This window comes from Myodes glareolus, chromosome 21 (assembly GCF_982192425.1).
Source record: "Myodes glareolus chromosome 21, mMyoGla1.1, whole genome shotgun sequence".
Classification (NCBI taxonomy): domain Eukaryota; kingdom Metazoa; phylum Chordata; class Mammalia; order Rodentia; family Cricetidae; genus Myodes; species Myodes glareolus.
This window is the reverse complement of record NC_142046.1, coordinates 43,044,401-43,116,489: the sequence shown is the minus strand read 5'-3', so window position 1 is coordinate 43,116,489 and position 72,089 is coordinate 43,044,401. Positions and strand designations below refer to the sequence as shown.

Sequence of the window (72,089 nt, the reverse complement as noted above, 5' to 3'; positions counted from 1 at the left end):
TTTATCTGAAAGCCTTTTTGATAGCATCAGATAAGGTACATTTCAGTGGAAGGGACTAGAAGACTACAAGAGGAGAAACAAAAATATCTTGCCCTATGCCAGATCTAAGTGATCTTCTATACATCCATCGACTCTTTCCTAGCTACAGTTCATACACTAAAAGAACAGTCAAAGAGCTACGATTTTCTGTATTTCTCTATGACCGACTGAAATCTAGATTTCAATGATCAATAAGGGTCAGAAGAAAGAGGTTAAGAGGAAGAGGAAAGTTCACGACCTAAGGATAGAGACAAAGTTTTCACAAGTGAAGATTGACCAGTCTGTTTGTCAGAGAGGTACTGACCTGAGCTTTCCTTGCTGATATTAGGCCTCACCACACCAGAAACACACAGAGAAACATGGAGATTTACTAACAAATGGACAAAAACTGCTGTGTGCGTTTTAAGTTTCCTGTTTTACAATTTTTGAAACAGGATATACATTAGATATTGCTAACTCTTGGCAAGGGATGGGAAGAAAGGGCTGGATTCACGCTTTCTATGATGCATCTTCTAGCCAATGTACTTACCAAGGCTTAGCAACTCAGTGCCTGGTGGCTCACTAGGAGCAGCCTAGTGATTAGGAGATAACTGGATTCACAACACAAAACTAATTTGTGTAGGATGATGTGAAGGGAGCTTGGTCATTAATAATCAACGCCAGCATGACTGGGTTTAGAACCCTTTAGGAGAGACACCTCTAAATGCCTGGGGGGACATTATAGGGGGTTTAGCTAAGAAAGGCAGACCTAGGAAAATACAGAAGAGAAGAAAGCTCCTGAATGCCCACATGCCCCCTTCACTGGTCCCTCATCAGCCCAGAAAGGAGCATGTTCCAGCCACCATGACTGTGAGTCACTCGTGTTGCCGTGTGCTCTCCACATGATGGTGTCTGACCCCTGGACTGTGAACAAGGACTAGCCGCCCTTTCTTTACAGTTGATTCGTGTCGGGTATTTGGTCACAACGGTAAGGAAAGTAATTAACCTTGAAAACTGCTACAGAGAATTAAGCCATCATTGTGACAATATGGCTTGGAAACATTTGGTTTTCCAGAGTAATGTGGAGACGTTTGGGGCTATAGGCTAAAGGAACCCTGTCTACAAAGAATATCATAGGCTCTCCAGGAGAATATCTCCTAAGTAGGTCTAAATCCTGTCATACTGACATAGACTATTAACTACCACACCCTCCTTCACACCATTCTGCAAGAAGCAAAGATTTATGACATGAATTCAGTTGTCCTCCCATCGTTGGGGCTGTTCCCTGCAAGTCACCTTGTACTGAAATGCTGACCAGTCCATTACTGATGGATATATCAGAGAAAGCAGAGTCAAGCCACATCCTCCCATCCCTGGCCAAGAGCGAAACGTATCTAATAAATATCACAAGAGTCAGAATTTTTAAAACTGGAAATTTATAAATCGCAGGTCAGTCCAGGTTCATTTGCTAACAGATTAACAGATATGCAGACAGTGAGGCTCGGAAGGCTCCAGAAGAGACTAGGATTCTATTTGAAATTGAGCAATGGACCTCATGTATTCTAACCAAAAATCTAAGTGTGTTTTGCCCATGCCCTGGAAATTTGAGTGGGAGTGAATTGAAAAGAAATAGACTAAGTTGCTTGACAGAGAAAGTGTCAAGACAACACAGCCTGAAGGCTGTGGTACAGTTAGTCATTACGGCTCTTAGCTCTGCAATGAAAGAAAAGCATGATATGAGAAATGTGGTCTTCCCGGAAGAAAAGGTGGTATGTGGGAGTGTGAGCAAGTTAGGGTGGCAGTGGAGAGAGCAGTCAGGATTGTTAGAGATGCAGAAGACAATAGGAGACCACACCCTGAGGACAAAGACCACACCCCTACAAGCCTCCCCTGGTGAAAATGTGAATTCATTTGAAATGGGAGAGCTTGAAGTAAGAAATGTAGTAGAAGTGTTAGAAGTGGCAGATGTCTAGACCTGGTGTTTCCAGGTTTTTGGCCTTTTGTTCAAAGGATAGAAATAAGACCTCATACAGATTTTGCAGAAGAAGCATGGTAACTTTATGCAAAGTAAAGAAAAGAGATAGAACAGATTGGACAGGGTGGGATACACTGTTGAGACTGAGAGCAGGTCACAGAGTGGGGGTTCAAGAGCCCCTGAGCTATTTCCTGGGGTCTCTTTTATGGTGTCTAAAGAAAGGAAAGGTTGATTATTAAGGAGCATTTTAGAGAGAAGCTTAGGCTATATGAGACCTTGTCTAAAAACCCATATATGAAAAGCTGAAACGGAGTATTTAACATTGCAAATAAATTTTCAATTGCTTTTTATGATAACTTTTCTCTTCTCATTTCAATACATCAAGGCCCAACCCTGAGTAGCAGGTATCAAACACAATTAAGAGGACCCTTGCTTCTATTCATTTGGAAAAGAGGCAGCAATTGCCTTAACAGTGGAAAAGTCCTTGATGCTAGGAGTTGTCAAACCACAGCTTCAGACCGCTGCCTGCTTTGATAAGGAAGATGTTATTGGAACACAGGCACATATGCTTGCTGTGGCTGATTTCACTCTACCCAACAAAGCTAAAGATCTGCAGGCTTAAAATGCTTACTGTTTACTTCTTTAAGTAAAGAGTCGCCAACCCCTGCCTTTAATGAGGCTTCTTTTTATTTCCCTTCCACAAATTAGCAGTTTATTTTTTTACAGGGAAGTCACAAATCTTACAAGATTTAAGAATAACAGTGAACTAATTTAATGGTTATAGATTCGTTACAGAGGAAACCTGATGTCAAAGTACACAATGAGGAACTCTAAAAATAGCTTCAAGTGTTTGCTTGGTTGAATTCTCCACCTTCAAGAGTTTTACTACTCAAGCAAAACTGGTTTTGGGGATAACATGAAAGGCCCTATTAGTTGTTCTGATTCAACAATAGGACTCTCACACACAGAGCGTTTCCCTATGCTGCCGAGGTCCAGCCAAGTCCAAGATAGTTTTACTTTAGCTTACAATGGAGAGAAATAAAGTATTTATCTGGGTGTGAACTTTAATTTGTTTTTAAAAATTCTCCTTCCATACTTGTCAGTTTCGTATAGAAGCAATGGAAAGAATGGCTCTTTGCGGATATTTAAATACCTAAAAATCAGATTCTTGTACTATTAACTGTACATGATGCTCAACAAGATTAACTCTTCCGTTGGCCATGAGTAGGAAAGGACTCCAAAATCTGTGTTTGTTTGAAGTTCAGGAAGGCCTTTTTCTTGTTTCTTTCAAGAGCCAAGTTCTCTTCATTAAGACTCGATATGTTTCTGATTTAATCACTTAAGTCAATAGCAATTATAATAACAGCCTCTTGAAGACATATTATGACTTGTGCAAACACAACAAGGAAAATTACTGCCCCTGAACTCCGTGTTCTTTCCTTTCAGACTCTACTTCCCCATTCTGATCAGCTTGTTCTTCGGATCTGCCTCACCCTGCCCTCACCCACCTTCCACACAGCCCTGCAGTTGGCATCTGGCTAGTCTCCTTAAAACATGTTTCTCAAGGGTCAGTTCCTTTCACAAGCTTCCAATGGTCAGTTCACAAAAAAAATATTGAATTAGTTTGTTTGTTAATTAGCTGATCATTGGTAAATCCCTAAAACATATAATGAACTCTCTCTTCTCTGAATTCTAATAGCATTAGCAAAAAAAATGAGTAATGAATAATGTGTATTTTTATATGCAAATAAAATATTATTTTTCTGTAATCTCCTTCAAGATCAAAGAGTAAGAGACAGACAAATAGACAGGATCATACAATGTGGTAAAGAACAGGGGATTTAGTTTTCTTCCTCTGCTTTCCATTTACGTCAGATTTTCCAAGATGCTAAAATGGCTAATTTCCAAAGAGCAGCAAACAGCTCCCAACTCCCGTAATAAATTAATTTATAAGACTATCTTTCTTTCCAGAAAACTTGCAGAGTCTCAGCTCCCCCACAGTATCCTTCCAGAATACGCCTGTCCCCCTCACCACACACCTGCCCCCGGGATTAATTCCTCTCCCTCCAGGGCTGGGGAGAGCCTTGGCTCTGTTTTATCCCGTGACTGCCTTCAATTGTAGTTGCCATTGGCACACATGGGTTGTGCTGTCCAAATAAAAAGAACTCGTGTGCTTTCCAACTCCGTTCTAATGAAAAGTCCAGTCACTCTGTGTTGCCTTTTGGCCCGGCTGTCAGGGGAGGTAGGTGGTTGGAAGGCCGTCCAAGGAAGAGAGAGATAATAATAAATGTCTATGAGCTGGTAGTCCTCCTACACCCCTAGGACAAAGAGAAGCATTTTCAAGTATTCTGTAACGAAGGAAGATTAACGATGCACTAACGGCACAGCAAGTCTGTCCCCATAGAGCGGAACTGGATGAGACAGGAGTGTTTTCCCTGCGATGATTCACCAGTGGTTCATACTAAGGGGAAAGTGCTGAAGACAGAGCAATGGCCATAATTCATCCTTACCCTCTAAGACAAGACAAGCATCCTACCCTCTCATCTTTGAGTCTCTAATAACTTACAAACATTTGTTGCATAAATAGTTGTTGAATCAAGTCAATCAGTTTGCATTCTTCTGGGCTCAGATATATTAGCACTGACTTTGACTTTGGTTACTCTTTGGGTATCTATTCTAAAATGCTGCAACAGCATGGGCATATACGTGTGTGTGTGTGTGTGTGTGTTGGCCAGTGGTCAGTCATTGGGGTGTTCCTCTCTTATTGTCCACTTCATATTTTGATGGAAGCTTCACTGAGCCTGGGTCTCATCACCTCAGCGAGGTGAGCTGCCTGAGAAGCTCCAAGGTTCTGCCTGTCCCTGCTTCCCCCATGACTGGGCTACAGCTATGCCATGCCACAAGGGTCATAGATGAATTCTTGAGGATACAGCAGGGTTGCCTTGCCATTAAGTAGGTAGAAATCAATGCCTCTGACCACCTGCAGTTTCAGTCCATGCCCAGTGAGGTCTTTATTGAGAAATGTCATTGACTCAAGATGTCATCATGGGTGGATTAGGAAGGGCTCAGAAAATTTGAATTGAAGCTACCCACAGCTGCCCCCTTTGCATATATCCCATTCAATGGCAGTGTTCTTCCAGTCTTTCTAGATGCTTTGGACTTCTCTCTCAGTAAGTAGTCCCAGGATACATATTTGTTATATCCATCTTCTTTCCCATCACTTCTATGGAGAATGAATGCACTCCCTTAGGTCTCATTTGTTAGCTTCTGTTTGTTCATCTTAATCCTTGGTGTGGCCAACCTACTACCCAACAATTCTTCAGTAAAAGTAGAATTCTCAGTGATTCAATGCTGGTAGTTTGCTGAGAAGGTAAACCTAAAAATACTGGTAGAAAAGATAGGCAACAAGTGAAGTGTACAATATTACAATATCCAAGTACCCTTTGGGTAACTGGAAGTTATTCTTGCTGAAAATTTTAGGGGTTAGTGTGGCACATCTACCTTAGATTCACCTCGCCAAAGGCTGCAGTGTCTGTTCACCAATTTCCAGCACTTGGCAGCTGAACGTGGTAGTAGGGTGGTGAGGATTGATCTTCCAACATTTCTAACCTCCCCTAAGTGCAGGTACACTGCGACTTCACAGAGCACAGGCTGGCTGCAAAGGAAACAACAAGGCAAAGAGAAGAGGTGCTGGGATCTAGATGTGGGCTCCTGCACACAGCATGGTTAATGCCGAGGATGTGGGAACAGACGACCAGTGGTCTCTGCACACATCTGTACACAAGCATGCATCAACAGGTTCTCCTTCCCTCAAGGACTTTTTATTCTAGTTAGAGGAATGAGTGAAAAATTCAAATGGCTGCCACACATTTGTAACATGATGGCCTGGCTTGTTGGGGTACCTGTCCTGCCCGGTACCCCACAGCTGGCAAGTCCCAGAGAAAATCAATCACACAGAGATTTCTGTAAGTTATAAAGCTGATTGGCCCATTAGGTCAGACTACTTATTAGCTCTTATAACTTATGTTACTCCATCATCCTTATCTACATTAGCCACATGGCTCCGTACCTTTCTCAGCTGGGCAAGTTACATGCTGCCTCTTCGGTGGTCTGCACAGGAATGGCTGAGGGAGCTTCTGCTTCCAGAATACTCCCAGTCTCTTTGCTCCACCTCTACTTCCTGTCTGGCTTTCCCGCCTATACTGCCTGCCTGGCCAATCAGCGTTTTATTAAAATATGATTGACAGAATACAGACAATTCTCCCACACCACACATTATCTGAGGCTAGGTCTCCAGGAATATGGTGCATGGGTCTGCCCACTCCATCAGCGACTCTCCAGGACTAGCTGGCATTAGAAAAGGAGATAGGTGCTGGAGTTGAAATTCTTCTCCTTTAAGGAGCCTAATGAGAAAGGAAGGGTTGCTTATTATATATGGTTGAGGGTTGAAGGACCTTCTAATGGGCATGAAAGGAAGGGAGCAGGGCACCTTTGAGGGTTGCTCTAAAGAGAAGAAATACTGGGTCTTGGAAGAGTTGGAGAAGGAAGAGAAAGTAAGCCTATACCAGGCTGATAGCCTGCTAGGACTCCCAGGCTCCGGAGAGCAGGTGTCCCTTGATATAATAATAATAATAATAATAATAATAATAATAATAATAATAATAAACCTGTCCAACCTAGCAGAGATGGATATGACCCAAGTCTGCTCCACAGTGGAATCATCTTAAATGTATATGATGAAGAATATCACTTATAGTTATTGTCTTCCTTTAGTCGTAACCATAAGGGATCACTTGGGAGACAGGGAAATTGAAGCATCTTCCCATCCTTGACTTGCTCCTGGGGACCAAATGCCTTGTTTTCATTAGATTAGTCGGTAGTGATTATGTTAGTTCATTCTGTGCTGTTGGACAGAATGTTCAGGTTGGGTGCTTCCTAAAGTAAAGAGGCTTTGTTAGCTCAAAGTTCTAGAGATTTGAGAGCATGCTGCCAGATTCTGTTTCATTTTGGTGAAAGCAGATGCCGCACAGCATTCGGAGTGAATGAAGAGGAGGTGAGCGGTACAGCAGAAAGGGGGCTCATTAATGGGAAGTGCTTTTTTTCTTCCTGTTTTGCAGAAACTAACCCAGTTCCATGATATCTCCGTTGTTCCCTCCTATGGATGACGTCTCCGTGACTTATTAACTTACTCACTTTCCATTAGGTCCCATTTATAAACTTCCCCACTGGAACGTAAATCTCTTGAAGGGACCTTTGGGGGACAAACCACATTGAAGCCATCATAGTGATAAAAGAAGCAGATAACATTTATTGGGCATTTAGGACGTGTGAGCTGGTCGTGTGCAAGGTACTTTCCACCCAGCCATTCATTTCGTCGTCTCTAAGCCAGAGAGGTGTGTATTGGCTCTATATTGAAAAGGAGCGGCTAACACAGTGACTGTTCCAGATGTCACCCATCTGACTGTTAGAGCTGTCACCTGAACAGGGGGAGCCTGGTACCAAAGCCTGCACTCAGGGCTTCCCTATTGGATAGACTACTCAGCCGAAGCCCCTACCTTTACCTACACCACTTTAAGGTATTTGGGAAAGGACATGCTGGAAGGAGGGTGTGTAAGAAGATGTGGTGCCACCCGAACCCCCAGAGAAAGACTGGAATCTCGACGGTATTTCTAAGTGGATTGCAGAACTAGCTCACCTCATTCTGTATAGCACGTTCAGCATTTGCTTGACACCTCGGAAGGGGAAAAACCGAGTCCTAAGAGATGGTTTTGTGGGAACTGAGGTTAAACAAGGACAGCTCTACCCTTCTGACTCTAGTTAGCAAGTTCTAATAACTCCTCCCACTTCTTCTCTCGCTAAGGCTCAAAGAATGGGACTAGAGCCTGGACCGCAGTATTGCCTGGGAGCTTCATACCCTCTCCCTGTCTTGGCCGCACTTGAGATGGAAAAGGAGGTGTCACCCACATGTTACAGGAGTCTTTCTGTGACTTTTCTCAACTCCACTCAAGAGCCATAGCTGAGTTGGGGAAGCGCTGGCTTTGTTTCCTTCCAATTTCTTGTACCAGCCTTCTCCTCTTTCAAAAGCTTAGTGACTGGCTACTCCCTCGCATCCATCTAATTTGCTTTCAGTTGAGTTTCCTACAAGAAAAATTATAACATCGTTTCTACTCAAAGTGAGGTCTTCCCTTGTGGGGACTGGACGAAGTCCTGAATGAATGTATGTTTTTTTTATTATATCTTTTTTAAAATTTTTTAAAAAAATTTCCACTTCCTCCCCTCCTCTCCATACCCTCCCATTCCTCCCCACTCCCTCTCCCCCCCATTCCCTCTCCTCCTCCCTCTCCAGTCCAAAGAGCAGTCAGGGTTTCTTGCCCTGTGGGAAGTTCAAGTTCCTCCCCACTCCCTCCATGTCTAGGAAGGTGAGCATCCAAACAGACTAGAATCCCAAAAAGCCAGTACATGCAGATGAAACAAGACCCAATGCCATTGTCAATGGCTTCTCAGTCAGCCCCCATGTCAGTCACATTCAGAGAATCCGGTTTGATCACATGCTCATTCAGTCCCAGTCCAGCTGGACTTGGTGAGCTCTCATTCGATCAGTCCCCTTGTATCAGTGAGTGAACGCACCCCTCGCGGTCCTGATTTCCTTTTTCATGTTCTCCCTCCTTCTGCTCCTCATTTGGACCTTGGGGGCTCAGTCCAGTGCTCCAGTGTGGGTCTCCGTCTCTATCGCCATCCATCGTCGGATGGAGGTTCCCTCTGGTTCTGCCTTCCTTGCTCACCACGTTCTCTTTCCTTCTGCTTTTCATTTGGATCTAGGGAGTTAAGTCCAGTGTTCCAATATGTGTCTCTGTCTCTATCTCCCCCCAATATGTGTCTCTGTCTCTATCTCCATCCATCGCCAGATGAAGGTTCTATGGTGATATGCAAAATATTCATCAGTATGGTTATGGGCCAAGGCCAGTTCAGGCACCCTCTCCTCTGCTGCCCAGGGAAGAATCTGGGGACCTCTCCTTGGGCCTGAGAACCCCTCCAGAATCAAGTCTCTTGTCAACCCTAAAATGGCTCCCTTAGTTGAGGTATATACTTCCCTGCTCTCATATCCATCCTTCCCGCCCTCCATCTCATTCCCCCAAGCCATCCCCAATCCTCTCCCTCTCCCCTCTCCCTAGCCATCTCCTCCTACTTCCAGCCCCCACACCCCCCATGCGCCCAAGTTTGCCTGGCAATCTTGACTACTTCCAATATCCAGGAGGATAACTATATGATTTTCTTCAGGTTCACCTTCTTATTTAGCTTCTCTAGGATCACGAATTATAGGCTCAAAGACCTTTAACTATGGCTAGAATCCACTTATGAGTATGTTTTTGACATAGGTACAACTATGTCAAGGACCCCAATGTTGCTGTCTCCAACAGAGTAAGCACAGACCACATGACCCTAAATTTTCTGTAGGTCTGTCTGTCATTTTTTTTCAATGTCTATCATTTCTTCACGCCTAAATCATCTGAGTTAGGTTTCCAGGACCAGGCTCTGCAGGCAGAAACCTGAGAAACAGTGTGTCCCTCCGAGCTCAGGAGACCCTGGAACTTGGTCAACTCTGGTTTAAAGGAACCACCCAACAAACAAACAAGCAAACGGAACAAAACCCTGGAAGCTGAGTTTCTTTGTGCTATAAATGAAATAAGTTGTAGATGTGGCCTCCACGCAGTTTGGAGGATGTTGGAGTGGGGCTGTAAAAAGGGAGGGGAAGAGGTCTCAGCATCGGCGCAGATGCTTTTCCTTTATGGAAAGCGATTGACCTAGGGTTACCGAGAAAGCGGCCATTTCCTGCTCTGCCGCTGAATCTTTATCACACATCAGGCGACCGGATATACGGTTTTTAATCTAGACATTTCATTCTGCTCCACATAGCGTTAATCCGTGTTTCAATATCATGGTCTTTAAATTTGTGTCACTTTACACTAAATCTTGCTGTCTGAGAGTGGAAGGTTTCCAGCTTAGGTCTTTTTTTTTTTTTAAGATTTATTTATTATGTATATAGTGTTCAGTCTACATGTATCCCGGTCCGCCAGAAAAGGGCACCAGATATCATTATAGATCACTGAGCTACCATGTGGGTGCTGGGAATTGAACTCAGGACCTCTGGAAGAGCAATCAGTGCTCTTAACTTCTTAGTCATCTCTCTAGCCCCTACCTCTTCTTTTTTAAGATTTTACAGACACACACACACACACACACACACACACACACACATACACACACACACACACCCTCTGCTATACCTTTTCCAACATGAGACAATATTAGTTTTTATTTTACATATGCGTGTGTGTCTATAAATAAATACATCAAAAATGCAAGATAGGATGGGATAACTGAGTTTTGTAGCAAGGGGAATACCTGCTGGACTTTTTATTGTGACAATATTCAGATCAGTTTGGGAGAAAACAGACACCAAGTCTTCCACTTCAAGAACACAGTATATGGAATTTGCTATATTTTAGCTCAATAATGACTTCAGTCAGATCGTCCATCTTTTCTGAGGGAATGGTTTATCAGAGTCTCTGTTTTGATTTGTTGCACTTTAAATGAGACGATATTTCTCAAGTCTAACTGGTCACTAGGGTCCAGGTGTCAGTTGAGGAAGTGCAGCAAGAACACTTTCAGAAAAAATGAGAAGGGCTTTCCTAAAACTTCAGACAAGACATGAAAACAAAACATGGCTTTCTCCTGCCCAAAGCTCACGGTTGTGCTGGCTGTGATTCCACTCTCTTGCCCTACGTATTCACTTTATTATAGCCAACTTGGTATCTTATGATGACATCCTTTATTGACAACTAATATAAAGGTTTCTTGTGAATCATTTTACTTTTTGAAAATTTGTACTGACAAGTTAGTTTCTGTAAAACAACTTGCTACGGTTTTCCTTTTTTCAAGGATTCTGGAAATCTGTTCCCTGTATGTATTTAGTACTTGGTGCATGATTTAATTATCAAATACCCTACTGGTAATGCATTTTCATCACACACACATGCACACACACACACACACACACACACACACACACACACACCAGCAAGACATTTGCTGCAATTTTTGTTTAAGCTTTTTTCCTACTAATTTGACTGTATAGGTGCTTTAAAATACACCATCAATACCGACAGAATTGTTGTTTATGAAAATGACATTTCAAATAATTATGATTGGATACCATTAGAATTTTCTTATCTCTGATTTTAAAATAAAAATCAGTTGCTAGGGTGCCTCTACTCTTGACCCAATTTTGCCTACACAAAGTTATTTATTTAAAATATTTTAGCTTAAATTCTGAAAAAGACTGCACAATTCTAATTCTTCAACCTTTACCAAGCTCCCGCCACCCCATCTCTAGTACCTTCTTCATTTATGCTTCTTGGCTAACTCTCAACTTTACTAACAAGCTAGTAACAGAAACCCCAGAATTTGTGTTAAAAACTTCATGCTCCCAAGATTTCCTAGGTGGATATAAATCTTTTCTCCACAGGGTTCACAAAATTCAATACAAATTTAATTATCCTCACAACATGGTCAAAAGTTGGGGAAAATGAAGAAAAAAGAGAAATGAAATTCATATCAAGAACAAAACCAAAATCCAAAAACCCATAATAGCTAAGTAACGCTCAGCAATGTGTATTCCAAGATTAAAATCCAAAGCTTTTAACCCCTACTGTAACTAACCTAATTCATCTTACTGTGTTATCTAAAATATATTTGTTATTCATAAATATATTACATAGTTAAATGCTACCAAAAGGCATAGTTTTTAGGGATATATGTGTCATTTAAAGAAATGTCATGCCTTGCTTTTAGAAGGACATCATAACTAGTAAAAACTAACTAAGCAAATTTTAACACACAATTTTTTAGGAAAATAGAAAATGTATTTACTTTTATAAATAAGTGAATTTGACATATTTATCATGCCAAGGTAACCTAATGCTTACGAGTAGCTCTAAGTGATGTCTACACTGTTGTGTGCCAGGCCATTGTTGATGTTTGGAAAGTAGGCTCATGAATCTTCAGGTGTGAGTTTTGATCATTTTCCACTTCATTGTGTAAATCGAGATGCTGTATGCTTCTATTTTCTCCAGGATTGTCAGGTGGCCATGGGCTGTCCGAATCTGCGAATGCTGGTTTCCACGGGAACCAGAGCCTTGTCCAGTACCCTTGAGCACCATTTTTATAAGCGGCTGCCACAAAGAAGCTATTTAAAAAAAAAACAGAGCTATACTTAACTCTGCAGATGTTATTCTTAAAATTGTTTACTTTTGGAAAGAGAAAGATGTTTTCACTCTCCTGAAAATTAAAGACTATTATGAACATAATCCAATAGCCATGATTCAGAAAGCGGCTGTCACTATTTATCCAGCTTTGAGGAAACTTGGTGTTTTGAATACAGCTTAGATCATTAACCTCTTATAACTGGGGTGAAAGACATAAGGGATGAGAGAAGTAAAGCTAAAACCTCTGTCAAAAGCAATCGTTTCAGAAAAGTTACTGAATAGGAAATACGATTTTTTTCCCCCAGTGACCACCTCTACTGTCCCCATCTTTTATCCTGCAATATTTAGAGGTTGGCATGTTGAAAGATGATTCAAAAAGTGTAAGAGCATCATGATAGAACTTGAAGCCAGACATGATGGTCCTCAACTATTGAACTGACTGGTTTTGTGGGTCAACTTGACACAGCTGGAATCATCAGAGAAAGGAGCCTCCGGTGAGGAAATGCTGCCTTAAGATCCAGCTGTAGGTATTTTCTCATTTCATGATCAATTGGACAGGGCCCAGCTCATGGTGACTTGTGCGATCTCTGGGCTGCTGTTCCTGCATTCTATAGGAAGGTGGACCGAGCAAGCCAGGGAAAGCAAGCCAGTAAGCAATTCCTTTCCATGACCTCTGCATTGGCTCCTGCCTCTGGGATCTTGCCCTGCTTGAGTTCCTGTTCTGATTTCCTCCAGTGATAAACAGCAATGCTGAAGTATAAGTCAAATAAACCCTTTCCTACCCAACTTGCTATTTTGGTCATGGTGTTTCATCACAGCTATAGAAACTCTAACTAAGACATCTCTCATCCTACACAATCCCAACACTTGGGAGGCTGAAGCAGGACTGTGAGAGGCCAGCCTGAGTTATACAGTGAGACCCTGTCTCTGACAACCATAGACCAGAGCCTTCAGGAAGAAAGGCTTTTGACTCTGGACCATGCAGAGATGTATGGTGGGAAGAACCCCGAGTTTTCATGTTCACATTCTTGCCTCTGAAAATGAAGAATTGGATTGTAGAAGTCCCTAATTGTCAATCATGATGTTATTTAATGTCACAATGAGGACAAGGAAGTCAACATTACAAGTATGTACACATGATCTTGGTGATGCTGGCACGTTTGTGGGTCAACCACCTCTGTCCTTGTTAGAACTCTCCTCTCCAAACACCACTATCATAAAGTTCAGAACAATTGTCCCTTTATCTCTAAGAAACAACACTCTGTGTTCTGCATCAAAAGCTACCCTTGTTCAGAACTAAGGGACTCTATCGCCTCGTTGACAGTTACGTCATAAGTGTTGACAAATAACTTGTTGCTTTCTGTGGGAAAGTTCAACCCTTTATGCTCTCCTACCTCAAAGTCATTAAGCATGATCATTCCAGAATGTTCTTGTTTTCCTTCTTCTGTTGTGTTTAATGCTCTTAGACTTGTCAACAGCCCCGCGTCTACAGGTTAGTTCTTCTTTGTCTCTTAATTCTCATTAGAATACTTCCTTCGTCGACTCCTCATTCCATCTCTTTAAATAACACACACCTTCCCCTCACGTGGCTTTAAATCACCGTTGTATGTATTCATCAGCTAGGTTACTCTCTGCTAAAATTAATTAAAACTCACACTAACAGTAGTGTAAGCTATCAGGATACCAACTGTTTACATAAACAGAACTCTGGAGGCCGACCTGTGTCTGGGAGACAGCAGATCACATTAGATCCATTAGCTGTTTCTTGGCTTCTAGGGTGGCAGAAAGCAATCTGATTTCTGTCAGTCTGGGCTGAGTTGGTAATTGAAAACACCTAGCTGAAGTGAGGGCAGAAGCAACCAGCAGGCAGATCATGTCAGCGCTGGGGGAGAACACATACCAACCTGCTAAGATAAGCTATTATAAGGGACTTGACAACAGCTCAGTCCCACAGAAATAACAGGCAACAAATCTGTTTCCTGTGAAAATTAGATAGGAAGGGCCGGATGAAAGGGCTGGAGCGCTAATGGATAACTCTTAATCATTTATCACTCATTAAATTACCACTTGCTGCCTTTTTGCCACCCTAGCCTGAGGAACTTGGGGCACTGGTGACTGAAGATGAGTCTCATTTTCAAGATTACATTCTTGTTGAAAAGGCGCATACGTAAGTTAGTGCGACCCCATGTGTCGAGGGTTCGAGTCGCTACATATAAAATGATAGGGAAACCATAGACAACAACTAACTCTGCCTGTGACAGCCACGAAAGACACCCCTATAAAGGACGGCAAAAAAGGGGTGTCTCAGTCACCTGCCCTGCTGCTGTGATGTAATACCGTGACGAAGGCAACTTAAGGGAGGAAGGGTTTATTCCTACTAGTGCTTGAGGCTACAGTTTCCATGGTAGGAGCACCCAGGCAGAAGGAGCTTGAAGAAGTATCACGTTACACCTACAATCAGAAGCGAGAGTAAAGAAGGCAAGTAAGTGCTTGTTTGGCTTGCTGTCTCCATTCTGTACAGCTTGGGGGTCCCTGCTCAGAGAACCGTCCCACCCACAATTAAGGTGACTTTTTCCCTATCAAGTAACGCCATTAAGAGAGTCCCCCATGGGCATCCTCAGAAGCCCATCTCCAAGGCGATTTTAGGTCTATCGAGTATGCAGCTTTACAGAGCCCGAAGGCTAAGACACCTTAGGAAATAAATGTAGGGAATGAGCACAGAGACTTATCTCATAGGAAGCCTCTGCTAATTTTTGCTTGCGTTGATGTTATAAATGCACATTGATGATGCAACGATTAATATATTAAGAAACTAGTCGAAATTGTCTGACTCTGGTTCTCACCATATGCAGCTGATGAAGGTTTTAGTAGCTAAGGGACTCTGTTATTTCTCGAAGTGATAGCTACGTAACAGCGTACATTGATATTTCAAATAAGAGAAAGTCATATATTCTTGAACTACATGCTTGTAGTTCAAGAATTACATTTTGATTTCTAGTGTATTTGTAATTTCTACATGGAAGAATTTGTATAACAATACATATGATTTATTTTCAGATTTACTATGAATTTACAGAAACTGAGTATTGGGATTGGGCTTTTTTTTTCAAGCTGCTTAGCAGTTTCAATGTGAATTTCGCTTTAGGAAACAGAATAAAGGAGAAAATACACAAGCTGGAAAAACTGTAATTCTTACCTAGTGAAAGCCCAATTGCCACTACCAAAGCACAAATCAAGTTCTTAAAATTGTATAACTATTTTTAAACGCCACACGGCACAGTCCTCGCCATCAGCACAGTCCCCTGAGAGCATACTGTGCTTGCTTTGTTTCTGCTCCCTGTTGTGAGCTTTAGCCACTGAATTCACCTAGAAGTCATGATAAAGAATGTGCTCCACACCCCCAGTATAATTGTTGGGTGGAAGACAAACTCTTTAAAATAGTTTGAGAGAATCCACCGTGTATCACAAATGCCGTGCATGCGGGCAGCCAGATCTCATTTTTAGGGACTCCAGAACCCCGTCATTCAGAAGTCAGGGTCAGTTACTGTGGTGCTCACAGTTCCATTGCAATGGCCGATAGAAGTTTACCAACAGCTGTGTCGCTCTCTTGAGGGGCATTGCTTACCTAAGTAGACGTCCTTTAGAAATATATTCTCTTCTATATCTGCTATCTTTGATCCATGCCTTCTTGAGACTAAGACTGTCTTGCCCTTCTTCATTAATTACTGTTAATCCTTAATGATGAAATCTTAGCTACATTGTAAGTAGACTTGAGGCCCGGCACAGGTTAGTCACTTAGTCATAAGCAATGGAACCACTAATGTTAATAGCTAAATCTTCTAGGTGAAGAACGAAGGCTTATAGTACGTTTTGAGATGATCTTACACACGGCAGTTTTATTTCCATTCTTGCCTTCACCAGAGGCCGTACTTAGGGTAATCCGGTTTTCTCAGTATCAGCACTGTGAGCACTCGGAATCAGATGATCCTCGTTTTGGGGTCACCACTGTAGGGTGTGTGTCAGTACCCCTGCCCTCTACCCCTGGATTCCAGTAGGCTCTCCAAGTTGTAACAAGTGTCTCCTAGACATGGTCAAACATTTCCAAATACTATACAAGACAGTAGCAGCCCCATGTTTCACAGAAGGAATAAAACTTCTACAAAAGAGCTCTTGTTGGAAGCGTACAGATGCAACTCAGAAGGAACTGGCCCTTCCTAGCTGCGCCAGACATCCTCGGGCCATGGAAAAGGAGCACAAGGGGAAGGCAACCACAGAGATGCTGTCTCATAAGGTCCCACACAATTGTCACGTGTGTGATGTTACGAACACTGCCTTTCATACCACATTTTCTGGGAAATAACAATACATTTCAAAAACCAATTTGTGTGTAGAGCAAACTCGGTGTTTTTGAAGTTTCTTGACTCAAAACCCTGAGTTTCAAAGTACTGCTTGTTTAAGATGAGAACAGTTCCCCGGTTTTAGCTTCCTAAATAAATACGGAAGTCTATCAGTCCCAGACTTAATCAAGTTAGATAAAACTACTTTTAAGGTCTGGGCAGATGGCTGAGTAGTTAAAATAGCACACTGCTCCTGCAGAGGAGCTGGGTTAGGGTCAAGCACCCACATCAGGCAGCTCAGAAGAGCTGATGCTCTGACTTCTGAGGGCACCTATAATGGGCTGCGCGCGCGCGCGCGCGCGCGCACACACACACACACACACACACACACACACACAATTAAAAATGATAAAAGAAAAGGAGTTTTTATTTTCTAGATAGATGAGCACTAGGTCCTTCGCGTCAGCAGCAGCCTGTGGACCAGACAGCCCATCAAGGTCACTTCAATGACAAAAGGGGAAGGACTATGCAGTGGCCACTAATGACAGCATAGTCCCATTGTGGATACTTAAAGTCGTATGCCTTTCCCTGTCATTTCCCACCCGTCTCCCTCACCCCCACCCCCAACATTCAAACATATGCTCACGGCTCTCAGGAAGGAAGGAGACTACCCAGGAGGTACGAAATGAGCATGATTCAAATGTTTTGTCAGCTGGAGTCCTAGCCAGCAACCAATTTTCACAAACTCTTCTACGTTATTCAAATTATCATAATATTATTCAAATAATCATAACCCAGCATTGGGTCTTTGACCTATTAATTATCCTTTCATCCGTTCCCTCCCTGCTGCCGAGCTAATTAGTCAGATGGCGGGGTCTCTGCCTTACGTACATTATCTCTGCCGCGGAAAGCCACGAAGTCGTCGCCAGAGCTGCAGCATTAGAGCTGTCCTTTTCCGTCCTAATAATCACGTATGCAAATTATTTTTTAATCTTCTTCTTCTCGATAATAGCCTTGCTATTCATAGGAGAGGCAGCAGCCTTCATCTCTCTGCCCCTCTGTGTGCTGAAGAAGAAATAAGTGACAACTAGCCACCCGACACCCCAGACTGCATCCTGTCCCAGTTTTTCTCTTTCTCTCCTCAGAACAGAGGAAATATGTCTTAGGCAAGAAGAATTCTCTTTATTCTGTCCTCTGTGCCCCAAAGCCGTGATAGAGTGTCTTTGATTGACACTTGGTGGGATACGGTCCTGTCTTCTGCTATACCGACACCATGGGCTCATCATTCAGAAATCTAACCTCCAGAAGCTCACAGAGCGACTGTCTAAAATTTCTTTCTCATGTAGCATGGAGCTTGCCCTATGACATCAAGGCCTCAGTAGATAAACAACAAACCACATATATCATGTCAGAAATGCTGGAAGGGTTTTATATATATATATATAAATATATAAAAATATATAATATATTTTATAATGAATAAAATTTCTGTCAAAGTTTTTTTTTGAGTATAAAATTCCTTTACAGATTGACAAGTAAGAATATTTTAGTGACTGCAATATAGAAATTAGCATAGCTTTTTTCCCCCCATTCTATCAGTGGAAGCTCAGTGAGAAGACAGAAACTAGCTATTTCAAAGAGGGGGAAAGCAGCTCCGTGAACTGTCCCACCATGATGGAAGAACGAAGAAGCCACATAGGGAATGAAGGCAACCCAGAGTTCACTGATGGCAAGAAGGCACAATGACTCTGGGAATGAGGCTAGGACTGAAAAGCTGGCACTTCTAGCTAAAGCTAGTCTGACAGAGTTGACCACCCAGGGAGCCGGGGCCAGGCAGAAATGTAATCAGGACAGGAAAACATCACATGAGGCAGAAATAAAAGGGAAAAAAAATACCCTGGCTGTTTCCTCCTGGTTAACCCCACCAGTGGAATTATCTAGAAGCTTCGTATAAGGAGCACGGGATACAGTTATTGTGAAGAAGAATTTCAGATGACCGGGAAGTTGTGTCTATCTGCTCTTATGCTGATAGTTAAGTAAGAGCAGTTAAATTAGTATCAGTCAAATGACGGATTTGCATGGCCCATCTACAAGAGCACATGAACTTAGTCTTCTTTACCTAGAATTGAGAAAACCACCCAAGAAACCAATGATATCAAGAACAATAGTACTCCTTCGGGGCTGCAGGACAAACAGCCCTCCAAAGAGCCCAAGCTGTATTCCTATATGCTACTTTACAGAGCCACAGCCAGGTGGGGTCAACAGTTTACACTGGTCATTTAAGACATTGAGATCAGATTATCTGGATCATCTGAGAAGGTTCACTCTAATTGCAGGAGTTCTTAAAAATCCGAGAGCCTTTGCTGAATGCATCGAGAAACAAGTAAATACCAGGTAGCGTCAGAGAGGTGTTGTGGGTTTCCCTCTGTATGCTGTGATTACTATTGGTTCATAAAGAAGTTGCTTTGTGCCAATGGCTTAACAAAATGTAACCGGGTTGGAAGAGATATAAAGTAGGAAATGAACAAGTGACCTCTGACTACAGAGAGGCAAGAAAGGGTTTCTATTGAGTATTGCTGGTTCTAAAAACTATAAAAAGAACTGGGAGTCAAGAAATATGGGCAGTGTCTAGAAATAAGAAGATTGTACGGAACCTATGCCAGCACCCCGTTCCTTCCCTGTTCTTCATAAACATTTCCTCTCTCCAATGGGCTCTTCCATCCACACACAAACTTGCTGTTATTCCTTCATCTTGTAAAACAAGCCCAAGGCCTTTCTTGTGCCCACAATTCTCTGGTGGCAAATACTCTCTTCCTTTGTTTCTCTTTACAGCAACCCCCTTACTTTAAAATCTAGGTGCGTTCTGTTTAATTCCTCATGTCTTGTTTTCTCTGAAGCACCCTCCACCTCTATGTAGAATAACCACCCCCATTGGATGATCCATTTTTAGTCCTTATCTGACTTGACGTAGCAGAAGTATTCAACATGATCATGCTCTCCTTGATAACCCCTTCCTCTGGCTGCCTTCTGGAAGCCTGAGTGCTCCTTCTCCCTTCCTCCACGGTCATGCTGTTCAAGTCTCCTTTGTTGACTCCTCTTCTCTCTTTTCTCTTAGGCTAGCATTCCCCCAAAGTCGAGCTTTGTTACTTTATTTTCCTTACCTACTGTGGTGGTTTGAAAGAAAATGGCCCCCAAAGGGAGTGGCACTGTTAGAGGGTGTGGTCTTGTTGGAGGAAGTGTGTCACTGTGGGACAAGGCTTTGAGGTCTCTTTTACTTAAGCTTCCCTCCGTATGACTGTCAGTTGACTTCCTGCTGCCTGCAAGATGTAGGACTCTCAGCTCCAGCGCCATGTCTGCCTACACACTGCCGTGCTCCCTGTCATGATAATGGACTGAACCTCTGAACTGTAAGTGAGCTACCCCAATTAAATATTTTCCTTTATAAAAGTTGCTTCACAGCAAAAGAAATCCAAACTAGGACATATACCTTCCTTGTCTTGATGACTTAAACCCTTCTGGATTTTAATATCTTTCATATGTGGATGACTGGCGTATTTTATCTCCAGTTCAGGGTTCTCTGCAGAACCACATACTCAGCTGTATATGTGTCCTGTAACGAGTCACTTTAGGAGGCATCTCAAACTATTAAGGAAAATTGCTCACTGTGTCCTTTTGCTGAGTCTTTAGCTTTCTCCATATCAGTGCCCAATCCTTCTGTTCTTCCAAGACAAGAAACCTTGTAACCATCCTTGACACTTTTTTCCTCATATTTTCTTTCTCTCTCTTCTTTTTCTGTATAGCCCTAGCTGTCCTGAAACTCACTCTGTAGACCAGGCGTGCATGGAGCTCCCAGAGATCTGACAGTCTCTGCCTCCTGTGTGCTGAGATTAAAGGCATTTACCACCACCATCTGGCTTCCTTATATTTTTGAAACAAACACATGTCTTAAAAAAATACATATATATATATATATATATATATATATATATATATAAATTTTTCACTAAAAAAATGAGATGAATGATTCTTGGGGCAGAACCTGTGTAAGCACAGAATGAGTCAGGTCATCTTATTGTGTCACGATTGAGAAAGTGCTCAAACAGGTTTGAGACACAGGAGAAAGACACAGAAGCCATAATCCATAAATAATAATTTAATGGGTTGCAAGTTACTGATAAAATAAAAAACAATCAATTTTGATCAAGTAATAGAGTAGAAGGGAAATGCTTATTTCAGTAAAAGGTAATTAGTAAATTTAGATGAAATGAATTAGAAAAGTCACCATTTTACATGGTAATGATTACCTATGTATACAAGATTCATTTGTGTCAAACAAAAGCAATAAGATCAAGTATATAAGATAAAAGCAATAAGAGCAAGTTATAAGATACTGCTTGCAGCATCTCAACAAATCCGCAAGTCATTGTTAGCTACAAAAGGAAAACAGAGACTACAGAGCAGATAACAGACAGATGAACCACCCATGCCTATTCTGATACAAAGCACTGGGAAGGACTCAGTATCAGTTCCACCGATTGATACTCCCATCCCCAAATGCAAAGCCTAAACCTAACAAGAAAAATCAGAGAGACTCAAATTTAGGGCTGTCTACAGAAGAAACAAACAAAATATTGACTTACATTCTTTAAACTGTCAGTATTACTAAAGGCAAAGGAAGCTGAAGACAGGTCACACTCTGTGTGATACATGTTCCATGGTGTTCTTCTGCTTTACTCTGTGTGCTTGGGGAAAACAGCGACATTTGAACAAGGTCCCCAGGTCAGATGACATTCCCGTGTCCATATTAATTATCGCAGTTTGATAATTGCTCTAGAATTTGTGCCTCATTGTGTTCATTATTTGAGACTTTCCATGGGTCTAGAATTATACCAAGATAAAAGTGTTTTCAAATATTTATAAACATTATATGCAAATCTTGGTTCTTCTGATCACTTGTTGGTGCTGGCCTTACCCCAGCCATTAGCATTTCTCATCTGATTAGTGCAATCACCTCGCCACAGTTCTACTGACTGTGCACTCTCTGCTCTCTGTCTCAATGCGCAAGCCAGAAGTCCTTTCAAAGCACAGGCAGGCAGGGCCATGGAGACCCCCCCACATGGGACTCTGCATAGCTTCTCTTCACTTAGTCCTGATAGCAGGACTCACAAGCCCTCCTCCCATCCCCCATCACTAGGTCCTCCGGCCAATCTCCTCTATGCCATCCACTTTCGGCTGTTCACCCGCAGTCTTCTCTCATATTTGGGATCTTTGTTTCCCAAACAGGCATATTACACAGCCTATTAAATTTACTTTCATCTTTAGTAAATGTTAAAATTATACACATGCAAAGAGGGCTTTTTAAAATAACCTTGGTTTATTATCAGTAAATATTTTGATTGTATACTTATTTTATATTTATATCGCATATTTATAATAATATAATCTATAGCATAATAATTTATATTCCAGGGTCACATAAAATTTCTCCAGCAAGAAATATTCATGGCACGTAGGAAACGTTTATGAAGGCTTGCACCCTAGAATTTGTCTTGTAGCAACAGAATCACGTTGCAGATGGAATTAAGATGGTTAGTTAACTGCTTTTCTATTTCTATGACAAAACACAGTGACCAAGGTATGAATAAAAGAAAGTGTTTATATTGCCTTTTGTATTCAGAGGGTTATAGTCTATGATGGAGGAACAAAGGAATAGCTGAGAGCTTACATCTTGGTCTACACCACGAGTCAGAGAGAAACACCACGAGACATGGGGCATCACAGGAGTCTTGAGAAATCCTAAAGTCCACCCTCAGTGACACACCTTCTACAATAAGTTCATACCTCCCATTTCTTCCCAGACAGTTCCGCTAACTGTGGACCAAGTACTCAAAACTACATTCTCATTCAAACCAGCACAACGACCTTAAGATAGCGAGTTTCTTCTGGACTCTGCCTAGCCAAACGACCGTTTAAAGCAGAGACTCTTTGTTGGATGCAGTGGGTAGAGATACATGGATGAATGAAGAGTGAAAATGCTTTGACAGAGGAGGTGGGGAGCAAGAAGTGGGGGCCTAGAAGAAGAGCAAGTATTATCTACTCAGACCTGATGATGCTTTGATTTTATCCCCGAAAGGCCAGTGTGGGTCTTCTAGCCTACAAACCCAGAAGACAACAGATTCAAGTTACTTTAACCATTAGGTCCACAGTAATTTTCAATAGAAAGGTAGCAATGGAAAACCAGCACACACACTAGCATGGCCAGCAACCCCAGTTCTTCAGGTTCCTCTCATGCTCTGCCTTTCTTCTTAACCGTAACCACTCAATATCATTTGACGAAGTATTTGTTATTACTCGATGCCTGTCTTCAGTAAGTTATAAAATACAAGGGTTTTTTGTTTGCTTACTGTTATTATTTTTGCCTATTCTCTCCTGTATCCACCATACCTACTCCATTGAGTGGAAAGGACAGGGGTTGACAAACATTGATTGAAAATACCTAGAATTTAAGAGTTGACATCAGTAGGAGAAGCCATTTCTGAAATTACTCGCAGGCTGTCAAGCTGAACCACAGATGACAGAATCTGCCACAACACCGTAGGCAAATCTCCAGATTCTGGACTTAAACAATCTCTTTAAAGGCGTCTTTCATTTTCCTGCAGTAAAACTCACAAAATAGCGGTAAGTTGGTGTATGCACGTTAATTGTGTCTATGACCTGTACTGGTCAACTGGAGGAACCCCTGAGCCTACTTTAATAATGGATAGCGTTTCTTCAATTCCATCTTCTGTTTAGAGACCATCCTTCAGCCATAAATCAGCTCTATGACTGAAGAACCAGGCAGGAGAATGTCAAAGTCTCTTTACTGAGTAATTCCAGAAATGCCTTAAAGCTCAACAAAGGAGGAAGCTGACACTAGAAGCTGGAATTTATAACAGGGGAGCCCCAGCAGGGCAAAGCAAAACACTAGGCTGAAATCTCCCTGAGATCTTTTCAGTTTATCTTTAAGGCAGTCCCCTCAAATGTGGGGAAGGCCAATAATTTGCTTTTGAATGAAAAATGAAGCAAATTAATTGGGCTAAATCTCACCTTAAATTGTAGCCATGGCTGAGTCTTTGTCTTTGCCACGAGTCTTTCTAGTGTTTGCGGAGGCAATCATGGAAACCAAACTGTGGGGCTGATTGGCCGAGAAAGGCACGAAGCAGCCTTCTGAGCTGGATGAGAAACTTCCACCATTCATGGTGAAGAGTATAGGCTGCATCCCCTTCCATGACCTGTGGAGCAACGTGAGCCATTCAGGAAAAGCATTAAGAAAGCTGAACACAACTTCCAGCGTGACAAAATTCTTTAGAAGACGACTTGACTTAAGCTAAGGACGGATGTGTTTTGTTCCAACATATTTTTTAAAAAACCCACAGTGACTTCCTGTCATTTGTGGACATGCTATGCAAATATTTTTTTCCCATTCACCAAATGAATCAGTGCAAGATTTTGATCTAGTTTATTGTTTTCTTCCGAGTAACCTGTTCATATTCTAACCTCATTAAAGCCAAGGCTACCCATTCATGACTAAAGATCTGTACACACTGTTCTTACTGAGCACCCAGGAGCTGCTGGACCACATTACACTAGATACTGGAGCATATCTTAATTGCTGCTTTGCTGAATTTGGTTTGGACATGAAAGAAATCTACCCTGTCTACCAGGTAAACTCGGATGTGAGACAGATTGGAAGTAGACCTTTTAAAAACAACAACAACAACAAAAATAACGCCAGAGTGAATTTGGAGTTAATGAGCGGAGCTATTGTATTACAGGTCACTGAGCAATTAAGTACAAAAAAATATTGAGCCAAGAAGTCGCTCGTCCTCACAATTTGAAGTACTTCTTACAGAAGTCTGTCTTTACCATGGCCCTTACTTTCCTTGCACATGGTTTCTCATGCACCTACTCTTTGTTTTAAGGATTTGGAGAGTAGAAGCTTGTTTTTTTTTTCTTTGAGGGAGGCAAAAGCTGTGCTTTACCTCTCGTCAGTGACCTGGCTAGAGAAGTAGGAAGCTCATTAATTCAGCCGAGGTAGTCACCTAGAGAGAAGTAAATTCCTTAGCAGATGGGAAGGGAATTCAAAATGACCTTGCTAAGAGGATCGACACGAGCAGGAAGATGGTCAAGAACGGGAACCACGATGGTTACAGGGAAAGGGAGAAAAATAAAGAGCAAAACAGAGTAGCAACCTAGGAAAAGACGGTTCTTAAAGGCCTGAGATTTGTGGAGCCTATGCTAATTAAATAGCACATAACAATTAATTGAGCAAATGAATAATTTAAACAAGTATAATCTTCACTATAGATTTATGCCCATGTGTAGAAAAAGAGAAATATTAAAATGTCTAAGTTTAGAGAATGATAAATATGGAAGATTATTATAGAAAGGGGACCATTAATTTCTCCATGCATACTACACATTAAGTAGCACGAGAGAGACAAAGCTATACTCCAGTTTGCTGTCTGATAGCAAAGGGTCAAACAAAGGAGCTCCAGGGGCTGAGACCAGAGCTCAGCTGCTCGAGTGTTTGTCTTGCAAACATCAAGATCTGACTTTGATTTTAGAACTCACATTTTTTAAAAATCTTTTTTTCAAAGTTAAGTTGGGCAGGTAGGATGCCTCAGCTGGAACTTGCCTGGCCATGAGTTCGATTTCTAGGACCCACATAAAGGTCAAAGGAGAGAACCAGGTCTACCGTGCTGTCCTGTGGCCTCCGCCTGTGTGTCACAGCATGCATGTTCCCTATATGCCATGCTTTCACACATGCAGGATAATAATAAATTTAAACGTTGTTGGGGAAAAAAAAACAGGCATGACAATGTGGGCTCCTGATCTCAGCAAGGGGAAGGGAGACGGGTGGCTCTGGAGCCTTCTTGGATAGTCAGCCTTGACTGATTACTGAGTTCCCAGCCACTGAGGGAACCTAAAAAAGGGGGTGGGCCTGCACTTGAAGAACAATACTTGAAATTGTCCTCTAGCGTTAATATGTGTCTCCCACACACCTGAGTACATTCCAAATACACACACACACACACACACACACACACACACACACACATGCTGCAAGCAGGTGAACAAATGCAGCCAATCAATGTGTTAATAGAAGAGTTGTGCAAGATTTGTAGGGAATTTGAAGTGTAAACAATATTACTAATAATGAAGAAATTGTGACACAGAGAAACTGAGAGTATTGCTCAAATGGGTAAGTGGGCTAGGGGTGAAATATGAGTGCAAGCAATCTGACTCCACAGCCCCGCACAAACCTTTCTGCACCATGCTGCGCACACGAGAGTGCAAATCAGAGGTTGCAGATAGAGTGGGCTAGTGCACACAAATGTCTGACACCCGAGTCTCACACTGGAGCACCAGTTTCTACTGGCTCCTATTCAGAAAAGTCTGGGCCAACCAGTCCCTTGTAATAAGTGGGCTATTTCCATAGCCAGCATGGGACTCCACACTCGGAGGCCAATTTCCATCAATAATAGACAGTCATTTCCTTGTACAGCATTAATTTTGGAGAAGATGTGATAAGAATTATTCAAATAGTCTCTGAGTAAATTAGGATTTTAGCCCAAGAATGGAAATAAAAATTGATGAAGCAAGAACTAGGCCTGTTCCTCCCAAAACCTTAGAAAGATGTGATATTTTCCCCCAATTCTCTCTCTCTTCTTCTTCTTCTTCTTCTTCTTCTTCTTCTTCTTCTTCTTCTTCTTCTTCTTCTTCTTCTTCTTCTTCTCTTCTTCTTCTTCTTCTTCTCCTTCTCCTTCTTCTTTTCTTCTTCTTCTTCTTCTCCTTCTTCTTCTCCTTCTCCTTCTCCTTCTTCTTCTTCATTTTTTTCCTTTCTTATAAGGCTATTCTAGTAGTAGTAACTGTTGACTTGAGGAAATTCAGAATCATATAGGAGACAGGCCTCTGAGTGTGCCTGTTAGAGACTACTTTAATTACGTAAGTTGAGGTGGAAAGACCTGCTCACTGTGGGTGAACCCATGCCCTAGGCAGAGGGTCTTGGACTATATAACAGAAGAGAAAGCCACCTGAGCACTGGCATGCATGCATGCATTGTTGCCTTCTCCTGACTGCAGATATAATGTGACCAGCTACTTCAGACTCCCGATGCTCGACTTCCCTACACTGATGGGCTGTAACCTGAAGTTGCAAGCTAGAATAATCCATTTTTCCCCTTGAGTGGTCAGGGTATTTGATACAACAACTGAAAGAGAAAAACAGTGTAGAGTATTGGTCATATTTGTCAGAGTTTTATCCCCAAAACATTATGACCTTTGAAAGACCTCATATCCCAACACCGTCATACAGGGTATTCGACTTCAGCGTATGAACCTGAACCCAAGCGTGTAGTTCACTGCACTGTCTCAGATTGGTCTAGCACACAGATTCTGCTTTGTCGTCATTTCGAGGTATCTGTGAGTCTGACCACCCAAGACCTTCAGCCTCAGGTTTTGTTTGTTCTTCCATTGCCTCACCTGAATTCAGTTAGTGAAGCAGATTCTAAGAGGCCTGTTAAGTACATCACACAGTGTGACGATCAAGCCTGATTGTCAACATGAGTAGAGTTTAAGAAATACACTTGTGGATGTGTCTGTGATGGAACTTCTGGAGACAGGACACAAGAAGAGCTCTGACCTAACCAATATGTTTGATTTCTTTATGGATTCATAATATAATGGCGTTTATAATATGACGTCATAATTGAAGGACTTAAGTGACTAGGGGCATATCCTTGGAGCTATATTTCACCCTGGCCCTTTCTTATATCTCTCTATTTGTCTACTTCCTGTCTGTCAAGAAGTGAAGCTCGCCATCCATCACATGTTTCCACAGACATAATGCATGGGGCCAGGCAACTGTGTACTAAAATCTCTAACATGATTAGCCATAATAAATCCTCCCACCCTCAAATTGCTTATGTTGGGCGTTCCATCACACAGTGAGGACACTAACACAGACAGTATTCAGTCTCACAGCTTCTGTTTCCGTGAGATGAAAGCAGGGTTTCGGTATGGACTCATCTGCGCCAATCTGCACCAATCTGCGCCAATCTGTGCCAGTCCGAGGTTCGCGCCGTCCATGTTGCTTCCCGTCATTGCGCACTTCTTCGTCTCCAAGAAAGACCTGAGGCGACGCTGAAAAATGAAAACAGTTTTTGAAAAACCAGGCACTGTAGAAAAACATCTAAACGGAGTAGATATTCATATGTATATTTACTTTCTTGGTTTTATTGAGGGCTTAAAGCAAATGGTACGCAAACAGCCTCAGGTTGCAGTCACCAAATCCCCGCTCAAATGAAGATGTGTGACCAGATAGTCTCGGGAAATCAAGAAGAGCATATTTGAGCAACTTCCCTTGATCAGTACAGATTAGACCCATTAATCCTCACATTAATACAGGTACTCGGTCATCTTCATTTTATAAATTCAGAAACTGAGGCAAAGGAAGGGGAAGTTCCGAGGTCGGCTAGGTATCAGCGACTGAGCCAGGACTCAAGTACAGGCTAGAATGGCTCCGGAGACTGTGTGAATTATATTCCTCCACTGTTTTGCTATTTCCTTCTGGCATGTACAAAATATTGTTGTTGGTGAGCAGTGTGACCTGACTCTCTGCTGAATAAATGTTTAAAAGTTACATTTTTTAGATGCAAATGCTTAAATTTTTTTTACAATAACAGAGGTGTAAATCTATCCAAGGTAAAAGCCTGTCAAGATTACCTTTAAAACAGAGCCACGTTTCAGTCCCATAGAATTACCTTCCCATCCACTCAGTACCGACATGTGAAGATCTACGAGTCACGCTGAAGTCTGTAAACAATACGGTATCAAGCATTAATTGTAGCATTTACTCTTGAAAAACGACGCCTGAATATTGAACTGTTCTCACTGTTGCTATAACAACTTCAGCTCGCTGTTGATTCCCTCTCTCAACACAAATGTCTATGTTTATCAGAACTGAGATTCTGGTGGTTGAAACGTAAGATGCGTCTGTGATGCCTACTACTTAGCCGCTTCGCTTGCGAAGGAGAGTAAAGCGCAACTGGCAATAGGTAGTGAGTGAAATTCCCCAAGAAACGAACTCAGGAAGTTTGTTATGAAACCTGATTGTGTCTGTGTGAAGAACACTTTGCCTGTGGCCATGCACCATCCCCACACTATCTCTGCCTCAATGTACCCAGAAAGATGCCTGGCAGAGCCATTTACCAAATAAAGGCTATGTACATGATAGAATATTCCCATTTAACACCACAGTAAGCCTTTGATATGTATCTTCAGTTTATTCTGTGTTGATATCAAGTCAAACACACGGAGAATTTGCTTTAAACTAAAGAGTCAGATTTTCTTTTCTGGGTTTTTATTTTCATTCTGATTTTTTTTTAACAGAAGAAGCATACTCAGCAAGTAATTAAACACTACGGACCCATTAATATTCAAGGAAACAGACAGATTCACGTGATTTAATATTCATAAATACCAATAAATTGTTTAAATTATAGAGCTAACTCAATCTTTATTGCTTCCTTCAAATATAAATGAAACTGATGAGACAGAGCTCATTGGTGCACATCAAAGCGACCTACAGTGAAACATTCAGGGAGCCTTGGGATGTTCTTCACAGGAAAGAGCATTTCCCAAGGTGTCACTCAATAAATTCAAGTCTTTCACATTCCCAGTTTAACAAACTGTCTATAAACACTGGGTCCAGGAGACAGATAACATGGATTCCCTAAGGTACATCTTGCTCTGACTTTTGAATTCTTCTCCAACCATGTGGGCAGAAAAGAAAGCAGAATCCCAAATCGTGGGCAATAATGGACTCCGATGGTCCAGATGCAAAGGAAAGAGCCACTCTAAGAGCCAATATCATTATCTCATTGTCACTTGTTATTTGTCACTTGTCTCCGGTCTCATGCAGACATTACATTTGAAGACAGGTGCCCAAGTCCATCCTCCGGGCAAGGCAGGACATAGTTGCCAGCAAATTTCTCTATTGCCTACCATTGTCTCTTTTCCCCTATTACTGGCATGTTTACCCACCACTCCCACATATATATATATATATATATATATTCCATACATAGAATATGTAATATATATTCCATACATAGAATATGTAATATATATATTCCATACATAGAACCAGAGCAAAAGATGAAACATTAATGTGTGTGTTATAAGTAATTAAATGATATGAGTGCTCATATAGGTGCAAGTCAAAGTTTGGAGCAAAGTTGAGATCTAACATAAAATAGCTTAAGAATCAAGATCCAAGGAAATCAGGATGTTTACGGGTTATGGAACCAGGCAGAAAATAGGGCCATGATCCAAACAGTACTTACTTACTTACCAAGATCCTCTAATGGTCTCTTAAATGAAGAATATGGTGACTAGAGGGTCATTTTTTAAAATACATCTAGAACTCAATTCTAAGACAAAATTATTTATAAATTGCATCAAATGTTTAATACCATCTTTTCAGAAGGAAAATGTTCATAAATCAATCGCACAAACACACACCTTTGAAGGCTGAGGAAAACACTCACAGGTTGGTATAACTGTGGACAAACTTCCTTCATTGTACCTAGCAGCAGAGTTTGAGCTGGACTTTGCTTTGTGTATTGTCTAGAGTTACTTTCAGTCTTGACAGATCTGTCTGGCATCATGGTGATAGGTTGTTTCTCATAACCAGTGTCCATCATCTTGGTTTCTGTAGCCCTTGATGACTGACAATATGATTCTGAGCTATATTGAAAAATATCGGAGAGGAATTTTTTTGCATTTTCTATTTTGTTAAGCTAATAGTTTCATTTATTTTCCTTCATTAAATCGCATATCCTAGAAGTCAAATCATTTTTTTTCAAAAACCAACACAAAGCTCTTGACAGACATGCCACTCACAAAAGTCAAGTCTATTTTGGCAGGGTGTCACTTTGTATAGAAAATAAATATTAGTCTAGAAATAATAAAAAAGCAATTCTAATCTTTAGCACAGTATTTTTTAATGTGATGAGAATTTACATTCCATAGGAAAATCTATTTAAATGTTCTTTCTCTTTCTCCTTCTACAGCCAGACTCTCAAAAATAAAGCAGAACAAAATAGCTCCCCAAATCTGTGTGAAGGCCACTCCTTTCTAAACAATCTCTTCTCCTTTCTTCTCTCTCTGCTTTCTGGATCTTTCCCCTCTTCACAGAAAGTCCTCTGACCTCTCTTGGGAGAATCTGCAAAGTTGGCTCTGCTCCTCTCATCCCATCAGACATATGATGAAGGTTTAGCAAAAATAAGTGCTCAGAGCTTGAGTAATAATTGTTTAAGTCTCTAAATTCTTTCCTTTTGGTTTGCTTAGGATTTAGCCATATCCACTTCCTTAACTGAATTGTCTGTCAGGTGTCAGCCAGTCATAATAACATGCAGTCAAGTATAAACATTGAGAGGGCATTTTAAACAACACTCAGGTCCAAGTAAAGGTCAATATTAATTGCTCAAAAGCTAATGTTGTGTATTTTGTTCTTTAGTAGGTAATTACAACTACATCAAAATGTATCGATCTACATGCAACTGCCAATTTTGCCTTGTTGATTGCAAGAAGTACCTTAACTCCAAGATGGTTACATTATCTAGTTGAGGAAATATGATATTTAAAGTACTCCTGGGTCTTTTGTCATATACATAAAATGTATTTACAAACAATATATTATGCATATAGCATATTTATGCATATGAATACACATGTAGTATGTATGCCCATCTCTCTCTCTATATATATATATATATTACACTACACAATCTATGTATTATATATTGTACACACACACACACACATATATATATATATATATACAAAATTAAGAGAAATTTGTTTTTTGAAGAAATAAACTTATTCTGTTTCTCAAATTAAACCTCAAAATTTTCAGGGATGATATTCCTAACAAAGATAATGCAGATCCCAGCACTAATCAACTTTGTTTTCTTCATCCATTTAAACATTATAATATTATTATAATCTCAAATTATAGTATTCATATAATTGGTATAAATAACTGAATTTTAAATTATTGCTTTTGAGGCAGGGCCTTTCTTTATAGGCCAGGCTTGACTTAAACACACAATCCTCCTGCCTCAAACTCCCAAGTGTTGCTATTACAGCTGACCTTTGCCATGCCAGGCTAGTACTATAACTTCGGTCAAATATACAGTCAAATAACACTACTTCAACCAAGATGTAAAACAGCCCTATCTACGCCCTTTCCAGCCTCACACATACTATGCTACCTTTTCCGATTGGTTTATTCACTTATCAGGGCATATTTGAGAGACAACCACATTGTGAAGATATTAGAAGCATACTTCTTTTTATTGATAAATAGTATCCCATTGCTATTCTAATACAAAATAGCCCTAGCACAGTCGACTTCATTCCCGGTGAAAGTATGTAGTATTCAGCAACAATGTCTGAGTGTCTGAAATGGGCCAGTTCTGTTTTTTAGACAGTAACTTTAGGTCCCTGGTCCATGGGAAATATCCTTATGTAGATGTTTGCTACTATAATCCAAATTTAAATGATTATCTTTCCAAATCTCATTTTCTAGTTAGAGTTTACTGGCCATTATTTTTATGAGTTTGTGAGGGGGAACAAAGTAAACACAGGAAAGTACGAAATTTTTCATTTTAAAAGGGCTGACCAGATTTTAATATTGAACAAATATTATCTTTCTAACTATCAGTTTCCAGTTATGGAAGAAGAATAAGCATATTCATTCACAGTCTTAGGATGATGAAGTGAAGTTAGAATATATGAAGTACCAAGTAAGTATATAAACACAGAAAGCATCCAGTTCCTCAGCTCAGCAGTACCTCAGCTCAGCAGTGCCTCAGCCCAGCAGTACCTCAGCTCACACAGTACCTCAGCTCACACAGTACCTCAGCTCAGCAGTACCTCAGCTCAGCAGTACCTCAGCTCACACAGTACCTCAGCTCAGCAGTGCCTTAGCCCAGCAGTACCTCAGCTCACACAGTACCTCAGCTCAGCAGTACCTCAGCTCACACAGTACCTCAGCTCAGCAGTGCCTCAGCTCACACAGTACCTCAGCTCAGCAGTGCCTCAGCTCACACAGTACCTCAGCTCACACAGTACCTCAGCTCACACAGTACCTCAGCTCAGCAGTACCTCAGCTCACACAGTACCTCAGCTCAGCAGTGCCTCAGCTCACACAGTACCTCAGCTCACACAGTACCTCAGCTCACACAGTACCTCAGCTCAGCAGTACCTCAGCTCACACAGTACCTCAGCTCAGCAGTGCCTCAGCTCACACAGTACCTCAGCTCACACAGTACCTCAGCTCACACAGTACCTCAGCTCAGCAGTACCTCAGCTCACACAGTACCTCAGCTCAGCAGTGCCTCAGCTCACACAGTACCTCAGCTCACACAGTACCTCAGCTCACACAGTACCTCAGCTCAGCAGTACCTCAGCTCACACAGTACCTCAGCTCAGCAGTGCCTCAGCTCACACAGTACCTCAGCTCACACAGTACCTCAGCTCACACAGTACCTCAGTTCACACAGTACCTCAGCTCAGCAGTACCTCAGCTCACACAGTACCTCAGCTCAGCAGTACCTCAGCTCACACAGTACCTCAGCTCAGCAGTGCCTCAGCTCACACAGTACCTCAGCTCACACAGTACCTCAGCTCACACAGTACCTCAGCTCAGCAGTACCTCAGCTCACACAGTACCTCAGCTCACACAGTACCTCAGCTCAGCAGTACCTCAGCTCACACAGTACCTCAGCTCACACAGTACCTCAGCTCACACAGTACCTCAGCTCACACAGTACCTCAGCTCAGCAGTACCTCAGCTCACACAGTACCTCAGCTCACACAGTACCTCAGCTCAGCAGTACCTCAGCTCACACAGTACCTCAGCTCACACAGTACCTCAGCTCACACAGTACCTCAGCTCAGCAGTACCTCAGCTCACACAGTACCTCAGCTCAGCAGTGCCTCAGCTCACACAGTACCTCAGCTCACACAGTACCTCAGCTCACACAGTACCTCAGCTCAGCAGTACCTCAGCTCACACAGTACCTCAGCTCACACAGTACCTCAGCTCAGCAGTACCTCAGCTCACACAGTACCTCAGCTCACACAGTACCTCAGCTCAGCAGTACCTCAGCTCACACAGTACCTCAGCTCAGCAGTACCTCAGCTCACACAGTACCTCAGCTCAGCAGTGCCTCAGCTCACACAGTACCTCAGCTCAGCAGTACCTCAGCTCACACAGTACCTCAGCTCAGCAGTACCTCAGCTCACACAGTACCTCAGCTCAGCAGTGCCTCAGCTCACACAGTACCTCAGCTCACACAGTACCTCAGCTCACACAGTACCTCAGTTCACACAGTACCTCAGCTCAGCAGTGCCTCAGCCCAGCAGTACCTCAGCTCACACAGTACCTCAGCTCACACAGTACCTCAGCTCAGCAGTACCTCAGCTCACACAGTACCTCAGCTCACACAGTACCTCAGCTCAGCAGTACCTCAGCTCAGCAGTGCCTCAGCTCACACAGTACCTCAGCTCAGCAGTACCTCAGCTCACACAGTACCTCAGCTCAGCAGTGCCTCAGCTCACACAGTACCTCAGCTCACACAGTACCTCAGCTTAGCAGTACCTCAGCTCACACAGTACCTCAGCTCAGCAGTGCCTCAGCTCACACAGTACCTCAGCTCACACAGTACCTCAGCTCACACAGTACCTCAGTTCACACAGTACCTCAGCTCAGCAGTGCCTCAGCCCAGCAGTACCTCAGCTCACACAGTACCTCAGCTCACACAGTACCTCAGCTCACACAGTACCTCAGCTCACACAGTACCTCAGCTCACACAGTACCTCAGCTAACACAGTACCTCAGCTCAGCAGTGCCTCAGCCCAGCAGTACCTCAGCTCACACAGTACCTCAGCTCAGCAGTACCTCAGCTCACACAGTACCTCAGCTCAGCAGTGCCTCAGCTCACACAGTACCTCAGCTCACACAGTACCTCAGCTCACACAGTACCTCAGTTCACACAGTACCTCAGCTCACACAGTACCTCAGCCTAGCAGTACCTCTGCTCTACTCCCATAGTGTTCCTAGTCTCATTGTGTGTACTATCTCACATAGTATTTAGAGACATCAAAAAATAAAAGTGTTTCTGGGAGTTTTGTTTGTTTATTTGTTTTATTTCATCTTCTTTACCTCTTTTCCTTCCTCTGTTTTAAGCTGGGCACCAGCCTGAGAAAACAGTAGTGCTATAGCAGACCCTGAAAGTGTGGACCCCTATTTTCTGAAAACCTTCTGATCGAAGTCTTAGAAAAATATAAAGAGAGAGGACTTCCCTCATGAGATACTGTCTTTCTCTTCGGGGTGAGAAAATGGCAGAGGGAAGAAAGGGTCAATTTGAGGAGGGACATCCTAACAAGGATACCAGACAGAAGAAGAAGCAGGGTTCATGCCTAGGAAAATGAGAATTCAAGGAACCTCACCAAAAAGCCCCCTGCTCCTGTCATAGAGGTACACCTGGCCTGCCGAAGCCATGGAGACAGCAATGAGCAACATCTCCATGATAGCCTGTGGTACTGGCTGGAGTAAGATTAGCAGCATCCTTGCCTCCAAATCTGGGCACCGTGTAAGTTGCTGGAAATCTTAGGAAATCCCCTGGATAGTTCCCAACCAAGGCCTGGAGTCTCTCTACCCCCATGTAATAAAATCAGCGTTTATACCCAGGAGTCAGGTCCAGCTGGATAAAGTGAAGATCATTTTACATCATGCATATTCAAGTTTTTGAACACACTATGGTCATACTTACAGACATACTTACAGAAACTCGAGTTTATCTTTAACGCTGTTTTAGGTTTTTCAGAATGAGTGAGGGAGGGCACAAAGTTACCATGAGGTGCAGAGGTGTGATCCCCCTTTACAGTGGACATTGTCAAAGTATCCTTCTGAAAAACCACAAGGACACTCAGTTTAGTTCTAAATGTCATTTCTCTGCAAATATTAACTTCACGAGATTGTCACGTCCTAACGTGGAATGGAACCAGGTTGAAAAAGAAAGCACACAGTCGTTTGGTGACATCTCCATTTACTCCAAGTAGAAATGTGGACAGTGAAATGTTTTATCATACATATAATTGCTTCTCCGAGGATTTGCCGCCATTTTTATTCATGACATATTCATTCCTTCATTTGTTCATTCACCAAGTGCTTTTGCGGGTCCCAGACACTTTGGTCAACACGTTAATGTCATCTTTGGGTGTGCGCAATGCCTTTAACTGCTCTAATCTGACCCCCCCCTTTTATTCGTGACATGTATCTGACCTCTATTTTCTGAGGATGAAAATCAGGCAGAGGGAACATGCCTAAGTCCCTGTCAGGGTTCAAGGGTTCAGATTCCTTTCATTAAGAGAAAGGAATTCTAAATAGAAAGAGATCACCACTGTTAACCTACTGTGAGTTCCCAGAATCATACTAACAGCACGGAAGAAATAGAGTTTGTGCAATAATGGGAAGATATACTAACACTGTCGTTATCTGTCCGCGACAAAGGGCCTCTGAGAGAGCACAGGCAGGCAGGGCTTGCGTGTGAATGAAGAAGCACTCCAATAAAAACTGTAGCTCAAACATTGAAAAGAAAAAAAAAAGTGCTGCAAAGATTTTGGTCACCATTTTTCTTATCAACTAAAAATCTTTTATGTATGTTGCAAAGTATGGGTGATTAACATAAAAATCTTAAATATACCAAGAATAATTCATGTTTTGAACTTTGGAATATGCTCTAGAAAGAGCTTTAAAATTCTCCAATTATGAACTTCCATTTTATTTTCCTTCTTCAAGGTTTGGTTTTTACTTATCTACATGAAAATGACCACAATGTTCTTAGGTCTATGTTAATAATAGTGATCAGGTAAGGCAAATCTGGAACATTGATTTTTGTGTTACTAAATCACAGTTCTTTATATTAGTAAACAAATATTGCTTGCAAACAAAATGCTCAGGAACAAGGAGAGAACTGTACCTTCATTTTTTTTTTAAAGCGATCTAGATAGAAGCTGCCAAACATAGTGTGGGAATTTTAATAAAAGATTGCAAAGTAAAAGTGTGGAAGGTCATGCAAGAATATTAATAAATGCCTCCGTAAGAGATGGCATGCGTGGAACACATCCTGGCAGGGAGACCTGTCCATGATCCCCTACAAGTGTCAACTGAGCAGCAGCTGTGATGGATCTGACCAGTAAAATAGTCACAGCAGCAATGCCATAACGTGACATGTATCATTCTCTCCGGAGTACAAGCCGAACAGGATTTCCTGTCTGGATACTTAGCCAGATGAGCCGGGGCCTCAGCATCTTAGTCTATGAATTAAGAAGGGCAGAACTCAGTCTCATCAGCTGACTGCTTGTACTCAGTCCAGATCATTGTCGTAGGACAGATTGGTAACAGACAATGAAATAATCCTTCTGAACTCTTTAGTCCACTTGGCTTCATAAGACAGTGTCCTAGGATGTCAAGTCTGATGACCCGAGTTGAATTCCCAGACCCGAATGGCGGAAGGAAGAACCAACTCTTACAAGTACTCCTCCGATCATCACACATGATATGTAGTACACATACAGCCACACATGAATAGATAGAGAAATAGATACATGGATAGAAAAAAAGAAAGCAAGAAAGCAAGGAAGGAAGGAAGGAAAGAAGGAAAGAAGGAAGAAAGAAAGGAAGGAAAGATAGATAAATAGATGGACGGACGAACGGACGGACAGACAGACAGACAGATAGATAGATAGATGTTTTTAAAAAGTAAACCCTTCATTTATAAGGGTATCTAGAGGAATACAATATTTAGGAATAAATTTAACAAAACATAGGCATAACATAAAGCATTGTTAAAAGGCACCCGTGGAGACATAAATAAATGAAAAGACAGCTGTAATTCATGGATCAAAAGACATGGTTGAGAGGGCAATCCACTCTAAGTAGATTAACAAACCAAATGCAGTCCATATCAGAGTACCCATCTTGATATTCATGTGGAACAAATTGTGCTTGGGTGATGAGGCACAAGGACCTTGTAGTATTTTATCTATAAATAGGGTAGTGGACTTGCTCCATTCTTCTAATCTTATTCTAAGTCAGGAATATTAAAAAGTGTACATAACTTAGTAAGTAAGTCTCTTTTTTATTTAGGTAGACGATAGGCTACAGATATGTAAAGTTCAATGAGTTTCACAAACTCAGTCCAGACTCACAACCACCATCTCTATCAGGAGACCTCATACCGCCCTCACCTCAGCACATCAGTTCCTCACAAGGGATGTGCACTGAACTGACTTCCAACCTACAAAGAAAATGAGCTTGTTTTTGATTATGAATGCCACCATCATGTGTGAGCAGAAGTTGGATTGGAAAATTTCTAGTTTTGATTATGCAGTGTCTTAGATGGCACGAAGATTTTGCTTTCATGTAGCTGTTTGCACAAACTTTAACACCTTCACTCCAAGCTTCTTGAGTCACTGGTGCTTAGTGATTTTTATCTCTCCTTTGCTCTTCCTACCAGCAACCTTGGCCACACTCAAGACTGGTCATCACAGCGAATCATGCCGTAAACTCAGAGGAGCCTCCGCCACAGCATCTTTCATGTCCTTGGCTACTACATCACTGCTTTAGCTTCCTGGGCTCCTGTTCCCCTCTTCTAGCCCACCAATGATGGGGGTGGGAATGGTAGTTATTACCCTAGAGGGGAACACATGTGACAACCATTGCAATAAAGATACTCTACTCAGTGGTCAAGGACTGCTTTTTGTGGTACACCCTATTTCTTTTGGGGGGAGGTGAGACAGCATCTACTCTCTGAAATGAACAGAACTTAATCAAAGCAAATTTTTGGTCACATATTATGACCCCTGCTCCCCAATAGCTGAAGGCCTAGCCAATGTGATTGTTCTATACAGTCACTACCAATAAAGTATTCATTTCTGTTCTGACACCCAAAGCATGGCCTGGCTATTAAATCTGTCTTGTTTTCCCTCATTCTCAAGATCTCCTTGGACCGTCTATGTCGTCTTCTTCCTGCTGGCCCTGGGAATACCATGTCCCTTTAGCTGTTCATATGTTCTCTTGTTCTTGTAGAAACTGCTTGTGCAGCTTCCTTGTGTCTGACTGCCAGACAACTGACAGTGATCAGCAATGAAAACCTGCCCCGCTGTGATAAATATCCTTTTCAACTCCTTGGCAGTGGGTGACACACAAGGACGGGCAGAGGAAACTATGGAAGAGCATATAGCAAATGGGTAGAAGGGTGGGCAACCAAAGATGTGAGAAAGAAAGATAATCCGAAGTGGAAAATGAGAGGAAGAGAGGGAGATGGGAGATGGAAGAGAGACTCAAAATGAGCAGAACGGCTTGAATGTATTAATTGGCATCTTTTAACACACACACACACACACACACACAAACATGTGCTCGCACGCTCCCAAGCATATACAAATACACATACATGATTTGTTAAACTTCTTACTAAAAGATTAGGCATTCTGTTGATCTTTGCAATAATTAAAAACCAAGATTACGCATCCTTGCTTTAAAGGGCTTCTCAGTATAGCGCTTTCGGTCACGTGTCTATCATGGGCCTTCTACAGAGACTCTGTGTTCTGAGAAACGTCACTGTGTCGGTGCCCCGAAATGTGAGTTGGGAGGGTTTCTAGGTGTGTTCAGTGTTTATCTGTGCCTGCATGGCCACCCCAACTCCAAGAGACATCTGGGTTCGATGATACCCAACTCTCGATGCCAGTTTGAATGCACTGAAGGGGAACAGAATCACTGTGGCAGCGCAGAAACCAGGGTCAGTAGATGCTAGACTTCCTAGATGTTCACATGGTGGAGGAACTCAGACTCTTCCAGACCACCCAGCACTGAAGCCCACCCCCAACCCCCAGGGCAGCAATCTGGAAGTGCAATCCCACACCTCATCCTAACCCAGGTCTGAACTACCACCTGGGGCAAGGGTCATGGCTTCCCATTCATGCCACATTCTCTGATTTGCAGTCTCACCCACAGCCTCCGTGTTGCCATTCAGTTCAGAGAAAGCCTTTCAACAAGGCCACAGAGGTCAGAGTGCTGTCTTGAAGCTCTGGGGAAGGCGGAGTTTCCCATTTCCTGACTTAACATCTGCCATTCAGCTTGAGACTCCCTTTCTTCCTCTTAGCTTTAAGAAGAAACCTTTATTGAATAGCCCGGGGCTAAGGGGATGAAAAATCTCATTACTTCTTCTCTGCTGTTGTCTCTCAAGATCTATTTCCTAGTCAATATTCATGCAACAAATCATTTTTAATTTGAAAGTCGCACTCCACCATAAAAATGTACACAAGTACTAGGAAGCTGGGCAGGGAAATGCTATCCTCAGCATATGGTAAATACAAGAACTGCTTCCCCAGTGCAAGAGGAATAAATTATCAATTTATCTTCCCTTGGCTGTCTCATCTGGTTAGACATGATAGCAAAGCTTTAACTAAATATAAATATTGAAGTTCATTAAACTGCTAAGATTCCATCCAAAACCGAAAGCAAAACAATGGAAGACTGGGATTTCTGTCCCATCTCAGTAAATATGCACGGAGTACAAATTGGCTTAAATTAAACAAAATCATATTTAAATGCTGCTTGGAAGTAGATTTTAAAAGAAAGTAATCCTGAAGGCTTCCATAAAAATGAAAATGACTTGTGGCTTTCTCCCTATTTTATTGCAAATAAGAATGAAGCTAATTATTTACTTGCAAATAATTCTACAAACAATTCTTACATGTCATTTTTCATATAATAATCTTATATTAGGAAGATTGAAAGATACCTTTGTATATCCCTCTATCTCTCGCCCCCTACCCAAGGACTTGTGGAAGCTAGCGTGAATGATACCCAGGAAGAAACTCACATAAAGGAGAAACCATGCCTGTCATGTCTGCGGATGGACGTGCCAGTGTAAGCGCATGTATCGATGTGAATCAAGCTGTGTAAACAAGAGCTTGCTTGGAATTTTTATTTTACTGATTTGTGTACAGTCTGAAGTTCCAAAAATTAAGTAAATAGCTCTGGGTAAACTTTAAAAAAGTTAGCATAATACCTATGGCAGATCGTTCTAGAATCCAGAAGTTAGAAGAGACCTCTGTGATTGTCTCTTTCCAAAATCTACCATTGAACCTACTGAGACCCAGCATACGTCAGAGGTTTCCAAAAGTCTGCTGTGTCTGAGTCAGGCTTGGTATGTGTTCATGGTGTACTTCTCTCATTTCCACATTTTAAGCAAAAAGGGAGTTGTAACCATAAAACCCAGTAGAACCCATATGTAGGCAAGCCACTACACACCCACTGCCCTTCAGTGGCGAGCACAGTGCTGACCCACGCTTCCAAGGCCACAAATCTTTAGCTCAGGGGCTGCACATTGCGTTTGACTACAAACGTGCACACAGAGTAGCAGAGCTGGAAAACTCCAAGATCCAACCTTAAGGACAGCTGAGAGTATCAGGTGAGTTGCTGAGTGGTAGCCAGCTTGGGTCTCAGATTTCTTGTCAATAAAATAAAAGGATCGGACTAGAGAATGCCAAGTTGGTTATTTACTCCAGGCCTTTACAGCGGCTGTAAAATCAACCAGTAAGTATCAATTACACTCGGGGAAGAAAATCTGAAAGATCAGAGGCAGCGAAGCCGTTGTGAGTGTCACGTATGAAGGATGGAGCAGGCGATAAGCAGACAATGAGTCAAGAGGTTGAGAAATGGATGAAGGAAATGGCTCAGGGAGAACAGGAATCTTGACTCTGTGTGCCCCTGGCTGGATAGCACAGGGAGTTCCTCAGATCCTTATTTATTCCTGCACCCTTGTTAAAACTGGTAGCCAATGCACACTTGAACAGCCTCTTTGTAAAGACGGTCACTTTATCACCTCCGTAATATTGATAGCTGTATTATGCATGATATTTACATTTAATGTTGCCGAGGTCTTTGACCAATCTGAGTGTTGATTACAAAACATTTCCTATGTGGGATTTTGTGTGTGTATGTTTGTATGTGTATGTGTGTGTGTGTGTGTGTGTGTGTGTGTAATAGTTTCCCCAGTTGTATTATAGGCAACAATTGTTCAGCAATGAGGGCCCCTAACAAAGTTATTTCATAAAAGGCCTGCATAAATCACTGAAGAAATGAATGAAAACAAACAGGCTATTGATTGACATCACTTAATCATTCATCAGTCATGTCTATCATGTGCTTATGATATGTAACTACTGATTTAGATAAAGGAGACAAAAAAGCTAACTAGAAAGAAAGCCAGTCTCTGTTCTGAGAAATCCCCGCTGGCGCTGGACAGTCAGGCAAATATGGCTTTAAAATATCATATTAGCAGTGCCGTACATGGATGCACAAGGATCTAGGCACAGCACAAATTGTTTCCTGGGAGTACAGATGGGATTGTGTAGGGCGGTTATTCCTGGATAAGCAAATCTCACAGACATTTTAAGATGGAAATGGTTTTTTATTTTGCCAAGTTAAATCAGTTTTCTAAATCCATATTTACAACTATTAACATTTCATAAAGATTTTTTAATATCAAAAAGTAGGGAAGACATAATTCTGGGAAATTAAAAATTCAGTCCTCTAAGTAAGTACATTTATTATGATTAAAAATCCAATGATTATCTTTCCTTATGCTTTAATACATAAAAGTATTTATCACAAATTGATGTGCATTCAATAAGGCCTCTGGAATAACGAATGAGGGAGTCAATAAAAGTTTTTTTGAGTAAAAGAATTAGAAAAACATTTCTGACCTAAATCAAAATACCAAGAGAAAGAATGAATTGTATTTAGATCATTAACCATGTGCTCCATTTAATATAATTGTCTACTTTATTTTCTTAACAAAACCAGGACTGGTAGCAGTTGTTTTGGGATCAACAAACTCTAGGGACCAGATATGGTTTCAGGTTTTACATACACCAGAATTGGTCATTGAGCAGAGCAAGGCAATCCAGAATGTCACATCAGATTAAGAATGATACATATAAGCCATTCTAAAAGTACCTGAAAAGATAAAATTCAATTTTGAGACAAATCTAGATCTCTGTAGACTTAGAACAATTTGATTTGTTCATTGCTTTGTTCATTTTATATTATTAGTTTCCCAGAGGAGCCCAAGGAGGCAACTTCAGTTCAACATACAACTTCTTGTGTCTTTGTGATAAATGGTGACATCCGACCCCTAATCAGAGAAATGCTAAGTGATGGATGAAATCCCCAAGCCCTCCAAGTTAGTCTACTTGGAATTCACACCAAAATGTTCAGATGCATATCCCAGGCTCATGCTGAAACTGCTAAATTGGGCAATAAATCTCATGAGAGTTCAGAACATGAAATCTCTGGTATTTCCTGCTTTTAATTTGTCCAGAAATATTTCCAACACAGCTTTTCTTATCATATTCCAGAACATGCTCTTGTAAAACGGGGACACATTGGAAAGACGTGGTGTGTGTTAAAAAAGTTTGGTGCAAATTTGGATCAAGACCAGTTATTGTATGACTGCAACCACTGAGACTTTAACTGGAAAGGAATTGGAAATGTTTTACAAAACCAAAAAGTCAACTGGTGAGGTAACATTAAAGAAAAAAAGGAAGAAACTTACTTATAAATCCAAACTAGAACACAGAGTAGAGATTTAGGGAAATGCCTCTGTTTTCAGGAGGAAGGACCGAAAAATTGTCCACAAACCATCAAGATCTTTACAAGCAATGTACAGGGTTTTTCCTGCTTCAACTCTGTCTGCTCTTATTTTTTCTCCTCTTCTTAAATAGTTAAAATGTCAAAATGCATTGACCCTGCAATGAATACCCAGTGCCCTCTAAGTGGTATGACCTTATTTTTCTTGGGCAGTGGTCTATCCCTTTAAAGGGAAGCTCCGTAATCTGGAGGCCTGCAGAGAAGGGCAAAAGATAAGCATAGGACAACAAAGAACTTCAGCATGCCTGTTGATAATGTGCCTGGGGAACTGATAAGCCTCAACACAGAGACAAAGAACGAGCAGCAGATAATTCTAGTCAGTTTATTGGCTAGTCCCATACAGATCTCAGAGGAGCCTTTTGTTAGCAGGCGGTAAAATCAACTTCTCAGGGAATTAGGGGACCCTGGACAGGGACAATTTCCTGCTTCATGGGACTATGAGAAGCTTATGCAATTGGGAGAGTCATTTTACAAATAGGTAGATACATAGATAGATAGATAGATAGATAGATAGATAGATAGATAGATAGATAGATAGATAGATAGATAGATAGATATAAAGTCACCACAAAAATCAAAAAAGGCACAAAGTAAACATGTTAAACTAAGAAAAGGAATCAAGGAAATTTCTGGAGTCTCAGAGCTCTCTTGGGAAACCTCTGCTCTGCTGTGTGAAAGCTTTGCACCTGATGTCCCCATGTCCCACGAGACCCAGAGCACGGCAAGTGACTCTCCATCACCAAGGTCCCCAGAAGCATATGCACTGAGTTAGAAGTCTGCAGGCATAGCAAGCTCTCCAGGACTGGACCAAATGATGAGATGATCACCTTGCAGAGGAAGCGTCCTGGTTTGGCTTACTTACAGTCTTGGACATCATAGCAATGTTACCATTGGCCCACTGCAAGGCAGCAATAACACAGCACACATGTGTGACAGGACAAAGCCATCTTTATGATGGGTAAGACAATGAACCATGACCTGCCACCATTTTTAAGGACGTTTCTCATATGTCCTAAAACCTCCCACTAAGTCCCGCCTCTTCGAGTTTCCACTTCCCCCAGGAGCATCAAGCCCCCAACATGTGGGGCACTCAAGAACCAAATCAGAGCAAATGAGTTGGTTGGTTTTTTTTTTTTATAGTTCTTACTGATGTTTGTAAGTCTTTTAATTTGGGCACTGTCTAAGCTCCCTGAATTTAGAGGATTGGTGCTGATACATCTCCCGAATTTTATGCCAACCAAGAGAGAAAGGAATGGTGGGGAAGTCTGCTGATGAACAACTGATGATTGCAGAAGTGGGTAAGAAAATGCCACTGCACCAATCTCTTCAGTCCTTTTGATGTTTATTCGGTTGCTGAGGGTCAGCCTTCCTGTAAAAGGCTAGCCAGTTATCAGCTTCTTTATATCTAGGTAACACAGCCTGAAAATGTATCATGCTATGAGAGTACAGCAGTGAGTTTAATTTTGAAAACTGGAAAATGTGTAAACGTTTCCATGAATAAGCAACTTTTATGGTCCTAAAATCTAAATTCTCTCATTCTTTAGCCAAAATTGTATTTTTTTTAAATTTCTGCAATACATAACTGATCTATGGATGCTTATTCTCACATAGTAAGTCTCCATTTAGCTACTTTAGAATATATCTTACAAAATATTTATTTCAGAAGTTGTACCAAGAAACAGGGCTGTTAGTATTTCTTGGAATATAAGACAGTCACGGGGATAATATCAACCACTGTAGATTGTTGTGGTAGTTAAGCTTCATTGCCAACATAGCTGAATTTTAAAAGTGTTTTATCTCATTTTATTTGTGTGTGTGTGTGTGTGTGTGTGTGTGTGTGTGTGTGCACGCGCGCGCATGTTTAGTTGTGTGTGCACCATATGGAAGCCAGAAGACAGTTTGCTGATTTTGGTTCTCTCCTTCCACCATGTGGGCCCTGGGGAGCAAGCCCGTCAGACTAGGCAACAAGTGCCATTACCTGCTGAGTCATCTCACCTGCCCTTGGCTGAACTTAGAACCACCTAGCAAAGACACTCCTAGGAATGCCTCTTAGGCTCCTGGGTTTGAAAACCTACCAAACCCCATCAAGCCTGGAGCCGCAAACCCCACCAATTCCTGTATCTCAAATTTCACCAATCCTTGGGTTTGGTTTGAAATCCCATCAATTCCGCACCCTGGAAATCTTCACCCTGAAAAGTCCACAGCCGAGGAACCCTATATAAGCCTGTCTCCTAGTCAGTTCCCTGCTGCTTCTCTCCAGAGGAGAGGAAGCCACCCTCTTGTGTCTCTTCCTGTAGCATGCTTTCTTAGTAAACTATCTTTGAATCACTAGTCCCCAAGTAACAACATGGAGACTTATTATTATTATGAAAGTTTGGCCTTTAGCTTTGGCTTGTCCCTAACTAGCTCTTATAACACAAATTAACCCATTTCTATTAATCTATATTCTGCCACGCGGCTCGGTTACCTCTTCTCTGTACCACAGGTCCAACTTCTTTAGAATCTCAATAGCATCTCTCTGGTGTAATCCATGCACCTAGATTCCTACTCCCCTTCCTCTTTTTCCCCAGAAATAATGTCTATCTCTCCTGCCTATTGATCATTCTGTATGCTTGTAGCACTTCATCATGAAAGCGCACATGTGCATGTGTGTGTGTGTGTGTGTGAGCACACCTGAACATGCATGTGTATTCCTGTTGACACATTCTCAATCCAGATGTGTGTTTGCTTTATGTTTTTCTTTTTACTTCTTGCTTTTAAGAAGCTTCTGTATTTGCTTTTGTATTCCGTATTTGTCAGGTAGGAATTAGATCTGGCTTGAGCAAGGGTTCCTCCCTGCACAGGTGCTTAAGCAAGTAATCTTATGTGACTCACGTCACAGGAGAGAAGGTGGTGCTTCCCATCTGACCTTCCGCCGCTAGCATGACCGTTCCACTCCCATAACTGAACAGAAAGAAGGCACACAAATGTCACGAAGCACCTACCATCCCATCTTATCTTAGGAGGATCTCTAGCATGTGAGCGACCATGACTGGGTGGGGCAATGGGAAATATAATAAGTTGATTATTTGCTTGGCCTCTGTCTGCCTGGAAAAAAATTTATATGTTGGTTGATAAAAAGAGAGTAATTACAACTTTCAGTCACCCCCACAATTATCCTCTGAAACTTCATGTGATCTTTACAGGCTGCTTCACGGCTGTTTTGGACAACACGAAGAAGATTATAATAAATAGTTAAATGAATCAGACTGCAATAGGCGACTCCAAAGGGGTCTGATGCTTTCTGGTTTTGCGATCTGATTACAATTCAGGTGTGAGGCTTGATTCATGAATAGTCTGCCTTCTGATTCAAACCTCTAATAAGTTGGAACTACTTCCTGGAGATAGTGAGAAGGGGATTTACAACCTGTCTGTACATGAGTGGGAGGGATTGCAAGCAGCCCAGAAGTAAGCCTGCTATAGCAAAGCAAGAGGTCATATTGAAAGGTTTCTTATGCCAAGAGGCATGGAGGTTACGCAGAGGAGTCTCTCTTCTCTGCAGAGTGGAGGAAGTGTCAACGGTTTCTCTTTTCCCTCCTGGAGAAGAATCACATCTGTACACTTGGATTTTAGAGGCGCTTGTTAAATGTGTCGTCCATGGGTGAGAGGCCGGAAGAGGGTTGGGAAGCTTTAGTCATGCCCAAACGCAGAAGAGAAAATTGAAGTAGGGCAGCGTCTTTGGGTCAGAGAGAAAAGAGATCTGAAAGCTGTTAAGACAGCCCTTGGGACAATGTCATGGGGCAGGTGAGCACTGCTAGGAGCCTAGGTGACCTCTCCCCGGGACTATCACTTTCTAAAGCAGATATCTCAAGCAGAGGTTAGCCTCAGGACCAGGAAAGAGAGCAGGAAGTGAAGAGTTGAAGGCAGAGGCAGGGGCAGGGGGAGCCTAGACCAATGAACGTAGACAAAAGTTTGGACATGGACAGCACAGCAGCTCTGGGGCACCCCTGTAAACTGCCTAAAGGGTCCCATTTCCTCCTGACTTCTCCAGGAGACTCCAGTAGCAATTAGCCCTCTCTTCCTTTTTTCCAACTTGATCTTCTCTCTGACCCCTTGCCTGCAGCCATCCAGCTTTACCTCAATCTCTTCCCAAAGCTCTCTCTTGGCTTAGGGCACGCTATACTTCCTTGGTTATGCTTGGGTACTGTACTCTTGCCCGTCCGTCTTCTTTGTACAATTCTTCCATTCTGCCTGAGTGCTCTTTCACACCACTCTTTTAACCTAGCAACTCCATTAGTCTCTTTTCGAACCCATGAACAATTCTCACACTGTGCTTCCCAAAAGCCCGATACTTCATGGCATTGTGTCCTATTAAAATGCTCTATAAGAAGCTGGGTGGTGGTGGCACGTGCCTTTAATCCCAGCACTTGGGAGGCAGAAGCAGATGGATCTCTGTGAGTTCAAGGCCATCCTGGTCTACAAGAGCTACTTTCAGGACAGGTTCCAAAGCTACAAAGAAACTCTGTCCCAAAAAAACAAAACAAAAACAAAAAATAAACAAACAAAAAATGTTCTATAAGATATAGTCTATATAATTATTAGTTATTATTTGTCTGGCGTCTATTGTTTATGCTGGACTTTTTCTTCATAAAAGCACGAGCTCTGGGAACTGGAGAGCTGGCTCGGCAGCAGAAAGCACTTGCTGCTCTTGCAGAGGACCTGGACTCAGTGGCCAGCACCTACATGGTAGTTCACGACCTTCTATAACTCCTTTCCACAGGATCTGACGCACTCATATGACCTCCATGGGTTCCTCTTCTCACACAGGACACATACTATGCCCCTTCAAGTTTGCTATAGAACTGCCTGATCTTTACCAATATGCAAATCATTTCCATCTTGAAAAAGGGAAACATATTTCTGCTTAGTTGTAAATTCATCTTTAGCATCTGCAACTTCTCTACTGTCTACTCCATCGGGTATCTTGAAGGCACTGTAGTTCAACCCGTGGACTTTGGTAAACCACAGGCATTGGGAGCAGAGCCAAGAAAGGAAGCCCCACACGGCAAGCAGTGAGAGGGAGGCCTGAGAACCTTCAGACCAAAGTGCTCTGTAGACTCAGTCTCCCTTGTGTCTTCTGGCACTTTTCCTTTAACACATGGCTGCCTTCCTTCACAGTACAGGACTTCTCCTGAATCTGCTTGAGTAAACGTACCTGCTTAAGTTAATGGGAAATCCAATAGTTGGGTTTCGCTTGTTATGTTGACCCCTTGGCTGCCCTTAATGGTGTGGCTTTTTTCCTTTGAATGAGCTCTTTCCATGAGCTTCTCTAACGCCACATTTCCCTAGATCCCTCCCTCTCTGCCGGTCTCTTCTCTGTCCCTTCAGCATCTTTGTTCCTTGGGACATCTAATAGTTTCAAGTTCTGCCCTGAACCCCCCTGGCTTATCACTGAGATTGGGCGTAATCTCCCTCAAAACCAAGCCAAGACTTTGGAGGCCTTCTGTAAGATGGTCCAATGGAATTCCTACTTCTTCCTGTGAAAACTAAGTCCAGAACACAAGTATTGTTGGGGACAAGATGGAGGGGATGGAGTTCAGCTTAGATGTAGTTGAAAGGTAGTGGGAGGCCTTCTCCTGTGACAGAGTGACAAGTGAGGGAGGTGACAAAATCAGTAGAGATGTGGAGTGAGACTTGGGAGAAATGGAGCACCCTGAAATATAGCTGTGAGTCTAGAACACTCTCACGCTAAGGCACAGGGAACACCACTGAGCTTGGGGTATCTCTTGCAGTTCCAAGTGTCAATTCTGTTTAGTTCAGAGAGCAGCCATGCCTGGACCCACCCAGAAATGGGGATTTACATGGCAGGTTATATGAGAAAATAAGAAGGTCTGTAAACCAAAGGGCTGGTGAGAGGGTGGGTGAGGACAGAATGGACAACTGAACCACAGGGCAAGAACAAGTAATGAGGACGGCATCCACAGGAGAAATGAAAGATGGCCGGATTCCTGTCAACAGAAGAACAGTTCTTGAGAGAACACTCTCCATGAGAACAGGTGGGAGGGAACTGCCAACCCTACTCCTCTCTGGCCCTGGCTTCTCTCCTTTCCCTCTTTTGGACCTCTTTCCTTATCAACCACGGGAACCGTCACACCACAGCCATCAGCTTAAGAGTCCAAAGTCTGGCTGTCCCATCTACAACTCGACTTTGACTTTGGGGGAAGTTTTAACCTCCCTAAGACCATAATAACAGTCCTCTACTCATGGATGTGGTGTTCACAAAAGGCTCAACAAGAAACCGAGTGCTCAGCAAACAGTAATCATTAGCCCCAACATCCGAAGAAATTAGTATTTGGCAAGACCTTCTGCTCCGGAAACATTTTAGACAACATTTTTTATCACAAAGTGTAGAGTCTAGTGGGGATTTTCCACTCTGGGTTTATAGCCTGTGCTGAATTAGCACAATACTTGAGTTGGTTGTGATTTGTTGCCCTAGTGCCCATCTGGGTCCTTAATGCCCTGTTGGGATTTTATTTTAATCTTGGGATACAAAAGTTTGATATTTACAAAATACTGGCGAATTGAACAACTTTGTTCAGAAAGCATACTTTCTTGCCCAAGGGTGACAATGTACATTTCTCATTTGTCAAAATAATGTCCTCGGCCTCCCGGCATCAATTCAGTGTGCTTTTTGTGGGAGTTTTGGCCGGTTAAGGATTTTTTTGAGCTAACTATGTTTGTCAATCACTGGAACCAAGCAATTTCTGATTTCGCTACATCAGCATGACACCATGCCTCATAAACCAGAAGAAAGCTACCCAGCTGGGCTTGGGATGCACATTCAACTGGTGTCTCGTCTGGTTGTGCCACTTATTAATTTGCTTGTGATTTAAATCAATTTACTTAAACCTCTATAAGCCTCAGGTACTTGCCTGAAAAATGGAATAATAATACAGTTGTCTATTTTAGGAATTTGTGGTGACTACTAAGTTATATCTAAGGATATATAAGAAGATATGTATACATGTAAGAGAATCATGATTTGTTAAGTTGTGTTATGGTAGTGACCTGTTAAATCATGCTATGATATTGATCAGTTAATGTTTTATAGTTCACTATAAGATGTTAATGATTAGAAAACGATTAGAACTTGTCTAAGAAGTTTGACACTAGCAATGTATTCTTGAATTATTTGATAAGACAAATTTAGAGTTTGATATAGCTGAAGTCACTGTACACAGGCAGAACTCTGATAATTCTGGCTAATTATTAATGCTTACCATTTTCATCTATCTCATTCATATTGTTTCATCCATTTAAGTGAAAGAGCATTTGAAGAACATGCTAGGTGAGTTATTTGATTAGTCTCTCTCTCTCACACACACATACACACACACACACACACACACACACACACACACACACAAAAGAAAATAAAAAGGAAATGTTTGATTTAGCAAAAGTAAACCTCTTCACTCCTCCATCATTCCCATGTCTCCATCCGTTCTAGTGACCTTGGGAGCCTTGGTGTGTCACACATTAAATCCTCTTGTTTAATCAACTATACTTATTAACATTCATTGCAAGGAGTCATTGGTCTGGTTCAAGGCCTCCAGCTTCTGATACACTATCATCAGTGACTCCTCACTGAAACTAGCCTGGGATATCCTGCAGCAGCCATGAGTCATGGAGAGCCTGAATTGTGTAGTTTATGCCGGTATCTTTCCACAAGCCCAGTCCCTTAACGAGCTCCTACAGGGCCTAGATGGGGTAGATGTTAGGGTATGCAACCCAAGACCTGGCTATGGGCCTGGGTGGCAGCTGAGTTGTCAATCCAGGCCACTGGGGCTACCCCTCTCAGGCAAGGGGCGGAGTCAGTTTCCCTTTGCCCACGCCATCAGGGCCAGTTCTCCCACACCAGTGGTGAGGGGTGAGGCCTTCTTCTCCCGAGTGCGAGTGGGTGGAGGGTATCAGCTCTCTCATGGGAGTAGGGGCCAGTTCTCTTGCAGCAGTGGCCAGGAAAGGGCAGGACCAGTGAAGGGTGGAGCCGGCTCAGTGTGGCTCTTTGTTTTTATCACACATGGTTCCTGTGCCCCCTGTGGGGACAGGGGTCACGGATAACATCACACACCCCAGCTGCAGCAAGACCATGGACCGAGACATGGCCCTCAGCATCAGCTCACCTGTAGGACAGCATGGTTTTTGGTGGCAGCATGGGTCACTCAAATCAGCGTGGTGAAAGCAAGGTTCTATTTCCCAGATTTTGGGCCAGACCCTGGGCTTCTGTGTGACCTTTGGTGGCAACACAGGCCTCGGACTTCAACACAGCCCCTGGCTGTGGTAGGACCATGTACCCAGTCATGGCCCGTGGCAGCAGCCAGGGCCCTGATCTCACCATGGCCCCTCGTAGCAAGCAGGGCACCCTGATCAGCCTGCTCCTCACTGTTGCCTTCATGTCTTCAGTTTAACCTCTCTCCACAGCACACAAACCACTCAGCTCCTCTTTCCCTTTTCTCTACCACACATTTGCTCATCACAATGAGACCCACCTACCCTGCACTACAAGGTGCCAGGTGGGGCCATGGCTGTCTCCCTGGCAGCCTAGGCCTCGAGTACCCAGGCTGGCCATGGGTGACTAACACCCACCTGAGCTGAATGGTATCCGATGAGCCGTGGATGTCTTCTCGGCAGCCCAGGCCTTCAGGGACAACTTTTATTAGTTTTAAATGACTTAAATCACCTCGAGTATAAATAAATGTGCATGCCGTGAAAACAGAACATTTATTTTTAAAACAGTGTATGAATGAAATGGGAAAATGTCACTGCATATGACAGTTCATGGATCAAGTACTGCCATTTCCATAAGCAGGTTCAACTGTCTTTGTGATGGTTCTGGTGGTTACTGGGATGCCCACCGTGACTGCACCACCATCTTCATTGAAGAAGACACCATAATCCTGAAGTGAGGGTGGAATGCAGAGTGAGCTAACCCTGTCTCTGCTGTTGGAAACAAAATCTTTGCCCCCCCCCGCCCCCCACAGTTCAGTTCCCCGAGACTTCTGGTGTCTGTGGACCAGGACTGGAGAAGTCCTCACTGACAGGTGTGCTCCCCAACCCTTCTCTCTGGAGCAGGGTGACAGTCACCTTCCCAGTATGGGCCCAGAAATGACCCAGCTTGAAAATAAGAGAGGATTGTTTCCAAGTAGCCCAGCTGCTGACTAACAGCTCTCGGACAGGTTTTTCTGCCCTACAACTAATCTCTTCTTCAGAATCTAACTGCTTCCTCAGGTGGAGATGGACAACAGAAACGGGTGCCTATCAAGGAGAGTGTGGGGGACACTGTATCATGGTGATGGCCACAAATTCCTTGAAATGTCTAATGATGCCTTGCCATTCATTAATTGAGAAACCATTCTCAAGGATTATGTTTTAAGATTTACAAAAATAAAATATTCCTGCAAATCTTTTATCTTAACTGAGATAAAGTTATATTATTTATTTTTGATATCATTATATAAGTTATATTTATCTTAGCTGAAAAAACGGTCACTTTCAAGAAAGTAGAAACTCCATTTACTGAATGACTAGATTTGAGACACATCTGTTCTAATAGAAGGTCCTGGCCATTTTTCGCCTTCTCTAAATAACTGCGCTTCACTGGGGATAAATTTGCAGTTGAGACTTTACAGATCACGTTTGAGTGAAACAGTTAAAAAAAAATCATTCCGTGACTCTGTTACTATCTCAGATAAATAAAATATTTATGTGGGCTGATTTTTGCAGGGCATAGTGTCTTCGTGGACAGCTGTCCCCTGTGACTTCGGGCTCAGTAATGCCCTAAGCGAGCCTACTCAACACAGACCGACGTTTAGCTCATCCTGTACATCTCATGCATGGATTCAATTTCCCATTTACACTGCATTGGTGGAAATGGGCAGCAACAGTCTACACAAAAACTATCAATGACTTCAGAAAAAAAGTCTCCAGTGCATAAACCCATATGTAAGGAATATCTAGACGTTGCTGTTCCAGACAGAGGCAGAGAGAATTCTCCTGCTGATGTCACCAAACATAATCCCGCTTATCAAAAGACTGAGGAGAATTCTAGACTCAGCATACATCCCGTGCTGTGTCTGCATCCAGGTCCCAGTCCTTCCACTGCCCTGTTCTAAGAGAGGAGGTGTTTACCCTTGCAATGCTCGCTAAGGAGCCAGAAGGAACCTGACTGAGGGATTTCTCCCTTTCCATCTGCTCCTATGAATGCCCCCTGGACATTCTGCAGCCAGAAATGAAATCTCATTTCCTTCTTTTGAACCTAGTGCGACCTTGGAGACGTGCAGGTAGTCCATAAAATAAGCCAGGAGCAGCGATGTTGCCTGACTTGCATGAGTGAGTTGGAAAAGGTAGTCACCTGTTAGATGGTCTCCCCTCAGCTCCTTTTCAGAACACAGTCCCTGTTTGGAAAGATCCCAGCCCCACGGTGAGGTCATTCTGAAAGCCTTCGGTCAACAGATTCAGCTGAGTTGACCCTAGTTGTTCTCCAATCCCAGGTGCCAAAATCCAGAAGGAAGACTCCAGGTAGTCGCAGGCCTAGCTGATACAGTCATCCATATTCAGTTTTCCAGACAGAAAGTCCGGGTACCGTGAGGCAGACAAGCGATTCCAACTATATATGCCTGATCTGATCTGTGGGCAGATTAATGAGATTGCTGTTTTGTACTCCTAAATTATTTGCTATTTAGCAAAAGATACCTAGAACAAAATAATACTCTGAAAACATGACAGTTTTCTAACCTTTTGTCTAGTGGCCTTACCATGTTAGTCCCCAGAATGATTAGCATCATATGAAGTCTCCTTGAAGAACTAGGAAAAGAGACGCTACTTCAGAGTCGGCTTTCTGAATAGCTCAGGCAAATAACTCACTTGCGCTAAGTCAGTTTCTTTATCTACCACGGGTGATAGCAACACTTCTCCGTAGAATCCAAACAAATCCATGACACTGCCTGACATGGTGCTGATGCAGCAGGTTTTGGGAAACACTTGTCCCTTCCCTGGGGGCTTCCCAGCTTTTCCTCTATTGGTTCCTTCTACAGAAATACAAAAACAAACTTCCAGCTTTCAGTCATTCAACAGAGTGCCGTGAAAATAAAAACATAATGTGTCTCTAAATGGTATCTTGGGTCTTTCTCTCATATGAGCTGAAATATTATCATCTTATGTTATATATGTACTTTTTTTTTAACAACCTGGAGTTAATTTAGGAAATAATTTAGAAGCTGACTGGCATTGGGTGAATGTTATAGATGTCATTAGTTGTTATTTATTATATTATTTTTATTATTAATTGACAGTTTCTGACTAGTGTTCTGTAGGAGGAACTATCAGTTAGCATGCCCAAGCTACAGCTGCCCTGCCCAAAACAATCTGCATGAGCATGCGTGGCAGGTCATTCCTCCCTGAACCAACCTAAGGCCTGCCTCTGCACTCCGAGACTGCTGACACAGAGACACCTGACTGGAGATGCCAAAGAGGAAAGAACAACGTAGCAGAGTAAGTCACCCGAGCCAATGAGACCCTGGGAGGAGTTATAAGTGGCCTGCCTATATCCTCAACAAGCAAGCCAGCTTTTGCTTCTCATCTGGCTCCAAGCGTCTGTACTGTTGACTCCATACCTTCTTGTCCCTCCCCCAAGGAGTGATTAATATGGGAAGTGTTTCTGTATATGTGTTGCTTTTATTGGTTAATGAATAAAGAAGCTGTTTTGGCCTATGATTGGGCAGAGTAGAGCTGGGCGGGAACACTAAACTGAATGCTGGGATAAAGAAGGCAGAGTCAGTAAGAAGCCATGGAGCCACCAGAGGAGAAAGATGTGAGCTGCCAGACAGAACCTTCCCGGTAGGCCACAAACCTCATGGTAAAATATAAAATAATAGAAATGGGTTAACTTAAGATATAAGAGCTAGCTAGGAATATGCTTAGGTGATTGGCCAAGCAGTGATTTAATGAATATAGTTTCTGAGTTATTATTTCTGGTCTGGGCAGCCAGGAAATGAACAAACAGCTTCCAACAACAGGGTATCCACACAAGATTGCCTGCAATAATGTTGAAGTTTATTAATTTTGAAGTTAAATGTGGCCATTGTTGACCTTACTCCATCCAGTCATCTCTGGCATTTTTTTAAAACTTTTTAAATGTCTTTAATTTAGGCCTATGGATGTTACACTTGCATGTCAATCTGTGCATCATATGTGTGTGATATTCACAGAGTCCAGCAAATGGCAGCGGATCCCTTGAGGCTGGAGCTACAGATGGTTGAAGAGTGCCGTGTGGATTCTGGGAATTGAACTCCAGTCCTCTGGAGAAGCACCCAATGTTCCTGACCGCTGAGCCATCTCTCTATCTCCTGTATTGGCATTTGTATTCACCCCATTAAATACAACATCAAGTTAGCCTGGAGTCTGGCTTGCTGTGCTGTCTGCCTGCCTCTTGCAGTCTCTGTCGCTGGGATCTAGAAAGGCAAGCCTTGCTTTCACATCTATTCTGTCTTCTGCACTAGAAATAGAAGTGTAGCTCTGCTCCCAGGGCCTAACCCTCAGTTGCACGGTCGTTCAGATCATCCTTTCCTTTGCATTTAAGTTAGTCAAGGAGGTGTGTTCTCCACACTCTGTGTTCCAAAGACTGAGCACCTGTGCCCTCTGAGGATGGCACATCCTGCACATCTCATATCTCTGGGATTCTAGGGAGATGAGCTTAGGAAACGTTAGCCCAAGTTTCTTCTGTCCAGACAAAGTTTGCTTCCTTAGTGAGTCATGCACCACAGACAAGTTTCTCCAGAGCATCTGCCCTGTGTCACTAGAGATCCTTGAAGCCATCAACAGCTCCCACGTCTTTCCATCTAGGGCATCTGGAAAGAGCAGCTTGCCAGGCCATAAGTCATTTTTATGGCACTGCATGTGGACAATGAACTATTCATAATAATTCTTTCATGTATTCAAGGTTCAGTGTCTGTCCAAAGAAGTCTGTCGGATGAATCCACCCTGAAGTTTTTCTTGTCAAAGCGTTGATGGTGATTAATCAGTGTCTTGTCTGGGGATTTAAAAATGAATTTTTTTTAATCCTTCTCAATAGCTTTTCTAAATTGAATTAACTTCATCTTTATGCTTTTAGAGTTACTTTCTAAAATAAGACAGTGGTACCCTCATAACCCTACCACAGCTCCCAAACTCCAGAGTAATAACAAGCTCACATGTGCTGACCTCAATGTATTTTTTCAAATATTTGTCACAAAGAATTTATTTTTCAATTCATCATCAGATTAGGTCCTTGTTCCTGCTCAGTCTCCTGATCCACTATTTTTTTGTTGTCCACTGTGATACCCTGATATCCTAAATGAAGCATAAAATGAACTATTAAGTGAAAGAGCCACAATATTTGCACACATTTTCTTGTTCTGCTTTCATCAGCTACAGAGATACTAGCCCTTAACTGTTTTCCCCTCTGATTTGCTTTATAAAGAGTAGTATTTCTTCCTGGTATCTTTGATTTTTAAGTTTTTTTTTTTCATTTTAAACTTTTTATGTTTGTTTAAGCATTAAGAACGCTCTTTTCTTTATTTCGTCTGCCCATTTCCACTTTAGTCGATTAATCACAATTATTAATAAAAGCCAACTAGATAGTAGGCCTTCCCGGTGGCTTTTTAAACAGCCAGTTTCCTGTTCTTTCTTCCTTGAAATTTCTAGAAAGATTTCTGTTTTGGAGACCCAATACTGACTGATTCACTACTTCCAAATTCCTTGGAATAACAAAATGTTTTAAACTAGTATTAATAATAAAATGTGTTATCTATTGAAAATTTTGAGTTATGGTGAAATACACCAATCAGATGGAATCAGATCTTTATTTAAAACCAAAGTGAAGAATGGCACCCTCTGAAAAACATGCCTTGAAAGAACACTGTGCGGGCGACAACGGCCCCTTGTGAGTGTCAATCATGACCTAGAATTGCTGGAAAGGAGGGGAAGACACACGGGACCCTTATGAACCTGACCAGAGAACTGCGTTGGGGATATTGGAAAGAGTTCCATCATCACACACTCATTTGCCTCCCGCTTCTGCTGAAGCCGGAAACCGGAAACTGGAAACCGGAAACCGAAAACCAAATACCGCTGAGGATGAGCACAGGTTAGCACTGGTTCTCAACCTGACAGGTCCAGAATCACCTAGAAATACGTGTCTGGACACACTTACGGAGAATTATCTGGATTGGCTTAGTTTCTGGTCATGCTTGTGAGGGAGTGTCGTGATTGGCTTAATTGAGAGGGGCTTAGGACCTGAGCTGCATAAGGAGAAAGCAAGCAGAAACAGGTGCAAATGACCAGCTCCTGGGATTTCCTCTCCACGGCTCTCCACAGCGGACTGTTCCCTTGAACTCTGAGTCAAAGCAAACCATTTCTCCCTGAAGCCGATTTTGTTGCTGTTGTCGCCGTTGGATGTTTTTACAGCAATGAGAAAAGCAACTAATACACAGGCAAAACCAAGGATGCCACAGATCAGAGCCTTTCTGCCCAAGACCAGGCAGATGATCATCCCCAAGTGAAAACACAAAACTGCTGGGTAGAATTAAAAACCTGATATGCCTTCATTTCCCTTGTCCCAACTCTTACTTACAGTCATTGTGAAATAGCATAACCATCATTCACAGAGAAGTGAAAAGGCATTTTCAAATAAAAAGATAAGCAAACAGCCCAGAGTTACCTAACTATTTGAGGAAAAGCAATAAAAACCATATTAGAGAGGCCTGAGAATCATTTTACTTAGAGGGCTTACCCTTGGCCATATGTTAAGGAGCAGACTTTAAAGTAAGTAAAATTAATGTACATGAGATTTAAGAAAGGAAAAAAAATCTGGAAATTCCTACAAATCTGATGTGTCATCAATAATGTTAGCATACACTTTAACAGGAAAATGTTAAGGATAATATTTGAATAAGAAGATTTTCACAGCCAAAGAATAACTTATTGAGCTGGGTCAACCTCCAGAACGGCTCACAGTTCAGCTTACATAGACAGTTCTGTGAAAGCAAGAGCATTGTCTGAGAGGCATAAGCAATGGACTCAGAAGCCCTCAATCTACCAAGCCCAGCAAACGGTAGAGAGAAGGGCAAGCAAAGTGGTGAAAGTAACCACTGAAATAATTAAATAAAATTTAAGTAAAATAAAATTTTGATTTCTTATATTTAAAAGATAAGCAAAAGGATTTTAGAAACGCTGGCAGGGACTGGCGAGATGGCTCAGTGTTTTAGAGCACTTGTTGCTCTTGCCGAGGACCTGGGTTCAATTCCCAGTACCTACGTGTCAGCCCCGAACCATTGGTAATTCCAATTCCAAAGGCTCTGATGTCCTCTTCTATCCTCTACCCTCTGCTTCTGATCTTCTTAGGCACCAGGAAGGTACATGGTACACATACACACAAGCAAAAATAAAACAAAAAACCATAACTCAACATATGAATAAATATTTTTAAAAAAACAACTCACTGGCAAAAAATACATTATCATGAAATTGTAAAGCTACAGAGAAAAGTGTGTTTGTAGAAAGAAAATAAACCATAGAAAATATGATATTGGTAGGACATATCAATATGTTTCAAGAAAACAGTAAAAAGGCTTATCAAAGTACTGAGAAAAATAAGCTGAGCCCTGGAGAGATGATTCCGCAGTTAAGAGCGCTCGGTATTGTTGCAGAAGGTCAGGATTCAAGTCCCAGTACCCACAGGGTGGCTTACAACTGCCTACAACTCTAGTTTCAAGGGATCTGATGGCCTCTTCTGACCTCTGCAGGTACCTCCATACATATGGTGTATGTATGTGCACTCACACATACAAACATACCCATAAAACTAAAATATATTACTTAAAAAACTTTTGGAGCCAGGTCTGATGGTAGGTGCTGGCAACCCCAGATCTCTGGATGCTGAGGCAGGAATATGGAAGGTATAAGGTCAGCCTGAGACAGCTCTGCCAAAAATAGATAGATAGATAGATAGATAGATAGATAGATAGATAGATAGATAGATAGATATAGATAGATAGACAGACAGATAGATAAGTTTTTTTCAGGGCTGGGGAGATGGCTCGTGGGTAAAATGCTTGTTGTTCAAGCATGAGGGCCTGAGTTTCTATTGACAACACCTAGGTTTATAAAGCAGAATGGAGGTGGAGGTATGCCTGGATCCCAGCCCTGGAGGTAGAAGAGACAAGAAATCCTGGGGGATCCTTGGCCAGCTAATGCTAGTGAAGCAGTAGGCTCTAGGTTTAGTGAAAAACTGTATCTCAAATATAAAGTGATATGTAGTAGAGAAAAACACTGGGTAGGTAGTAAACACATACACACACACACACACACTCCCAAACAGTTTCTCATTATAAAATCTTGTATGTTAAAAGAAACTACACAATGGTTAGCACCAGTCAATATCTAATAAGATAGATTTATAAGAAAAATACATTTTTAGTTATATTTTCCATTGATTAAAAAAAAAGGAATAGTTCACTGGAAAACCACACAGTAAACAAAATTTTATGTAATAGTAAGACTAGGTTGGGTGGTGGTTATGCACACCTTTAACCCCAGCACTTGGGAGGCAGAAGCAGGTGGATCTCTCTAAGTTCGAGGCTAGCCTGGTCTACAAAGTAAGTTCCAGGACAGCTAGGAAAGTTACAAAGAGAAACACTGGTTCAATATGTGTGCGTGTGTAAGTATGAATATATATATATATATATATATATATAGCAAAACAACAAGATAAATTGTAGATAATCAATCATAATCAGAGAACGTAACGTATTGTTCACAAATCAGATCATCAAGTTGGCTGTGAATTAATAGAAATTGTCAAAAGACAAACTAGAGATGCAGAGAAAATGTAAACTATATTATTTGATAAGGAATCACTGTCTAGTATAAAGCACCACATAGCTCAACACCAACAAGGGATAAAGAAGGCAGACAAATGGCCAACCATCTTGTGAAAAGATGCCAAACAAGACTGCTCATTAGGGAAACACAATTAAAGCTATGGCATGCTTTTCTGAGCTGTGATAAAATGCCATGACCAAAGTGCTTTGGGACAATGGTCTTACACCCTATAAATATTTGTCACTTGCATTGGTTTAATAAAACACTGATTGGCCAGTAGCCAAGCAGGAAGTATAGGCAGGGAAACCAGAACAGAAGAATTCTGGGAAGAGGAAAGACTCAGTTTGCAGTTGTCACTCAGACACAGAGGAAGCAAGGGGAGAATGCCTCACTGATAAACGTACCAAGCCATGTGGCTAACACAGACAAGAATTATGGGTTAATATAAGAGTTAGTTAATAAGAAAGCCTAAGCTAAAAGACCAACCAATAATATTATAATTAATATAGGCCTCTGTGTGTTTCTTTGGGACTTAATGGCTGTGGACCAGGTGTGACAGAAACCTCTGTCAACACCAAAGCTTAAGGTAGAGGTTAATTTGGATTGCAGGTCCACAGGTGTAGATGTCCATAATAGTGTGGAAGCCATGACAGCACAGCAGGAAGCTGAGAGATCGCATCTCATTCGTACCCAGGAAGGAGAGAGAACAAGCAAGAAATGGAGCAGGGCCATCAGGTCCAGGTCTTGCTTCTCTGTCCTGGAATTCTAGGTAGAGATAGTACTGCTATTGACTCTCTTATCAGCATAGATTTCCATTAGTAGAATAGAAATGGAAAGATTAAGGCAGAAATATTAAAAAAAATTGTGCCTCCACTGATATTGAATGAGAAGTTCCAAGGAGCCTCAGCATACCCGACTTTCCTATACACTATGTCTAACTGCCGGCTTCTTGTCGAGCTTACCTGTTCGTATGCTTTTATCTGGCCCTTTGTCAATTGCTATGGTTAATATGCAAACTATGTCTCAGAGGTTGGTGTCAGTTGGGTGTTTGGTCTTTTGAGCTTATAGTACTGCTTGGGGAGACGGTGGAGACCAAGGAGAGTAGGGCCACACAGGAGGAGGAAAGTCATTGAAGGTTTGACTGATATCTCATCTCTTTGCTTCCTATTCACCATGATGTGTGCTTCCTTAACAAAGCATCCACATGTGACTGATTCACGCCTTTGAATCCAGGAACAAGAATACATCTCTCTTCACCTAGGTTGTTTACAGGAGTTATTTCATCACGGCAGCAGAAAGTCTGACATCTCACCGTTATAACCTTCCCAAGATTCTCAGGTTATTCACTGCCTGTGTTTGGAAGAATGTTGGGTTTGAATTTGGAGCCAAAAAAATGTTTGTTGAATGAATAAACAACAACATCCTTTGCTGCCTTTGTGCCTAGGATGCAGTCAACTCTAAAAGAATAGCTGGAGACACAGCTGCAGCACCAAATGCAATATGCATCCCATATTTTGGTGGCTAGTGGGATGATCCAATGTAGTATACCTAGGCAGTTGAAGCCTTTCCATAGGCACCATGTATTAAATGGACCGTGCATCTCCAAAACTTAGAATATGTGCATTACCGAATGCTTCTGATGAGCACCAAGACATTTCAAACCACGCTCTATGTTGTTCTTACTAACAATACATGACGGTTCCATTGGGCATGATTTCTACACAATTGCTCCAGCCAATTCATTCGCAATTACCTAGACTAGTGATTCATGAAACTCATTTATTTATGTGTTGACACTGGCAGTTAGAAGTGGAGAATGATTGTTTGCAAGAATTTTGTGGCTATCTAATGTTTAATTATTCAATCGTTCTGAAAGTAAGCTCATAATTGGTGCAATGTGCAATGTTCAACACATGTCACCCCCAACACTTTTAATTCCTAGCATGGATATGTTTATATAAGCAATGCGCTGAGACTTTCACAGACAAAGGATTTGGTAATGTCTGCCTATTTGATCAAAAATTGTATTGGGCTACAGACAATGAAAACCTTTTGTAAGTATATTATATGTGTACTCAGCAAGGAAACAGTTCCAACATTGTAGTAATAAAATACATTTAAAAATAACAAAAATATTCTAGTCTTTTAGTAAGTTTTAAATTGCATAGGAAATATTTGTGTTAATCCAAGTATTAATGAAGGAGATGTGGACAAGATATAAAATGACAGACACAGAGAATAGGGAGCTAATAAACAGTTACATGACTGTCTGCCTCAGGACAAAACTAGAGGCAGTAATAACATTGTAAGAAAAGATTCTCAAGGCAATTTAGACGCACACACAGAGAGAGACACACACACCAGAATGCACATCCATACCTATACATGAATGCATTAGAATGCACATACACACACCAGAATACACACAGAGACACACAACATGATGCACACACACTTAGAAAACTATGTCTAAACAGCAAACAAACAGACATCAACAAAAACAACTCCCACTGTTTTCAGAGATGCGAAACCCTACTAGTCTATGTGCAAAACTGAAAATCAGACTATCCTCATGAGTGCTTCTCACTATTAAAGATGCAATGGTAGAGTCAACCTAGAACTCTCAGGTTTGTCATGCATGTGGACATGCAAAATGAGAACCCTGGACATACAAAGGCTCAGAAAACACTTCCCAGGTGTTTCCCTCACCAAAAATTTACTTAAGACACACATGATCTGCTCAAGAGAATAATGAGATCATCAATTCCACTTTCTAACTTGCAAAATGCACAATGACAGGAAAGTTTGCTCATCTACTGTAGAGATAAGAGGTGACAGGGGTTGGGCACTTATTTCTTTTTCGTGGCGGGATAAATTGGTGCGATCTTTTTTGAAGGCTATTGAAAATATCCAGCAACATCGGAAATTCTTATGCTTTCTCCTAGATAGCAGACTGAAAACGCATAGAGCAGATGTGGGAAGAGCATGGGATTGGCCTGGTAGCATCTGAGTTAGCGGGGAACACTGACATATACACAAAGGGAGAAGGATGGAGGGCAAAGTGTAAAATATGTGGTTAGTGTAGAAAAATGATTCCTCTGTGTGCATGTTCACTTTTTATGGGTGCCAGTCTCTCTCTCTCTCTCTCTCTCTCTCTCTCTCTCTCTCTCTCTCTCTGTGTGTGTGTGTGTGTGTGTGTGTGTGATGTGTACAGGCTAACCTTCTTTATTAGCATGAACCAGGGTCAGCTTGGTCAGCTTGCCTGCTGTTCCTGTGATCAATCTTTAGTTCTTCAAGGGGGTGTCTCAGTGGTGATATTTACCTCAGGCCCTCCATGACCGGAAGGAACTCACTGGTGCAACAAGCCTGGGGAGAGCTGCAGAGGAAACTCAAGTCAGTTTACCTGTGCTGAACATGTTTGTTTGTGTCCATTGTTCCTCAGGTGATGAAGACATAAAACAACAAGCGACAAAATAAAGCAGCAATGGTTAGGGCAACAGAAAGTAATTCTCAGCCTTAAAGAAAACAAATACACACTGCTCAGAACCATCCAACCAAAGAGTACCAAAGAACTCACAATGTCAAAAACATACAAAATTCATTAGTGGATTTAGGGGGATGGTCAAAGAAATCTAATTAAAGATAAACCAACTTGGAAGAAAGGATACAGACAATCCATTCAGCAGTTTTAATGCACACATAACAGGAGTTTCTAGATTGTAGAATAGAGAAAAAACAATAAATTAAAGAATGGAGATCTTCTAGAACTCAAAAAATTCTTCGGATGGCATGTTTTTTGTGGATTGCTTCCAAAAAGAGCTGACAGTAGCTCCTATCCCACATTTTTTTTTCCTATGAAAATTTGTCACACTTTCCAGCAAAACTAAACTTAGACTAAAGCTCAGAACTTGCCTTGATTAACATAACACAGCTTCTGAGAGACAAGGTGCTGCTGTACACCTCTGTCTCCTCATTCTCTGGAAATGTCAGGTGCCAGACTGCAAGAGAAATCAGTTAAGTGAAGATCAACTGGTAGAAGAAAAGGTGTGACGGAACACCAGCGCAACAAAGGGAATCCTCATGGTTCTTCTAGCCCATTGCTGCTGTCAACTCAACACAGTCCAACAAATGGCCCACTCAGCTGCTTTGTGGTGAAGCGATTTCCCAGAGGTATTATTTGTATCGTCAACTTTCCCCAAAAGTCCGTGCAGTGAAGGCTTGCTCCATAACTTGGCACTTCTTGGAAACTCTGAGAAGTGAAACAGAGGGAGAAGACTTTAGGTCATTGGAGACAAGCTTAAATGAAATCTTGGGATTGTAGTCTTTGTCCAGTTCCCTTCACGATAATGACGTAAGTGGTTTTGCTAGTCACGCACCCCCACCAAGATGTACTGCCTCAGCAAGCAACAGACCCAACCCGCTATGGAAATGAACCAGACATTATTCAGACACAAAGGAAAAGGTAAAAGCCTGCGAAGAACAGTTACGTATGAGAGAGTGGGATTCAGAATGGTGTCTAACTATTTAAAAAATTGAATTTGTAACTATATTTGCCTAAAATATCAACTAGATATGAATGCAAAACAGATCAAATTTTAGACACGGAAATGATCAGAAAATTTATGAAACCCAATAAACAGTAAGGCTGAATCAAAACGCAATAAAAAATTCAGTATGACAACAGTCTGCAATCATAAAATAATAATTAAAACATAACATTGGAGTCAGTTTCTAACAAGAATATCTTAAAAGGGAAACCAAGTTTTGTGTAAGAGATAAATGATTATACATCAATACTATCTTTTAAAGAAATACAAAACCTGCTTTAATAGGAAAGATGAGGAGAAAGAAAATTCATGCCCCCTTTCTCTTCCTCTTTCACTTACTTATTTGGGCCATCAAAATATATATCATTTTTTCCAGAGGAAATCTTAATTTTTTACTTTGAACTCTCATAAAGAGTTTGAAATTTTATACCAAATGTTTATGTTGCTTATATAACATATATATTGCTAGAAATGTTGAAAAATACTGCTTAGAACAATTTTGTTATGGAAAAAATAAATCATTTTCATTTAATCTATTTATGAGACTAGCAATAACTGAGATCATGAGCTGAAGCAATTATTGATACTTTTTCTTCATGAACTTTCAAATTATATGTACTAGGAACTGAAAACAACAATATATATTTTCATAAAAATCTCTGTATTTCAAAACTCCTAATAATGTAAAAATTCACTAAACAGATCATATCAAAAAAATTGAGCATTTTATAATGGTCCATACCTCCTGTGCTTCACTTCTCTAAGCTCAAATTATACCTTCGGGGATGAGGAGCTGAAAGATCTATTTTTAAATCCACTTAGTTTTACTTTGTAGTATCATTAATCTTGTACATTATGATATAGTGGGAACATCTTGATATATGCATATAAAGAGAATGGCTTCAACTTTGCTTAAATGCAAAAGAGTTAAAGTTAAGATGCCTTTTGTTCTCTGTGCAATTAATATTCCGGAGATTTTTTTTATCATGATGTGACTTTCTAGCATGATTAGCTGTTCTTTTTTTTAAAGATCATGCATTAGTATTTAGAGCTTAGGTCTTTACTGGAGATGCCGTTGACTGGCACATAATTTAGTTACCTCTCTGTGTGGCACATGTGGACATGAAAAGTGTGGAAATTCTGTAGAAACTGAAGTAACTTTTAACTGAGCAACAGGAAATATGCTGCTCGCTAGAAGATGGAACAATCTTTTTAAGCCAAAAAGAAAGTCTGGAATCAGAATCCGGAAAAGGCTTTATTGGGGAGTTCATTAATATTGTCACATTGTTTCTGTGGTGGCTAATCTCAGTTATCAACTTGATACACTTGGAAAGGGGTATCCTCTACTGAAGAAATGCCTGTGGGTGTATCTGTGGGGCATCTTCTTGGCTGCTAGGTAATGGAGGAAGGTCCAAATCTAGGCAGATGGGCCTGGGTTACATGAGAAATCACGCCACGAGAGTCTGAAAGCAAGCCGGGCAGCAGGGTTCCTCCGGTTTCTGCGTCAATCTCCCTTCTTTAGCACCTGTCTTGTCTTCCCCTCTTTGACGCATTGCGACCTGCAAGATGGATAAATCCTTCCCCTGCCCCAGGTTGCTTTCAGTCACAGCAACAGAGATGCTAACTAGGGCAGTTTGGGACATCAATTGATCCCAAGCATCCGACAAGGTCCTTGAATTAAAATGAAGTAAAACCCAAACGGGGAAAGGTCCTTCACAAGACACAGCGACTCAATCTTTCCACAAGCCCGCTCCAGGTAATACCAGTCCTTAATAAATGTTGTTCCTGTACAGCACGTGGTCACCAGGGCAGGCCATCTTCTGTGGCCTTGAAATAAAATGACTCCTGTATTACAAAGTGTGGCTCATAGTGTAAAGTCGGGAACGATGAGTGCAGAAAGGAGAAGCGTGCCATGCAGGCTCAGCCTCCAGCTTTGATCCACAGAAAAGGGACGCAAGTCAGTCATTCCCTGTAGATGCAGTTGTGGTAAAGAAGGCCATTTAACAGTCTCAGCACCCTTAGATCTGGGCAGAGAGAAATAGACTGTACACACATAAAACAAGAGGGGCTGGAGAGACCTGGAAAAGTGATCCAAAAATTAAAGAGAAGTAAAAGGAAAGCTGGAAAGACAAGAAGGGTGAGAGAAAGAAAGAGGGAAGACAGTTTTAAAAAGTGCAGCAGGAAGAAGCAAGATGCTCTTGGCTGTAAAATAGTGTCTGGAGAGGGATCACAGGTAGACAGCAGCTCTGCCCGTGGCCCCAAGCCTTGAAGTGCTATCCAGGAACCTGCCCGCTCTGGTTCCAACTATGTTCCACCCCCGCACCCAGGAGCAAAGGAAATAAGGCCACAAAGATGGGGCCTCTTATAACCCACACTGCCACTTCCTGATTTCCTTTGATGCATTTCAGACCAAGACATTCCCTGCAGAATGCTGTCCCAAATGCCATATAGGCCTCAGAGACGTACACAGGCTTCTTCACAAGTCGCCTTCAGAAGGTGGTTGTTTATATCTTTGGTATTTGCACTCCTATAACTAAGGAATAGCCAAAAACCAGTCAATTTTAGTGTGGGGCTATAGCTGGAATTTGGTAAAGATTAGTATTTTGGTTTAAATGTGCAATGTCCCCCAGAGGCTCATGTATTCTCTAGCTGGTGGTGCTGTCTTGGGGTGCGGTGGTCACTTTAAACAGTATAGTTCATGTTGACTTGTCAACTGGTGTTTTCATTATGCATGCCTATTTTTTTTTAAGCAATGTAACTATTGCCACTACCTCAAGGTTGCCTCGCAGGATTTGAAGGTAAGATCCTATTGCTAAAGACTGCATACCTCAGACACAGGATTTAGAAGAATCTAGCTGAAACTTACCTAGAAGCCTCCTCTCTGAGGGCTAGCTTTCATGATATCAGAGGGTACTGTTTGCCAAGTAAGGAAAGAAACCAATAGTCCTACTCAGCTATAAAGCTTGTGAGCTATAACAATGGCCAGTCTTCACGGTGAACATGCAACAGTGGCACGTTTATCTTAAGGGTAACCAACAACTACTCAATTGTACTTAAGTCTCCATAGGAGAGAATTTATGCCTGGTACTATAAACTTGCTAACGATTCATGACTGGAGAGCTCCGTTTTTCTAAACCAATGTATCTCCAACTGTATTCTGAATGCCTACCTCTGCACCTACAGATAAATTTAGCTCTCTCCCCTCACCGTAGCAGTCTCTTTGTGCAGCAGACAGAGGCTGTTACGGAAATCGACAACTGTTCAAAATGAAGAGAAAATGGACTAGGTAGAAAATTGACAAATGGAGGATCTACAATGTAATTCCTACACCCAAGGCACAGGGGAAAATCACAGAAGAGGCAATAGCAATAGTGGAAGAGCCCAAGGACCAGGACATCTGCTGCTAGGCTGTGCTTTCCATATGCAGGTAAGCTGCACCTCTGAAAGATTAGTTTAAAAAAAGAATAGATAACCTGAGGGAAGAGAGCAGATGGATAAATAAATAAATAAATAAATCTGAGTTATAGGTTTTTATACATTTGCAACAGTCAAGACACTAACTTTCTAACATTTTAAATCTATAGTTTAAGTTAGCATTCAAAGAATTTCATTATAGCAGTTTCCTACGTTTGTATCATTATGTTAAAACTTTCAGGATCTGCACTTAGTTGACATTAACCACAGACCACCTCACAACAGTTAGGATGGCTAGTACCAAAGAAACAGAAACTAAAAAGGGTTGAAAAGGATGTAGAAAGAATGGAGTTTTTACCTCTTGCTGGGGAGATGGAGAACTTTCCCTCAGTCAATGTGGAAAATAGTACGGTGTACACTCAAAAGTTCAAGAACAAAATTGTGTTATGATCTAGTAGTCCCACTTCTGGGTGTACACGCGAAAGATTTGAGAGTGGAGTCTTGAAGAGATCTATTCAGAACCCCACAGCGGCATGACTTACTATAACCAAAAGATGGAAGCCACATGGGCATCCATAAATGGATGAAGCAAGACATGACTTGTAAAAGCAATAGAGTACAATTCAGCATAGGGAATACACCATACATGGGTGAACTCTTAGGATGTTCTGCTATGTGAAGAAAATAAGTCACAGAAAGACAAATTCCTCACGATTGCACAAACATCGAGTACCTAGAACCGTCGATTTATTGTGACAGATTCTTGAGCTGTTCTTAACAGGAGCTTGAAGTGGGGAAGTGATGGAGTGTGTAGATGTTTACTAGATATGAAATTTAGTTTTCCAACATGAAAAAAATTCTGGACACTAGCGCCACAATAGTATGATCTTACTTAATAGCACTGAAGTGTTTTGTACTGTGACTAAATTAATAAGTATTATTAGTATCCATGATTAGAATGTTTCTGATTAATAAAGTCTTTTTTGATCTCTGTGATTCTGGAGTTTGCCTCAGAATTTATTTTCCTACTATTATCTTTTTATAAAATAAATTCATAAGAATTTTCTCTTAAATTTATAAAAGCACAATTTCTAATGAAACAATATTTATACAGAAAAAGCCAGGGAAACTGACAGTTTTTATTCCTTCTTTTCTAATAATAATGCTACATTTCATCATTGATACTACTTAGTAGAAAATGTCTACTCAAAGGTGATCATGGTCCCAGCCAATGTCTATCAAGATTCGTTTCTTTTAGTCATCATATTTCATAATATTTTATCTATCAAGTTTTATACATATGCAAGCTGACTGTCATGAAGTGTTCCTAGGTAGGAGCTATTATTGGTTAAAGAATGACCATCCACAAAGGTGGAAGACTCATCATCCTGTGCAGAGCTAAGCTTTCTCACTACCCTGTTGAATAAACAGAAACCCTTTGCAATTGCTTCAGGTTACTGGTAGTTCACTTCAAACAAGAAATCTGCATTAGCGTTTCTAAGTGGGTTTGCAATTTTTGTCTCACAGGTCCAATGCATAACAGATGAACTGCTTTTTAAAATACCCCACAGAGTTTATATTTGGGGAGGGGGGAAGTAACTTGAAGTTTAAAAATGCAAATACATTTATTTATCTAAAAATAAGCAAAACGTGCAAAGTCAGAATGGACTGATTAGAATCGAATGTTTTCCCCAGTGTTTTCCATTTGTTTGCATTGGAGAGAAAGCCCTGCTTAGCAGAGCCACTGAGCACAACAGTGCTGACCTAAATTATCTTTTGCTTTCTATCTTAGTATTTGGTCACATAAGAAAATATAGAAAAGAGAGAAAGGAATTTCTGTTAAACACTCCCTAAACTTGAGACTACTAGTTCAGTAGGAATAACTTCATAGTTCTGGCATGCTATTTTTGTTTTGATTGATTGATTGATCGAGACATGGTCTCATATTATCCTTGTTTATCCATTTAGACATGGTCTCATGTAGTCCAGACTGGCCTTGAGTTCTCTGTCCCCAGGAATCACCTTGAGCTTCTGATCCTTTTGCTTCTCCCTGGGACTGCAGGCATGTGTCATTTTTATTAGCAATACTTGGGGTTTTACAATGTCGTGGCCTCATCAGTTCATTGTTAGAGTAGCATCACGGTTAAGAGTATATAATCCTTGCCGACAGGTTTGGTTTTACAAGTGAAGTCCTTTGTTTATGGTTCTGTTCTAATGATGAAAACACACGAGTCCTGGGCATTCTTCTTAAAATCTTCATTGCTGCTGGGCACTGGTGGCACACGCCTTTTAATCCCAGCAATTGTGGGACAGAGGCAGGTGAATCTCTGAGGTTGAGGCCAGTGTGGTCTACAGAGCAAGTTCCAGAACAGCCAGGGCTTCACAGAGAAACTGTATCTCGGAAAACAACAATAATAACAACAACAATCCTCTTTTCTCCCTTCCATTTGTTTCTATCATATATAATAAATACCACTGGACTTTTTTTCTTTAAGTTTCCAAGGGAAAAAAAACCAACAAAACAATAAACCTTCTCTGTTGTAGGAGGTTGCTTGTTTGTTTCCTGGCTGCCCAGACTCCCAAAATAATCACTCGGAAACCATATTATTTGCAATACTGTTTGGTCAATAGCTTAAGCATATTTCTGGCTAACTCTTATATCTTAATTTAACCCATTTCTATTAACCTGTATATTGCCACAAGGCTGTGGCTTACCAGGTAAAGTTCTGGTGTCTGTCTCCAGCAGGGCTACATGGCTTCTCTATGACTCTGCCTTCTTTCTTCCAGCATTCAGTTTAGTTTTCCCTGCCGAGCTAAGTTCTGCCTTGCTATAGGTCCAAAGCAGTTTTTTTTTTATTAATCAATGGTATCCACAGCATACAGAGGGGAATCCCGCATCACTTCTCTGCCTCAGTTTGTGCCCTTTCTCTATTGTTTTCAACTTCCCTTTCCTAACTTTTTCTTACATAAATTGGTGTTATATAGGAATAAGATTTTCAATATACACTGTCCCCAAATCATCCCTCCCATGCTCCCACTGTGAAGTCTACCCCTAGGTTGTTTGCTTTGTTCTTTCTCTACAAATCCAGGAGAACCGGAAAGACAGTTTGGACAGTGCTAGGGAGGCATAATTGAGCAAAGTTGGCATTCTCTTTTGCAGACAGTTGGTAACAATTGGGAAGAAACTAAAATCTTCATACACCAGTCACTCTTAGACCATTCATCCTAATGGTTACACGCTTTTCTGAGCATCCAGCCAAAGCCTAAAGCTGTTTGCAAAACATCTGGAAACTTAAAATCCCAAGCAGCAAGAGCTTGATAAATTGAAGGCCCTCTTCAATTCCTCTCAAAAGCCTCCGAGGCCTGAAACCCTCTTAGAGGAGAGCTAGTGCAGTGGCTTTTGTACAGCACATTTTTGTTGCAGAGATTTGGAGTGATTTAGGTCGAAAATTTGACCCCAAGCACCGTGAAATTCCCGCCCATGATGTGAGTCCCAGGAAACATCTGGAGTCTTGCGCAGTGAATCTCTAAATCTTCATTTCCCCGTGCGGTACACAAACAGGTTGCACATTATGATTTAATCAGCTGTCTTTAGGAAAACAGGCACACGGAATTCAAACACGTTAGACCCGGTGATGGTTTTTCAGAGCAACAGCGGGACCACACTTCTACCCCAGAGCAGCCCTGGCCAAGAGTTCATTGTTTCCTTTTTCAATTCCTCCCCTGTACAAAGTAAACTTTCCTTCCTTTGGTCAAAGGGACAGAGGATGAGCTATCTCAAAGAAAGCCAAGGGTTCCT

General features: G+C 41.7%; 2 long non-coding RNA genes across 2 annotated transcripts; one reads left to right on the top strand and one right to left on the bottom strand.

The window, feature by feature from the left end:
• Positions 1-4,979: 4,979 nt before the first annotated feature.
• Positions 4,980-5,644, bottom strand: LOC125394734 (uncharacterized). The gene is made up of 2 exons (XR_007230309.3): positions 5,495-5,644; positions 4,980-5,378 (listed from the first exon to the last, which is right to left on the bottom strand). It is a non-coding gene; the product is annotated as an uncharacterized LOC125394734 (long non-coding RNA).
• Positions 5,645-19,914: 14,270 nt separating this feature from the next.
• On the top strand, positions 19,915-38,454 carry LOC148118719 (uncharacterized). Its single transcript, XR_015735883.1, has 2 exons — positions 19,915-20,002; positions 38,230-38,454. It is a non-coding gene; the product is annotated as an uncharacterized LOC148118719 (long non-coding RNA).
• The last annotated feature ends 33,635 nt before the right edge of the window (positions 38,455-72,089 follow it).